Raw genomic sequence first — 72,089 nt, 5'->3', positions numbered from 1 at the left:
CAAAAAACAGAGCAGGTGTTCGATTTCACAAAGTCAAGAAAATCAATGAAACAGGTGTTGTATTTCTTCAGCAAAACGAAGGAGCTCCGGATTAGAAGACAGGTACGTACAGCGACGTACATGGTTTTACAAACACCAAAATATTCTTAATTTCTAAACCTCATTATTGAAATACTTCGTATCATTTTTCAGAAAACGTAATAATTATAGTTGTCGAATCAATTTCAGTTTGTCTTAAAAGATCCGCTATAAGGTCTTTATGAAGATATCATACGTAGGTATGCAGTTTTAGGCATGCATAAGAGGCTTTAAAGGAGTTTATATATTTTAATAAGTGTAGTAAACTTTAAGGGCTCGCCTTGTCGTAGCTCGTTGAAACGCTCGACGTCAGTCGGGCTCGCCTTGTCGTCGTAGCTCGCTGTAACGCTCGACGTCAAGTGACTGCCGGAATCAGGCCCTTGCAGTGCAGGGAGATAACGGACCCAAGTTGAGCCCCGCGTACCACAATAGGGCGTCCATAGAGGCTTCGAAAATCAAGCGGTTTATAAAGTCATACGCGATCGAAACTCGTGAACCGCTGGCGGTTTCCAAGCCTCTCCCCGCTGTTTAGTGCAAACAAAACTGCAGGTACATCTGAGGCAAAATATATGTAACAAACCGGCAGAACCCGCACTGATTTAGTTCGGAACACTGGTTGGGTTGGTTTTTACGGCACTAGGCGAAAAGAAGTTGTACTGCAACAACGACATGTGCGGGAGAGAGGGCAAGCAAGCGCAAAACGAACAGAAATCCCGCTGGGGTAGTTTCAGTAAGGGGGCGCGCGAGCACTGCGAAGGCGGGTAATTTTATTGGCATTGAGGGGTAGCCGTGAGCGGATAACGGCGCTACAGCCCATTATGGTGAATCACTCTGCATATCCACAGCTTTCACGCTGAGCGGAATCGCTTTAAATTTTTATTGCATCCTATATATATTTTCAAATACTAAACGTTCCCGGTGCACTGGTTTCTGCATACGTCAGAGATGACAAGAAGAAAATGACATTATTTTACTTTCAAAGTGGCTGTTGCTTTTGATCTCAATTGAAAATACAAAACAGCGGTGAAACACCAATTACCAGCAATTTCGGAGTGGAATAAACGGATCCTATTTGTAGTGTTTGTATATAAAACGAGTCCAAGTTTCTTCACGGGATCAATGTGGCTGGCAGCGGTGTACCGAGGGTTCCCCTTTTGGTCATAGTTGACTTAGCTTTGGGTTTTTGACGTAAACAAGTCTCCCTGGTAAAGACACGCATAACTAAATGCTATTTTTCATACCTGCGCCAATGCAATACACCAATAAAGACAGTTCCCCACCTGCAAAGAGATCTATGTGGAGTCTATAATGCTTTATCCCGGCTACATCCGTGTTTTAGGGAGGGATGTTCGAAAGTAGCACATCTAGCCCTCTCTCGCCAGGACTCGTCCTATATCCAAAGACAACCTAAACTAATCAAATCCGTTTAACGACCGCTCTTGTCAAGGAAAGCGGTAGGCGCATAGGGTTTTTTTCCCAGCTGGCTAGCACATCTTCCGATGCCAAGGCGCTGCAGAGCAACAAAGACCCACAAGGTTTTTTAGTTTTTGTCTCACAATTTATTTCTTTTATGTTCACTCGCTCAGAATAGTTGGCTTATAGGCAAGTTTTTCGCGAGTTTCACATTTGGCAGCGTCGCTCTAAAAAGAAAAAATTCAAGGGATGTATAAAAGAAGTTTCTAAATGCAAAACAAGCCTTCTTCTCCAGTGCCAGAAAAACGTTTCGACGTATATGTGCCGGTAAAGTTGTTACAGAAAGCCAAGTTGTTCAGGGACGCAGAGGTTTTGAACAAATGACCCATGTGACTGTTGGTCAGCTGCAGAATTGACAGGCGGGAGTAGCATGAAGCATAGAATTTTGCCTACTTGACTGGAAAAGTAGAATATGCTGAACTAATCGCAGGAACACACTAACGCAGTTGCAAATTGCTCACCTCCTGAGTCCCCAAAGAGAAAAATGTTCAGAGACATCTCCGTTTGTATATTAAGATGTAAGGCACGATAACGATACTTTCACTCCTACGGAGCGTGTTCTTGCGCAGATACTGCATTTCTGATCTATGCGTCAGAGCATGAAAACTTATCGAAAAGGGAAAGACCAGTAAACAGCGTTTTTTTATCGCCTTGTCCCAGGAGATAGAAAGGCTCGCTGCGCTTCTGGGGCTTAAAATGTGAGCGTGAAAGGTTGCAACTGCGAAGTGTTGCTCAGTTTGAGCGAGGAGGAGTCAGTGTCAGTGTATCAAAATTTTTATTCTGTGATGTAAGGGCCGGGCTCAAAAAACCTTGCTTTTTTCATGGAGAGAAAGTGATGGAGTAGAATGTGACTACCTATACCGGCGCACCCCTATCTCGCTGCCTCAGTTGGTGGCACCGATGACGTACTACCGCGGACGCTTGAGGAGCTCGGCTGATAGCGGACGGCTAGGAGGCACGGCAAAATCGAAAAATGAGCCTAATAACTCTAGCGCGGTAAAATAATACTTATTATCACAAGGTTGCCTCAGCTTGCGCGAACATTCCTACCACTGGCGTAAAACCGAGCGGTCGTACAATAATTATAATTACACCGATAGGTATTTAGTATGTATTGCCCCGTACGGATCCGCTTTGATGTATGGTAAAGTCAGCGTACACAAATTAACTTCCCTTGAAACATAGTCGCCCGCTTAACTGGCACATTTTAATATTGGAGCATTTCCATTATTTTAAACATTCAGAAGCTTTCAAGACTTTATATTTACGTTGACAAGCTCTGTCCGAGCACAAAGCTCGCATTGTAAAAGTTCACTCTTGCTCCAAGACCACCATTATGTGTGTGTTAGAGAGAAGCATATTTTAAAGCGAACCTTTTAAACTCTACCTCTAAGGGTTCTGTAATGACCATTGTTGTCAACAGAAAACTGCCGTGAACAAATAAAAGTTACTGGTACCGCTATGAACGGAACCTGGAAGGAATAGAGCAACGGAGCGAGAGCCCACTGCCTTACCGATTCACAGCTACCCGCCCACGTGCGACGGGAGAGGCAGATGGTGCACTCACCGAGGACATCTGCGCGTATAGGCTCCGGAACGATGGCCGGGTGGCGCTGCACTCTTTCCTGAGTACGCGGTGGCTTCCGCCCATGCTGCCGCCGCTTCGGCGCGTGCTTTTTTCGCTGCGGGCGTGCTGCATTTATCGCGCTACGGTGAGGTCCGGGTAACATTTTCTTTCGACTCATGAAAGCATACACGTTAGCACGTGTTCAGCAAGGTTGGTTTACACGTAGAGTAGCTACTGGGTCCATTTTTTCCGGTGCTTGTCGTGTCGTCTGCTGGAGACGCGTCATCTGCTACGCGCCGCTCGAAAGGCCGAGCGCCCCGGTTGTTTCACGGGATAAAGCGTGCTCTTGGGTGGTCGTCAGCTGCCGTCTTTTTGTCGTCCAGGCGACAGCTGTGCAAATTGGCAGAACGCATTTTTCGCTTGTTTGCTACTTTCTTCATGTGCTCCCACTTTGAACATCCGGATTTTATGGACGACAAGAAACACCGAGGCTTACAAGAATTCCCGTTATTTCATTGTTTCTCATCCTTGAAATGATCATCTGCCTCCTATGAAAGACGCATTAAAAACGCACATGCTGTTAAAGGGGTGCGCTGACAACACCACATTTCTATTTTGCTTATCTTTGAAGAAATTTTGTTGGCAACGTTCGTCCCACAGATTGACCCGCTGGGAGTGAGGGTGATACTGCGGCGGGAATAACAGAACATCTTGTCAGGACTCGGGGCTCCGCCAACGTTCCACGCCTGTTTTCTGTAATGTTCCCATGTTTTATGACCATGTAGACACTGTTGCCACAAAACATGGTTGCCTTGTGTGCAGTAAGCAAAACTGCTATAAGCTGGGACGAATTCAGATAAATTTTTGCCCTTTTGTTGTTGTTCTCGCCGCCTGCACAAAAAAAAGGCAGAAGGTGCAGCTGGTACGAGGGCGATGCATTTGCGCCTGTGCAGTGTTGCCGCGTGCATAAAAGAAAACATGTAGCCCTTCAGTCGTGCACGGCATCGACGAAAGAGTGGAGAGCAGCTGTGGCGCGTCCACAACAGCTTGGCTCCCAAGGCTGCCTCCGCTGCTTTTGGTGCTAATCAGAGGGGTAAAGCTAAATGGGAAAAAAGAGATCGTGCAGAAGAGAACACTGGTTCTCTGTTGCTCAGGCTGCCTCGAAATAAATAGGGGGGGGGGGTCCTCCCCTCTGCACATACACTTTTTTTAATGCATGCTGCCAATGATTGTTTTCCGCTATAATAAATGAAATTCGGAGTTGTTTAGCTGGTGCCGTTCGATATCGTCCATATATAACACAATGGTGGATGTTTTGCATGGGTGAAAAAAAATAGTTTCTAGCGATTTACCTGGCTGTAGTAGCTCTGGTCCGTCTTGTCATTGTGACTTGTGTTCTCGACGGGATTGCTGCGTTGTTCGTTTTTTTCCCCACATTTACAAATACTGGGAAATATAAGAGGTATACACCAAATTCTGTATATTAATAGTGATTGAAAGCTATACGCAATCGTTATACAAAAGTATACGCAAAAGTTATACGGAAATCTCTTGTTTTCGGTACCAGACTGGCACATTCAGTCCTGATTTCCAGGGTGCGGGTGCGCGAGCACGAGCACGTTTGTGCACCTAAAGCTTTTTATGACTACGTTCTGTTTGGAGCAATAATGTTCTCTAATGCGGATTCATTTTTATAGCAAAGCTTTTTACCTCTACCAGACGACGGTTCCTTCGTGGTGTGAGCAAGCCCAGCGGGGCTGGGGAGGCGCAGGGGAGTTCTAACTTACGGAGTACAGTGTCGATGGTGCGGCGGATGTCTACCTAGGGTTCCCCGCACACAGGTGGTTGCTCACACAGGCGGACGCATTGGCGGGACGGCTTTGTCATCTGCTTTAGCGACGATTGTTTTCGGCCTGTTCTGGTGCAGCTTCGCGTCCATTGCGATCTTCCTTAGCACGGCTTGATTAACTTGTTAGACTGCACCTTCTGGGTAACCCGGACCCAACGGAATTACCTGGTCCTACGGCAAAGATACGGCCACGATGGTTTCGCAAGGCGGGAAAACAAAATGTAGAGACCACATACACACATATGGCCCTAGAGAAACGCTACCTTTTGCGCACTGATTGCCACGAATTGGGTTCCATTTTCTAAATTGGTAATTGCCAATTCGGTTGTGTTTAAAGAAGTATTACAAAAGGTGAACGAAGCAACTGTTTCTATTAAATAGCGATATTAAAAGTTCTCTTAGCTTTTCTAGAAATTCTCAAACTTACTGCACTATTTAGTATAGATCGGTATAAATGAGAATCATTAGGCTGACATGCCGAATCCTTTCGGTGTCTGCGGTTGGGTCGCGCACTGGTGTAGCCCCGACATAGCACATCAGGATGGCTAGGTTTCGCTGTGTCACCCTTCGAAATACGCTCTTCTTCGTTTTCTTTCCGCCGACGAACTTGCCGGGCCACAGCGGCTACGTCCACTGCTCTAGCCCGTCCGTGGCCGACGCTGCGGGGTTTCGGGACGCCGCCCCCACGAATTCCAGGCAACGGCTGGCAGAATCTTTGGTTTAACTTTTCATGGAGTCACATGTGTCAATTAAATTGACGTCGTAAGGGCAATTGTTGTTGGTGTCATTTAAAGATTTGCTTTCCAACCACCTTCACAGCGTGGATTGGAGCCAGTTTTTTTCTGGGACTTTCTAGCTGATAGTAGCGCTTGAAATCAACGAAGACCCTCTTTTTCAATTTCCTGACGAAGAGCTTCGCCGTCATGTAACTGCTAAGCGGTAAAAATGAAGTGTTACCTTTCCAGTAGTTGTTGTATAATAAATGTGTAACGCACCTTATTTATACGAATCTAAAATTTCACCCTCACCACCGTTTCGTAGGCACTACCGAATTCGCTTCTAGGTGTACAAAATGAACACCGCAAGTGAAGATAAGTATGAAGTTACAAAACAGTGTATTGAAAATATTGGTTCACAATTGTACCCAATTCAGCCGTAAAATCTGAAAATAAATTAGAAACGCACATTGAAGCCGGCCTATAAGCCTTTAAAGTAGCACCAACGCTCTCCTACAAGAAGTGAAAAAAAAAGCTCACGTCCCCTGCCTAGGGCTCATGGAATTTAACGGTGACAAGGGCGTCTCCGCACCGGCTGCGTCGACTCTGTCATGTAGCGTTAGCGCGGTAAAGAAGCACCGAGCAGGAGAGCTGTCTTGGTGTTGACGACAAAGGCCCGATACCAAACTTAACTGTGCCACTACAAGGGGAGAGATGAACATCGACTATACAGCAACAACACCCTTTCCGGTTAAAACCTTGACACCGGCACAGTGACGCTCCTCCCCGAAGTACGAAACTATTTTCCATGGGTCGATGAAAGAGCGGAAGTTATACATAGAAGAGCCAACTATTCCGCCTTCTTCTAGCGCTTGGCGCAAGTACCGAGACGGTACGTTGTTGGGCTAGTTAGTGGGTCGAATATACATAAGGGGATGTATATTAGAAAAAATGTCGAAGGACAGAAACGATGCACAAGGACAAAGCGCTAACTTTCAACTACTGGTTTGTTAAAGAAAGCACTTACACGGAGTACTATCGCGCTCACTATGACCTACAGTGGTCATCAGCACTCAGATGATTATATCGTCAGAACTAGTGACTGTGGGCATATACGCAGTATATGGTTTGGTTCATCAGGACGTTGTGCTCCTAATGCGTACTTGGTGTTTAAACCCGTGTACAAGACCAAGGTTGTACAAATCGGTGAATACTAATGAGCGGTTAGGTCATAGCGTGATAGTACACAAAGACAAGCAAACTAAGCGGCACAAACAAAAAGCAAGGAAAAATGTACACCCTCTTCCTGCGAGGGGAACCATGGGGTAGACGCAAACCATTGGGGGTTGCCGTTTCGTTTCCGTTATGTTAGCGATGTCAGCGTGTGGATTGCTGTTGTTGTGTATCCTATTTACGCGGCATTTCACCCCCGATGAATCGCATCTACCCCATCGTTCCCCTCGAGGGAAGATAGTGTAAATTTTTAACCGAGCGCAAGCTCCGCGCTGACCGCGCTGACGCACAGATGGCGCTGCGGTGAGAGCGGCGGAGCGCGCAGCGGCCGCGGCGAGGAGAATGGGGGAGGGATGCGGACTACGCCGCGACAACGACGCGGGACAAGGCGAGTTAAAGAGATGCGTTGCATCTAAACCAAGGAGGAACAATTTTGATGTCGCACTACGCCTTGTAATCGCCCCTTCTCGAGCCACGGGCTTTTTTTATATTCATTAATGCAAATGCCATGAGCACAGACAAAACGTGGTTCAGACAGGTTTGGGATGTACGTCTGTTCCCCCTAATTGATTGATGGATTGATTGGTTGATTGATTGATTGTAGGTTTTAACGAGAGCCCCCTAATTTCCATATAAGCAATGTCTTTTTGTAATAAAGCAATTGACGCTTGCCTAACGCATCGGTCTCCGGCCTTGAAAATTTCTAGTCCTTCCACTATTTCTGTAATTGTTTGATGCTTGCTTTTTGACCAATATCTTGCAGTTATAAAAAAAGGCACGTATCCACAGTCACGACATTGCGGTGGCCCTGCTTCTAACACACGTTATAGTTACGCCCCCTCAATCTGCAGTTTGCGCATCGACCGGTTTGACCTACGTATTCTTTTCCACACCGACTCGGAAAGGAGTACACCACACCCTCTGCGCATAGCAAAACGATATTTTCATGCTTTATGTAGCGCCACTTCTGTTTTGGAGCAATTTTATTTGTTTTTTGCAGAGCCGCGATAGTTTATTTCGCACCGAACGCAATACGTTTACCTTTGCACGCTCTGAAATCTTTTTAAGTATAGGGGGGGGGGGGGGGGGTGCGTTATTCTTTTCAGATATGGTATTGCCACTCTTTTATTACGTGAATCGTCAGCGTTTCGCGCCTGGTTTTTGTTTTTTAGCGGCATGTTTTAGTTTCGCGCGCTACCCTTCACCCACTAAAATGAGTAAAGGTCTCGGATCCGCAGAAGCAGAAAGCCGTTGCTTTTGCTTGCTAAAATATTCTTTTATAGCGTGGCCGCACGATTTTTTTACAGCACTGATCAAGCACAGCCGCACAATACATACCTTAACCTGCTTCGCATGGGCAAAGCTAAACAGTAAAAGAGCCTTCTTGGCACGCAGTTAAGCCAGCACACGCGGTAGTGGTGCAAACGGTTCCTGAGTTTCAGAAATTTTATGTTGTTTCATTTCGGGAAACTCGGGCGTTAAAGCAAGCGGGCTAAGACATTTGACTAAAAATAGGTAAAGGAGTTTTAAACTGAAACACCTTGCCCGTTTTTTCTGTCCGTCGTCTTTTTTGCGCTATACATCGCCTTAAGTACGCAAGTACCCAACATAGTGCAAACACAAAAGAACAACATTTCCCGGTCTCAAGATAGCCGCCGCACGTTGAGTCTGAGTAAAGGGCGCAAGAAGGGTTTTCTGCGGGAGGGGCCTTTTGCATAGTAAAGTCTGAACATAACCCCGCTAAAACTGGTCTGTTCCTGATATTGAAACTGCGGCGTGAGGGAATAATTGCCAATGAGCGCTTGCGCAGCCGGCACGTTCCGGCTTGTCCTAACTGGCTTGGGGAGGGTGGGCTTGGCCGCAGTACTGGAAAACGTCACCGCACGACAACAAACTTTTATTACGCCCTCAAAGGTAGCGGTGCACCGCATAGTTACGGAGGCCGCATAGGAACAATCTAACGGCCATTAGGACGTTCGTTCTGTTCCGAAGGATTTTCTTCCAGGCCACTTGTGATATACAACATCCGCATTGTGAAATCTTCCTAAGGGCGCCAATTTGGCGCCCTTATCCGAGCTCTGAAGTGAACGTCTGGAACTAACTATTTATGAATATATTAAGCGTTGTGCTGGCACTACCACTAGGAAGGTCGTCTAAAACTATTTGATAAACGTTGTTTCAAAGGTTCTGATAACAGCGTATGGCTCAAACCTTGAAATACTTATGTGCTGGTTACCAGGTTACAGTGGACTCCCTGGCAATGACACCGATGATCAAATGTCCGGTGCTGCTGATCTCATGACTACAGTTGATAAAGCAATAGTACCTTACACCTACCTAAAGACACAAATTAGACGACAGCTTCATAACACATGATGATTACACTGGAGTCAACAAACACACAACAAACTACATGAATAAAAACCACTATTGGGACGCTACACAACTGACTCGCACAACAGATACACTGAAGTCGCCCTGTCCAGGCTGCGGATAGCCTGCACAGATCTCACGCACTGCCACCTGCTGACTAGATCTTCGGTACCCATGTGTAGCAGGTGTGCAAAGGGCCTATCCGTAGTCCACATAATGATCACATGCAAGGCACTTGACACAACACGACACAAACATTTTTCTGAATTATAAAGACGACACATTTCACTGCACCCTTCTCACTTAAGCCGACAAACCAATATTTTCTAGTCAGCGTGTTGTTAAGTTTTTAGCTGAGGTGAACTTTCTGCAGCTCTTGTCTTTCACGTGTAATCATCCTGGCGCTATAAACCAGCCATCTCCATTGTCTTTTGTTCAGCGTCACTTTTACTTTAACTCACAGGTTTTAGCATTTACGGTCTCAGCAGGCTTTAAATAACCTTTTTTCTGACGATCTTTGCCCTTGTTGGCTTTGCGCCATTAAACACAAACCAACATCATCATCAATTACTTATAAATTGGTCTTGTTGATTCAGACAAGAAGCAGCGACCTTAGGTACTATTTTTCGCTTAATACTTGAATTTGTTTATAAAATGAACGGCTCAATGGTTTTCAGCTGAGTGAAATATCTACGTATTCTAAAAGTGGCTACGAAAATAGCCTAATAATGACGTGAATGTTTTATTTTCAGTCATGCGACTTCATTATTATGGATACCTGGGCTGGCAATAAGACTCTCGTGAGTGGAAACTACTACCAGAGATGGATGTGTGGAGACTAATAAAATATGTTTGTTTCTCGATTTTCTGTTGGGTCGCTGCTCCAGTGTTTTTTATTCTTTGAGGTTACATTTAAATGCGAAGCATTCGTTGTAACGAAAAAATAACTTGCTATTGTATCAGCTATCGCCAAAAAAGGATCAATAAACTCTTCCAACAAAAAAGCTTGTAGATATTTCGGCAAAGGTACATGTGCGTGTATGTGTACCTGCGTTTTGGGTGCATGCGGGTGGAAGTGAGAATACATGCACAGTGTGTATGTGTGTACACTTTTCGAAATAACGGGAGCAATTGTGACAATGTCGAGAACAATTTTTATTGGTGACTACTTAGCGACATCACCACATTGACCACTGTTTGACAATTTGAGAAGTCGCAAAAACTGTTGAATATGAATGACCAAACTTCAGGGGTTGTTTCACCCCCATCATGAGAGGTGACAAAACGCTCAGACGTACGAGAGAAACTTATCGGTAACGGTGGTTCTCTTTAAGTATTCTGAATGGCGGAGAAAAGGCTAACACCGCTGATTATGAGCTAAGAACAACAGTTAAAGGGACCCAGAAAAACCTTCCCTAAAAGTTACAAAAGGCCTGTATTGTCGCGTAGCACCAATATAGCGATGTAATGCCGTTGGAATTATGGATCTACATTCAGTAGTAGCTGCGGCAGAAGCAATTAAATGCACCTCTCCCCACTTGCCGATCGACTCCTCCTCCCTCTCTGCTTCCTTCAAAGCAGCTTGAAACGCTGGGAATAGCAATGTGACATCGCGACGCTCGACTTCCGTACTGCGCTAGCTACATTCCTGCGCCTATAGGCACGCGTCAGTCGCTGGGGGCCCGCGTTTGCCGCTTTTGCCTCGGGATCACGCAGGAAGGAGGAAGAGCAGCCGGAAGCCAATGGCAGTGACGCCACCAGCGGCCGACCTCGCCGGCGATTGGGCAGATCAGGGGGCGCCTTCGCCGTTGCGTCAGCCGCGGTCGCCGTTGCGTGAGCCACGGTCGGCTCGCTGCGGCATCGCGCTCATCGGCTGAGAAAGGCGATCTTCATAAATTGTTTGCAAATTATCCATACAACGTAAGGGGCTCACACTTGGCTGAAAAATCCCCTGTTATGTGTTCTACCACGTGAATGCTTTTGATTTTCACCTTCAGAAAGCTTTTCGGGGTAGCTTTAAGCATTAGCGAGAGGAAAAGGGTTAGCGGAAAATTAGTTCCTGGGAACCCCTTGCGTATCGGGAAGAAACAAACGCTGTCTTAAATATAAAATTTAGTAGCGCTACCCCACTGGGAGTAGAAGCAGAGCCGTGTTGTGTTCGCAGCCAGACTCATACCCCTACTTCAAACTTCTTTTTTTGGTTGCCGCGCAGAAAAGGCACTTGGCGCTCTAGGCAATATGTTTCTCACGCCTGGGATAGGCCAGTCGCGTGTAGTGTAGGTTGATTTCATACATTTTCAAAACCTCTGTAATGTGCAAAGCTAGGAGAGAGCTTTTGATTTTTGAGCTCAGTGATCTGGGGACTTGAGATGTAACTGTAAAATGACGCCTTGTGCCGATGAGTTGGCGCGGTAGCCAAACGTAGCATGCGGTAGTAAGCTGTGGTTTTCGAGGTACGCTGCGAGCCGATTATAAACTAGGTGACCGTCAACTTTGCGATGCACAATGTTACAGAGATGGGACAAATGTTTTCTAGGGTGAGTGGCATCCGGCACTAAGGAATCATCATGATTTCGGAATGTTTTTATTGAGGGACCATATAATTTGTTGTCCAGAAATGATAAAACTAGTCAAATAGTAAGGGTGTGCATTCGTTGATGACGTTACGCAGTACGCAGTAGTTTGCTGCATATTCGCTCGTTTCGCTCATGTGGTGTTTCGAATGATGTTGTTGACGGCAAAAACAAATTAACTGAGGGCGAAGGGTGCACCAACGTCAGGTTTTTCATCTCCTTGCTTGGGGCCGAGTGGAATGTGGGGTGGTGTTGCTTTGTCTGAGTACTGTGTAGGAGTGGTGCGTGGAGTGTAGGAGTTGTGCGTGGAGCTGCTTTTTACTGAGGTTGTGACTGTGAATTATTGGACAAATTAGGGGGGGTGCAGCGGGAGGGGCGCTGGGTTCTGCTTTGCTTAGCTTAGTACCCAGCAAGGAGCGCAGGATGTATCGTAAGGTCCTTTTCCTGAGAGCGCCTGAAGGCGGTGCCAGAATTGTGTGCAGAACTGAGTGGAGACTGATAACTACGGGCCAGTGGCTCATAAAAAGCACCAATTTTTCCATCTGTAAACGCTCGTAATTTTTGTTTCCCCATTAGAACTTTTGTTACCACTTCGGAGGGGGTGTGGCAGTGGCACTTGAGCGTAACTCTTTGATTCAGGTGACTATTACCCTTCTATATAAGGCCATCGCCTTGTTGCCATTTTTTGGGCGAATCATAGAGAAAGCTAGCGGTAGCTGCGGTTTGTTTTACTTTATTCGTGCGAGCTGTGTAAAACACATCTTATCAGCCATGAGCCACGCAGATTTTCATCTTTATTTTATCCTTAAAGATTTTTAACCTTCCCAGCTTCATTTGATAAAAGAGTCCGAAGCGTAACCTGTGCCACAATGTTTTATTCCCGACGGGTGGCTTTCTGGTCCGAAGGGGCATGTCGCATTTTTTTTTGCTTTAAGTGGAACGCCTGTGAACGTACTTTGTAGGTAGACGTTTCTCGCAAAGTTGTCGAGGGTGTGATGTAGTTCAAAGTCGTTAACGTTTTCCTAAAATGGACAGAAGTTTAGGCCCTTTCACAGTAATTTGATTTCCGCTGGAGATAGCTCTGTTTCCAGCTACACAACGCGAGTATTTCCGCTCAGCGGGAGACGGCTGCTTATTTCCGACGTGCAAAATGTTAGAGAACTGAAGGCTGTTTTTGTTTTTTGTGTCGGATACAGTCTCCGCACGCCCCCGCCCCTCATTCCCCCCCCCCCCCCCCCCCTTGACGGTTGTTGCTACCGAGTGGGGGCACCCGATCCGAGCTCCGTGGCCTCCGACAAACGAGTGGTAGCGTGTATGATGCGAGCGGCCAGCCGCTGTTGCAGCCGTGAAGAAGTCCAGAAGCCGTAGGCTAACGTAACTGTTTACTTCATAGCGAGAGGTGAGCCGAAGCCAAATAGCAATACCCCGACGGGCGAGGTTACAATACAGGACTCGAGCAGAGTGACAGCATGGATTCGCTACTCTAACAGGAATGAATTTCAGCGCTTGCGGGGGTCCATTTATACCCAAAAGCGGTAACAGTCAAAACGCCAACAAGCGGCAACACGCCACGAACGTCACAGACACAAACAACGCTCTTTCCAGAGTTCGTGACGGTCGGTAGCCTCGGCGCACGTTGAGTCCGATAGAAGGGAGAGAGGAGGACTCCGCTGATTTCGCGGGGCCTCTGTGTCCTTGAAGAGCGTTGCGACGAGCCTCGCAGGCAGCCGCCGAAGTTTTGAAATGCGCCGAAAGCGAAGCGTCTGACTCGGCTTGTCGAAACTTGTCACCGACCTGGGGCGGTATTCTCGTAACTGTCCCTTTTGAAAACGTCCCTTTTGCGTCCCTTTCATCGTGACGTACTTCCGGTTAAGCAGTGGGCGTTGGCAGTAGGTTTGCCGCGATTGCGCTACGTCACTTCCTGTTGTTCGCTTTTAGCCAATCAGGGCTCGCCAAAAGGGACACTTTTGAAAGGGACGCAAAAGGGACAAAACTCGAGAATACCGCCCCTGGTGGCGCCTGACGGCAGAAAGGCACACGCAGTGGCTTCGCCGCACAGTCGATGAGTGATGCGGGAAAGTACGGCAGCGCTGGCCGTTTCGTAACACGGTCCTTCAGAGCTTCGGCGTTCCTGCGAAGGGAAATTTTGTCTCTTTGAAATTTTTTTAAGTGCAATGCACTTCTTAAGCGACCCTGAACCTGTGTCCACCGGCGATGTCCGCGCACGTGGAGATGGGCGTGCGCAGCCTGGCCGCTGACATGGCACATACCCACGTGGGGGATTGGCCAGGAATCTCCTCGTCTTCCTTGGCAACGGGGGGAGATGGGCGCGCGCTGCCTGGCCGCTGACATGGCGCATACCCACGTGGGGGATTGGCCAAGAATCGGCCGTGAGAAGGGCTAATGCACCTGCTTAAAGGAGTACAGACACGAAATTTCAAAGCTGAGATCCGCTCTAGCAATCAAGAACAACGACAACACAAATAGGTGTCTGTGAATAAATCCATCTTTCTTTCTTTGTAGTTGTGTGTGTGTGTGTGATCTCTCTTTCGCGAACATTACCGAACCGCGCAAATTCAACTCGTGCATTCGCACTTTCACATTCTTCCCCTCGGGGAAATGCGGGGAATTTTTGCTCTTTAGTTTTCTGCAATTTCCCTTGTTTAACGTCATATCTTTTCGGTTCAGATTGATCCGGATTAGAGAGAAATGCCTCGTTGTGTTTTACCAGCTGAATTTATTTAAGCTCCTCGGCCATCCAGCGGCACCGCTCTCTAACCAATTCGGTCAGGCTTACGGACGCGTCATTTAAAATCTTTCCCCACTCCTTCCTCTAGGTGTCAATGAACGTAGGTATTTACGGTGGTAACTGCAGCCGGAGATCCTTAGTTGCTGAATTTTTCTTCACGTAGGAATTTAGATATGAGGCATTTGAAGTAAACTGCACTTTTTTTCCATTTCATCTTTGTAATAGAAATGAACGGGACCACCGCACGCCAGAGTGGATCTCAACTTAGCCGCCGCGCTGTCAGTTTCATACACAAGATGACCCCCCGCAAGTCGCCTGGGCGTAGCTGAGTCGGCCGGCCGGCAGCGGTACAGTTCCCTTAGCCGCCGCAGAGTTCGGCGTTGGGTGTCGCGGGTTTTTTTGGCGACCGCCGCCCGTGATTTTGAAGCTCACGTCGGCTTTTCGGTGCTGTAGAAGCACAGGAAGATTCGAAAGTCCTTCGACGGCCGGGATGGTCGCACAATCTGAGGCGTGATTCGCCCACTCCTGCGGGAACTGCGCGGCGTTCCTGTGGAAGAAGTAATGCAGGACGCTGGTCATCACGGCCACTCCCTCGTAGCTGGATCGACTCCTACCGCCGCGAACACCCGAACCGATGGCAGCGACTAGATCCCACGGTCGACGTACTGCACGTTCTGGGAGCGGCGGCACTACTTTCGCAGCAACACGTAAAGGCGGGAGGCCTTCTTGCTGTATTGTTCCAGGGATCTTCTTTTGGCGCTTCCGCGACGGCGGTTTCGGTTCTTTGGGAGAAGCAGTGTGATAAATGCCTTCGCAATGGCCGGGCGTTCTCTGCGAATAAACTCCAGCACGTCCCGATACAATTTGAATGTGCTCACTGCCGACCTTCCCTTTCAAGATGTCATTTGCCCCCACGTGGAGGAACAAGATGTTGGCTGTACAGGGGACGAAGTCCAGGAGGGTCACAATGTCACCGATGGTTACATCCAGTTGGCAAATAATGGCCGGTGTTCTGCGCAGAAGGGAGTGAAAATACATAAAAAAACAATAATTGACTTGGCAGTCGCAGATGGCGATGGTGTCGGTGGGAGTTTTACGATATCTCCCGGTCAGGTTCTCTACAGTGTTGCGGGCAGTAGTCATGTGTTATATAGGAGCTAAAAAGTTCAGGACTGCCGTAGTAATAGGTGAAAATTGGGTCAGAAACATGGAGAAGACTAAAAAAAGATTTTATTATTCCCAACTGTTTAGAAAGTAGGACCTTTCCTCTTTGGGGCTTATTTTAGTATGGACAGAAAAACTATTGTAGAAAGTTTGACTCAGAGTGATTCCTTTTACCTCAGTCGTAAAGCAGAACACTCGGTGGGAGTAAAATGGTGATGGTTGGATGTTTATGGCGCAAGGCCAACTGGGGCAAAGAGCGCCAAGACAATAGTCATATATGAGGGGTGAAACCTGAAACACTACGAAAAGTCAGCAAAACCAAAGTAAAATAACAAAACAACAATGAGCATGGCTGGTGTATAGGGCCAGGGAGTGATCACGCGTTGTATGAAATGAGGTCTAAAAATTGAACTTCTTCTAAATATTTAAAAACGCACTTGATAGAAAACATGGGATCGCCAGAGAGGAAAAACGCTGGGTGTAGTGGGACGTGTAGTCTGTATAGCTGTGGGAAGTGTTTGCGTCGTGTTGTGTGAAGTGCGTTGCATTGAATGAGTATGTGAACTACAGATAGGGCATCTCCACACCTGCCACACTGGGGTCTTGAAGACCCCGTGAGGAGATACGAGTGTGTGACATGTGTGTGCCCTATCCGTAGCCTAGCAAGGGCAACTTCTGTGTATCTGTTGCGTGTGTCAGTGGTGCATGGTCCCAATCGTGGTTTTATAACGTGTAACTTGTTATCTGTTTGTTCACTCCAGTGTGTTTGCCATCTGTTGCGAAGTTGGTGTCTCATGTGTGGCTTCATGTCTGTGTATGGCACTGTTGCAATGTCCATTGTATTCAAGAGTGTAGCTGCAGTGGCCACTCGATCTGCAGTTTCGTTCCCGGCAATTCCAGAGTGCCCTGGAACCCAACAGAAAGTTATTTGAAGGTTATGCATATGCAGACATGATAGCCTTAAAAACGTGATTGATGACCAAGTTTTTAGAATGCTTTCCTGATGCAAGTGCTTGTACAACGCTAAGAGAGTCCGTGTACACGATGGATTTTACGATTTGATGTTGGACTATGAGATTTATTACCATTAAAATACCGTATGCTTCCGCTGTAAATATACTGCTACAAAGGTTCATTGTTTTACTGACGTTAAAGTTTGGCCCATGCGCAGCACAAGCCACAGCAGTTGCAGTCTTGGACGCATCGCTGTAAAACTCTTCACAGCGGTACTTATGCTGCACAAACAAGAAATGCTGCAGAATTGCAATCCTTGGTGACCTGTTCTTGCTAAACTGCATAAAAGACAGGTCACATGACACATGGCGGAGATGCCATGGTGGAATTGAATCAATGATGGGCGTCTTGTGAATGCCTGAAAACGAGACTTCAAGCTCAGAGGCTTCTTCTCGCACCCTTAGATGAAACGGCATAGAGATTGATGGACGATTTAAAAAGAGTTGCTGTGAGGATGCATCATTAATGGTCGGAGTAAAAGGATGATTTGTCATAGACATGATTTTTGAGGCATATAAAACGTCCATGTACACCCTCTGGTGATCTAGGGACCATTTATTGCATTCTACATAGAGACTTTGGACAGGGCTAGTGCGAAAAGCACCGCATGCGAGGCGTAGCCCTAAATGCTGCACCGGGTCCAGCATTTTTAGTGCCGTTTTTGTTGCGCACCCATATACAACACTGCCGTAGTCCAAGCGGGATCCCACTAGGGCGCTATAAACCCGCAGAAGGAGTTGCCTGTCTGCACCGTATGACTGGTGAGAGAGAACTTTGAGAATATTCATAGTTTTTAGGCATTTTTGCTTAAGATGTTTCAAGTGTGGGACAAATGTTAGCTTGTTATCGAATATTAGGCCTAAAAACTTATGCTCCTTTTTAACAGGAACTGAAACGCCATTCAGAGTAATATCTGGGTCCGGATGGATCCCGCGCTTTTTGGAGAACACAACACAAGAACTTTTTCCTGGATTGAGTTTAAAACTATTCTTGTCTGCCCAGCTGGCAAGTTTTTTAACACCAAGCTGGACCTGACGTTCACAGATTGACATATTACAAGATTTAAAAGATATCTGTACGTCGTCTACATACATAGAGTAAGAAATGGTAGGTGGCAATGCCTTCCCAAGAGAGTTCATTTTAATTATAAAAAGAGTACAGCTTAGAACTCCACCTTGCGGCACGCCGTTTTCTTGCACATGAATCCTTGACAGTGCGCTAGCAACTCTCACGCGAAACGTTATGTGAGACAGATAACTAGCCAGAGTGTTGAGCATATGGCCCGAAGCACCGAAAGACTTCAGGTCACTGAGGATCCCGTAGCGCCAAACGGTGTCGTAGGCCTTCTCGAGGTCGAAAAACACAGTTACGACATACTGTTTATGCACGAAGGCATCCTTAATATACGACTCAAGAGCTACGAGTTGATCATTCGTGGATCGCCCCGCCCTGAAGCCTGCCTGGCAGCCCTCGAGAAGACCGTTGTACTCAAGGAAGTACGCGAGCCTGCAATTTATCATCTTCTCGAAGAGCTTGCACAGGCAGCTCGTCAGGGCAATAGGACGGTAACTTGAGGGGGACGACGGGACCTTTCCCTCCTTCAGGAAAGCTACAACTATAGCCTCCTTCCAAGAGTTTGGAATGTGCCCCGAAAGCCAAATCTTGTTATATAGGTGTAAGAGTGTTAGAAGAGTGTCTGCGTGCAGGTGTTGTATCATTGTGTAAGTGATGTTGTCTGGGCCTGGAGCTGAGGGTTTACACGTGCTCAGAGCAGCCCTCAGCTCATGTAGTGAAAACAGGGAGTTGTAAGCAGTCTGTGATTTGTTGTTGTCGCGTAGGGACTTTTTTTCACAACAGGCTTTATGTTTCAGGAAAGTGTTCGTGTAGTGTGCTGAACTAGAAACGTATTGAAAGTGTTGTGCTAGTGTGTCAGCCTGGTCTTCGAGTGTGTCCCCTGTTGTGCTGACCAGAGGCAGGCTGTGTGCTTGTTGTCCTTTGAGTTTCCGTATTCTCGTCCATACTTTCCGTGTGTTTGTGTATGAGTTTATTGATGTTATGAAGGAACGCCAACTCTCTCGTTTTGCCTCACGGCGCACAGGTTTTCCTAACGCCTTGGCCCGTTTGAACAAGAGGAGGTTTCCCGACGTGGGGTACCGACGCAGGATACCCCACGCCTTGTTCTGGGCCTCTCGCGCCCGCCTACAGTCCTCATTCCACCACGGCCTCCGCTGGTTGCGCGGGGCACCAGAGGCGTGGGGAATGGACTTTTCGGCGGCGTCGAGGATGTGCGCCGTGAGGAGTTGGGTAGCTTCTTCGACGTGTAGGTGTCCTACGGATGTGTGGTGTAGTTTGGATGTCTCTGTAAATGTATTCCAGTTAGCTCGTGTTTCATTGAACCTATTATGGGAAGATGGACTGCATGGGCCTTTACCTATGTATGTGAGTGAGGTGGGGAAGTGGTCACTACCGTATGGGTCAGTGCCCACACCCCACTCGAGGAGAGGAAAGATGACTGCTGAGGGAATCGCCAAGTCAAGACATGAGTATGTGTTGTGTCCTATGTTATGGTATGTAGGCTGTTTATTGTTGAAAAGGCATGCTCCAGAGGATGTAAGAAACCTCTCTATCAGGCGACCCCGGGCATCCGTACGAGAAGAGCCCCATAAAGAATTGTGAGCATTAAGGTCGCCTGTTAAGATGTATGGTTCGGGCAGCTGGTCAACCAGCGCCTCGAAGTCAGAGCTTAAAAGTGAAACATCAGGAGGAATGTATATGGAGCATACCGTTATCAACCTATTAAATATTATTAAGCGTATTGCTACAGCCTCAAGGACGGTGTTCAAGGTGACAGGGTGGCATGCTAAGGATTTGCGGGTGATTATGGCCACACCCCCAGAAGAGTGCGTGCAGCCATCCCTGTTCTTTCTATATATCAAGTAACTGTTCAAGAAATTTGTGTGTTTAGAATTCAAATGTGTTTCCTGAACACACATTACACTTGGCTGATAAGCATGCAGTATTTGGTATACATCGTCAAGATTATTCAGAAGGCCTCGGCAGTTCCATTGTATTATGTTTTCTCTTCCCATTATTATGTGTTCAGAGCTACTGGAGTGTGACTATTTATGTAGGGTCTTTCGGGGCTTGGACTCTTGGAAGGGGTTTTCTGGCCTTCTCTACTGACCTGGACGTCGTAGCCCGTTCCTTCCGCTGCGATGAAAGCCGGAAGGGCTCGACGTCCATGTCGTCATCTGAAGGCAAAGGGGTGCCCAGTGGACTGGGCCCCCTTGACGTTGAACCCTTTCGGGTGTTCTTCGCCTGCGCTGCCAGTGCCGAAGGCGTGGGGAGCACCACAGATGGCGCAGGCAGTGAGGCGGGGGAGGGGGTCGCTGCGACGGCCTCCGTCTCCATCTCCGTGCCCTTGCGTGTGCTTTGGGCCGGTGGAGAGGAAGCAGTGGATGCAGCGGCATCTCCAACAGACGTTGCCACCACAGCCGCTGCTGGGTGAGCGAGCTGTGCGGAGGTGGATTGGGCTGCGATAGGCAACCCAGGGGGGGGGGGGGGCGGTGGCGGGACCAAGCCCGACTCGCGGTACTGGGTCCTCGCCGAAACCAGACGCCGCTCCGCCCCCCGGCGAGCTGCGTCGGCGTACCTGCCCAGAGGGAAGGAGGCGAACCCCTTCCGTGCCTCTGGGAAGGTGATGTTTTCGTTGACTTTCAAGGCAATTATCTGTTTTTCTTCTTTGAATTTTTCACAGCTCCTAGAATAGGCAGCGTGTGGTCCCTGGCAGTTGGCACAGGTGAAGTTCTCGGATTTACAATTGTCAGTTTGATGATCATGTGCTGCACATTTTGCGCACGTCAATTTACCACGACAAGACGTTGTGCCGTGCCCAAACCGCTGACACTTGAAACAGCGGCGTGGGTTCGGCACGTAGGGTCGGATTGGACATCTCAAGAAGCCTGCGTTGACCGACTCAGGAAGGTTAGAGCGGTCAAGTGTCAAGATTATGTGCTTGGTTGGAATTATTTCATCATTTCGGCGTATGGTGATTCGCCTCACTGCTGTCACGCCCTGATCTCGGAGGCCCTCGAGCAGATCTGCTTCAGTCTCATTCATTAGATCCCGATCAGAGATCACGCCCTGGCAGCTATTGAGGCTGCGATGGGGCGTGATCTTGATGTCAACATCTACCATGCGCGTTTGCTTGAGGAGGTTAGAGGATTGTTGCTTGTTTTCTACTTCTATCAAAACTTCTCCCGTTGTGAGTTTCTTAGCCTTGTACGACTTTCCGATAAGGCTTTCAAGAAACTTGGAGATTAGAAACACAGACTGGGACGTGATGGGCTTTGTCTTGTCAACGGATTCCATGATCAGAAACCGCGAGAAATTATCAGGCTTTGGGGGAGAGATCGCTTGCAAAGGAGGAAAAGAAACTTCGGTGCGGCCCCTTTTCGGGGGCCGATCACGTCTGGGGGGGGGGTTTAGAAAATGCCATAAGATACATTGAAAAGCAGGGAGACGGGGGTACTTTCTCCTTTGACCTTACCCTGGTAGTCAAAGAGGTCCCGGAGCTCCCTGTCTGGTAGACAGGCAGGGAGCCCATCGGCCGGAGCTTGACCACGGCTACGACGGCCACCGTTAGAGGTTTCTACCCTTCACCTTAAAAACACATCACCACGGTAGGACACAGCTTATGTTGGGGGGCTCGGGGTCCGCGGTATCGCCAGTACCGTCACCAAGATTACTCAAGGTGCCCCGTGCGGGGGGTGGGAGTAAAACCACGCGAAAGTAACAATACTACACTACAGAGGCTGCGCAAGGAGGGAAGATGGAAAAATTACGACTAACGGAAGAAGAAAAGTGGGGAATGGGAAGTAGGCACAGTTGCGACGTAATAGAGGTTAAAATAATTACAACTCTATCCTACCCTTGAGGGTGGTAGCCAGCGCCACTCTAATACGACGAAGAGAAGGAGGTCTGGCTCTCCCCGCTTTGTCAGAGTGGCACTAAGTACCACCCTCATCCGTAAGATACAGTTGTCTTAAATATAAATACCCCAGAAGGGACAGAAAACATAATACCCAAAATAGCCGAATTGTTCAGGCATTCTAGAAGAATTCGAAAGGCGTGGGTTCCGTCCCCACTCGGAAACGAGGATTTTTTCCTTTCTTTCTTACGTAAGTTTAAAAATATGAACTTCACTAACCGTAGTAAGAAAACTTCTAACCATTTCACTATGAAAGCCTAGCGAGGGCCTGGGTTCTGGCAGCCTTGATGTCGAAAGGTAGCAGAACAGGGTTTCCTGCCAGTTGACTCCTCATGACAGGCTGTAGACGTTCTCGGCACGTCACGGGGTTTAAGAGAAGGTCCTCTTTTCCCCGTGTTGTGAGAGTGGCGCTGGGCACCCAACTAAAACATCAAATACAGTAGGGGTAAATATCAATAACCCAGAAAGGAACGAAAACACAGTCGCGCAGATATCCTACTTGGTAAGGCATCCGAGATAAATCGAAGGTGTGGGTTCGGTCCCCGCCCTGGACACGTGTTGTTGTTCCTGTCTTTCGTTCTTCTGCAAACTTAAAAATGTTAACTTTACTAACTCTTTTAAAAAGAGCATAACCATTCCTGTATTTCTCCTTTGGCGCTGTAGGATTTTGGGCTTTCTTTATATATACATGTACAGTGAAATATCGATATAACAAATCCGGCGGGACCACCCAAAAGCTTTAGTTCTTTTGAAATATCGTTGGAATGAAAAAAATGGCGGCTATTAGTCAGTGCTCAAATCTGGGAGCGAAAATTACGTACCTTGGCAGTATACGCGTGTGCAGACAAACTCTCAAATCAAAACGTTAGACTCAATACAAAGCTGCATTATTTTAAAAATCCGTGATCAGCTGGAGAGTGCAGCGATTCGCACGAACATCGTAGCTAGATCACTCACAACAAAGAAATACCTACCCGAACAGGTTAATAGCCTGACCAACAACCGCACCACCAGCCCATCACCCACTGACACCCACAGAAACGAGAGAGAAAAGGGTCAAAGGCGGCTTAGCTGGCTACGGTACTGCACATCAAACTACAGCTTTGTGGTAGCGCTGGCAATTGGCCCTTAACATGGTGATGATGAAAGCTACTCCACGTGGGAGAACACACAGAGAAACGGTGGTTTCTGTTCCAGGCGAGAGTTGTGGCGGTGTTACTCTACCCAAGTTCGTAATACGGATGCTCCTCTACTGCAAAGGAGAAAGTAAATGGCGTGAGTTACTCTGAAATTTGCGCAATGCGTTGTTACGAATTAGTTTTACATTTAGAATATAGGCGATCTGGTGAGGACTGTGAAAATGGTGGCTAATGTGACAAATTCTTTAATGTGGTATGCGTAGTAACGAGATTTGGCTGTATTTATTTATTTTCGTTCAGGATACTGTAGATTCCGTTATATGGATATTACAGGAGGGGACATTAGAGGAGTGGAATATTACAGGAGTTGAAAAACAAGAAATATACAGGCAAAAAATGTTGCAAATAATTAGCAAATATCCAGCATATGTCATAAACGTGGTACAAACTTCGGCGCAGTGAAAGGCAAAAAATCATCGTGGATATAAACGTTCGTGCAGTTGCTGGTGCAGACGAGACAGAATATTACCAAACACAAAACGTAAAAAGTACACATACAAAGTTAAAATTTGCGACGTCGTCAAATTCAAGAAATCATGGCTACATAAAGGTCAATACAGATACACTCGCTCGAAGTACAAATTTTTCAACTGTCGGCTGTGTCAACACAGCGAGGCGTAGTGCATTCTAGGTACGTATGGTTCGAAGAAAAAAAAGGAGTGACCAAAGGCATTCCTTTAGAAAGAATACTCAACAAGTGTGTGACAAGGCTTGTTTCATGTTCAGTGCTTACAGTCAGCCCTCAGATAACTAGGCGAATTTCTCTTCAATGAGTTGTGTAACATCAGATACAAAATTATGAAACCATAAAACTTGAGCGGGTGCCTAGGGTGGTCAGATCCGCTCTCTTCAAAATAGCAGTAGGTGAGTCGGTACGCCCATAACGATTATAGATAAAACGCAGTGCCTTCCGTTGTACTCATTCAAGCACGCCTACATTTTTGTTTGTGGAAAGAAAGCAGACCACATTCACAGATTCGCGGATTGGACGGATGAGCGTAGTATACGGTAGATGTTTTTTCTGGGTTGTCGAATGAAGAAGGGTTCGCTTAAGAACAAATAACTTACCGATTCATTTTGTGGTAATATGTACTCGACATGCGATTTCCAATTTAGGTAGGGTGATATCAAGATTCCCAGATATTTTCATGTGGCGAAGCTGCCAAGTGGTACATTTCCCGACGAATGAAAAAAAAATTTCCTTTGTGTTTTTTTGTTATTGACATGGCGACAGGTATCTCAGTATTGATTTCCATTTGACATTCTCCACACCAGGCCTCAACTATTTTAAGTGACTTGTTTAGTTTTAACTGATCCTGGTAGCTGTCTATTCTCTGGTAAAGGATGCAATCATGTGCGAACAATCCGATTTTTTTCTTCGACTACGTCTGCGATGTCATTATAAAACGAAGAAACAACATGGAGGGCAAAACAGAACTCTTGGACACTCCTGATAAATCTTGGACTGTTTCAGACACATGTAAACCATATTTAACAAATTTTTAGCGGTCGGTCAAACAGCTTTCAATCCACTTGGTCATGGGTCCGTTGGTCAGTATACTTGTACGCTTTTGGATCAGTTTGGGATGGGAAACGCGGTCAAAAGCTTTTCACAGGACTGAAAAGATAACGTCAACCTGCGATTGATCGTTGATGCCATTGGCAAGGGCATGCAAGGTCTCAAACAGCTGTGTGACAGTAGACTGGCCGCGACGAGAAGTTGTTGATTGGAATAGAGAAATGCATTTTCTTCCACGTGTTCAGTAAGGAAAATTAGAGTAGTGGGCTCAAGAATGTCGCAAGGAAGTGCAGATAATATAAATAGGCCTGTAATGTGATGCAGCAGACGAGTCACCACTTGTGTGTGTGAGAAGAATTTTAGCAGTTTTCTGCTCCGATGGAACCTGGCAATCTTTAAGCGATTTGGAAAATACAAGGAAAAGATATGTACACACAGGTCCAGCGTAACGCTTTAAAATGGCGTTAGGAGTCCCGTCAAGTCCACTACCTTTTTTTGTAGATGTTCAATAACAGTGAAAGCAAACCCGGATCAGACATTTGAGGTGAGCCCAAAGTACTTCCGTCGTTATCTTCAAACGGAAACGGAGTTTTTTACTATTGTCTGCACTGAAGACATACAGGAAGTAAGTGGTAAATAAGTTATCTTTCATTAATTCCTGCTCCGCTGAAACGACAGTAGGGGGGTTGTTGCTTGAACCAAAATATTGCCACTTCTGGGGTTACTCTTTGATAAACTTTGTGTTGCGCTGCATAATTTTATTTGGCATCACAGAATTTTACGTTCAATAACCGAGACAAGTAATTTATTTTTTGTAGGTACCCTTGGACGGAACTTGTATTGGTTAACTTTTTTTAGCCTTTTTACTTTCTGTGCACCACAAATTAAATCGCGTGTGATCCAAGGGCTGGGTTTTTGTTACATGTGCAACCTGCAGAACAAAACTAGTCATACAATGAGTCATAAGACGTCTTTAAAAGTAGTACAAATCTCGTGTATCGCAAAGAACCCGTGAGCACACATAATGAAGCAGTCGTGCTTTCGTGCTTTAAATACGTCATAACTTCAGCGTAATCCGCCTTGTGAAAAGCCAGGACATACTTAACGGGTCCTCGCATGCGAGCGTGGCATGGTACACGCAGGCAGCATGAAACCATATTGTAATCACTGATTTGTCCTGATTGTTCTTTTGTTGCAGGGCTCTGTTGATCGGTTTATTCGCTATTTTTTTGCTTATTCAATGCTCACTTCTGCCACAGCCCCAAGTGGGGGCGGCAGCATGTATAAAAAATAAAAATAAATAAAGAGTGGCGACAGTGACAGTACCCGTAGGACAGTAGCGGGACTGTCGCAGGGAATCTGCGTGCTGAAGCTTGAGAACTCTGTTCATGCACACTCGTCAGATAGCTCAGCCACTCGCGCAACTAGCCTTATTTCGCCCCTGATGAGCTAAGCAGCAGACACAGGGGGAGGTGGCTTCTTACCATGAGGCATTGCCAACAGCTTTTCTAGGAGAATCCTTCTGGCCAGTTCGCAAAGGCAGTCGACGTTGCCTTTCACGAGTGTCACAATTTTCGTTCCAGAGACGGCAGCTTCCGGGCACCTCTACTTCTGTGCCCTTTGCTGAAGCGCCCTCTCCAGCTAACAAATTCTAGGACTGTACCTGGAGCACTCCTAATCAGTCCAGCGACGATATCTTGCTTGACGCCGCTGATCAAATACCGCAACTTCTTGTCAACGGGCCTGGTCGGATTGGCGCGCCGGGCTAAGCGGACAATGTCTTTTGCGCACACGGCAACGCTTTTTTCGGACGTTGGTTCCTCGCCTGCCGCGAAACCTCAGCTTTTCCTTCTGGTCGATGCTCACATATGTAGCAAGTGGCTGCTTGTCGCAAGACATTGCAGCTTCTTGGTTCTCAAAGCATGTGCGGGCGGATTCTTCTAGAGCAAAGTAGACACTGTGAAGCTTACGCTGCTCTTTTTAACTGTTCAATTTGGCGACGGACTCAAACTTGTTGAGCCAGACCTCTGCATCGTCCAAAGTGTCAAGAGAGTTTATTGCTGAGCCAGTTGGTGTATATTACGTTTAGAGGAAACCAGCTGAACATTGAAAAAAAAGACTAGGTGTTTACAAAGAAGCGACAGGGACACTGCTGGTGTGTCTGTCTCTTCTTTACTGGTTTCAATATGCAGCTGGGTTCCTCTAAAGTTCAAAAGCGTTGGCGTGAAATGACTTCTGCTACCATGCTTGCTGCACAACGCACCAAACGGTCCTCGAAGTCGCGGCGGGTCCGGTGCGAGGTTTTCCCGTCCCGTCATTGGTGCTGTGCGATCTGGCATCGGCCCCTACTCCGCCCTCAGACCAAGTATGCGGCGGCTAGTCCGCTCGTCAACAGCCGTAATCTGGGTGCTCTTGTGCTCCCTCGAAGCCCTTGATAAAGCTGTTATCATCTGATAAATTACTCCACCAATTCTATCACGGTAGAAGCAATACTACTCGTAGAAACGTCTATATGCACCGGCGAAGTAAGGTCCACAAGCGAGCTGCAACGCATAGCCTGGGCCTTTGGTGAGCTCTTCAACACTCTCTTTTTTCTCCGGCTCCTTCTTTTCGTATTCATAAATTATGAGCTGCTACCATACCATCCGGGTATGTGCAGAAACATTAAAAGCTGGTTGATATCTGTCATGCGCATGGCGTTAAAGTTCGAACACATTACGAGCCGTGGCGATATCAAGGTAGCCCTTTCTCGGGCAGCCACGGCAAAGGGTTGTACAATTCGGGGTTATCGAGCTATTCTGTATTGAGGAATTAGGGAAGTTACCTGTTTCACCGTGGCGCGCCTCTGTACTCCCACTCAGTTTGGACGCGGTGGTTGCGACATAACACTAAACTAAACACAGCACTAAACCTCTCCGCTTTGTAGCGCGGTTTCCGATGTTACGGTAGGTCTGCGTTAGCCTTTATAGTAGTCTTTTGACCATATCTAACGAATGCTGTCCTTTTTAACAAAAAAGTGTTTTATTCAAGGATTCACAAAAAAAATTACACCATCTTCCAGTGGGGAATCATGATGAGGATGCGAAGCATCGTGACGGTTTCGTGTGGTTCCAGTGTGTTGCCGTTATGTTGCGTGATCTGGTGTTTACTAGCGCCAGAGGGAATTCGCGTCCGGGTCCACACAGGTAGCAAAGGCACGCAAGTACTGTTGTGGTACAATAAGTAGGCGGTGGTTCTCGAGGCGCCGAAACTCGTCCATCATGTTCTTGTCGATGTTGTCTCTGTGGTAGAATCGGTAGCCTCCGTCAGCGTTGGTGAGGTAAAGGTTGTTGACATTGGTGCACCGGCTGAGAGCCATGTACAACACGCCCTCCTCTTCGCAGCTTTGTCTTCTCCTTCTTCTTCTTCGGCGGTTCACCTACGGGAAGATGACGATGGTGGTTGAACGCGAACCTATCTCGTGATGGATTCTTTGGTGGGTCAATCCCTTGGCGCATCCTGCCACAATCAGCATCAGAGGCGCTGCGGACGGGGCTGGTTGAGCTGTAAGGCGCGTGGCGCTTCCCGCCACAGCTTTCCCACGGGAAATTCAACATCCTCCTCTAAAGTTTTCAGTTCTTCGTTTCCGTTGACTTTCAGCTTCGCGTGCCTTCGTTGTATCAGTAGCTTCTTGACGTAGTTTGAATGAGTCAAGGACATAAGGCACATCCCACGACTCTCTGGCCTCCCGTGTCGGCCAGAGAGTCGTGGGATCGAAACGGGGCGCCGGTAACTATTTCTTTTTTATATAGTGTATTATCACGCAGCTGTGGGTGTAAGGAGGAGAGTTGCGTATGCGCACTGTGAGTGCGGACGCCGACGCGGGACATGCCGAGACCGTCAGATGCTTATCCGTCATATCCGTCATGGAAGTGACACCAGTACAACAAAGCAAGCGGCCCGTAAACGGTGCACCCCTGCACACAGGATCTTCTGCGGTGAAGCAACCTTAGTACCAGAGTGATTCAATGCCTTTCTGGTCATAAAACATCTCGCTCACGCTAAGCGAGCGCTTCGTACGCTGCCGCGCCGCGGCGCTGGTGTTGATCGGAGGGCAGTCGGGGGCGTGGTCAGAGCGCGTTTTGCAGGGAACGGATAACACAGTAAGATAAAACAGACGCTCGCCCCTTTTCAGCAGTGCCCTTCCGCTTTACCTGTCGTGGGCCGCTCAAATGGACTTATCATTTTGTGAGTGGCGAAAAAAGTTGGTGCGAACGGGCGTGCTGCTACTGCGTTCGTGCTTGCCGGTCAGGCTACAGAGCAGCGGCGGCCGCCCGATGGCCTCCGATCTGCGGTGGCGCCACTCGTGGTAGCATTTGTCCCCGTACAAAACTTGGCCGGGAGCTTCACGGCCAGAGAAGCATTGGAGGACTCTGTTAGTAGGAAAGGGTACATTATACTTCGGGTAGTTCGTTTTCGGGGTTTATATTTTAACACGAAAGTGTTTTATGCTGGGATACAGCAAGATTTTGATGACGTCATATCCGTCGCGGAAATTACTCCAGTACACCTTTGCCGAAGCGACCTGCCAGAAGGACGTCGGTCACCAAGCACACCCACAAGACAGCCCCCGACCCGCAAATCATGCTCAGCTGCAGATTTCGCTGCACATTTTACGTTCGTGTTTTACCGATTCTTATGACAGAGGAATCAACTCGAGTTTTTTTTCGGAATCGTGTCCCACGGCTGGGCAGGTTAAGCTTGCCGCTGCTACGGTTTGTTTACATAGCGTATCGACGAGCGCTGTTATTTTTTCTGCCTTTGGTTGTTTTTAAGTGCCTGTCCAACGCAGCGGAAAGGTTCGTTACCTGTTTTCGAACTGTTTAGTTGCGACTCCGGGTGATTTATGGTTAATTTTGCAATTTTATACCGGCGGCTCGCCAATTAGGGCTTACTGTGCCGGTGAGTTTTTAAAGCAAAGGTTTCTCACTCTACCAACCAGTGGTTCTTTCGTGGCGTACGGGACAAGAAACTCCCAACGTGGTGGAGCGGGTGGTGGGTCGAGGGAGGTAGCAGAGGGTTTCACTCACGGAGCACTCAAGAGATCCGCAGCGAATTTACCCAGCGTTCCACGCACGAAGTTCCTTCTCGCCAGTGGCGGTGGTGGCGGCGGCGCTACGTTTTTGTCGTCGGCTTTAGCGACGGTTGTTTTGGGCCTGCTTTGGGGCAGCTTCGCATCCATTGCGTGGCGCCTTCGCATGGCTTGATTAACTTGTTCCACAGCACCTCCACCGTAATCCGCACCCGCCGGAATTAAGTGGTCGTAGGGCAAAATACGTTAAGGACTGGTTCGCAGGGCGAGAAAACCAACTGTAGAAACCTCATCCAGACATCTCGCCTCTACAGAAACGCCAGCTTGTGCGCACTGGTTGGCAGGAATGGCATTTCATTTTCTAAATTGGTGAATACCACTTCTAATGTGCTTTAGGAGCTATTACAAAAGGTGAAAGTAGCAACTGGTTCTCATAAATAGCAATTATAAAGTTCCCTAAGCTTTCTCGGAATTCTCAAACTTACCAAACTAGTTTAAATATGTATAAATGGGAATCACTAAGCTCACATGGCGAATTGTTTAGGTTTCGGCGATTGTGTCGAGTGGCGATGTATCCCCAAGCTATCCCATCAGGATGGCTAGGTGCCGCTGTCTCACCCTTCGATATACGCTCCTTTCCGTCTTCTTTCTCCCTTTTCATGGCCGGGCTACAGCGGCGGCACCCGCCGCTCTTTCCCGGCCGTGGCCGACGCTTCTGTCGCGTTCGGGATGCTGTCCTTGAAAATTGCAGGTAACGACTTGCAGAATCTCTGCTTTCACTCTTTGTAGAGCCACGTCTCTGAATTGAAGTGACGTCGCTTAGGCAGTTGTTGTGGGTTTCATTTAATGTTTTCTAGTCATCTTCACAGCGTGGATATTAGCCAATTTTTATACATTTGGGCTTTGGGCAGTACATTTACCAGAAAAGCGCCTAGCGAGCTGATTTTATTTGCCAAACAATCATAACAGGCCCGCGAGAACGCCAGTATTGCATTCGAGAGACCATCCTGAAGCTGACGTTAGGCAGATTTTTTTACTTGCCTTGACACCTAACTCGTCGCGGCCACCACCATGCGGAAAAAAAGTGCTTATATTTGGTAACTCCTATGTGCTAAAAGGTTCAAATTTGCTATAGAGTTGGTGGGGAACGTTATGAACGAGGAGTTTAAAAGGAGTACAAGTGGTACGGCAGATTTACCTACGAAAATTTGGAACTTCGCGCAGCTTCGCGCAGCTTCGCGCAGCTCCGTGCAAGCAAGTCCGCCATGACGGGAAGCTTCTGATAGCTCTGTGTGCATGCTAGACCAAAATCTCTTCCGTAACCACTCTCTGCACAGGACGCCTTGAGTATTCAAGGCGATGATTAGAGATGAGACCGCAGGTCTTGATGCTGAAAAGAGAAGCTATAGCCAACTGTAGAAATGTGTTGAATGGCCGAAAGTTGGAAGCCTCTAGCAGTGGCTTTCGCCACTCTGGAAGCGTGCCGCAAAGACCGGATTTGTCTCTCTATCAGGGAGAGAGCAGAGGGGCCTTACTGACCTGCGGGGTAAAGTCAATTAAGAAAAAATACCCGTTTCTTGCTTTTATTCATGTCAAATGAAACATCACAGCCCTCTAAAGAACTGATCGGTCCCATAATAGCGGCCGCACCGAAGTCTTGTTTCCAGCACTTTCAATCATAATTTTTCAAGCAGGACCTTTTCTCACGATTTCTCCCCATCGAATATTTTCCTGTAGCGTACCTTGATGATTCGCCATTATTTTAATTGATCTCCAAGTATTTTGAAGGCGGCAGTGGCAAATTATAACACCAAGAAAGTCCGGGGACAACTCCATAAATGCAAACCTGGTGAGGCGCGAAGAATACAGTGTATTCTTGGCGCCTTCACGTTTTTGCCAACGCAGAAGAAACCACTGGGGGTAAGGTGTACAGCTTTGCTATAAAATCCCGTCTTTGATCAACGAACCTCTATTGCGCGAGGCGTAAACGAGTGTCCCGGTGTTTTTTAGTACGAGTTCCCAAGCGCTCCAGCCCGAGGGGTAAACGAGTGTCCCGGTGTTTTGGTACCGTGATTATGTGAGACGACGGTTAAGACGATGACGATGACGACAGGTGACGCCAACCGCCTTGCCCCTAAAGGGCTTCGCGGCTACAAAAACCAAACTGGAGAAGTGCTTGTCGAAGCGAACAACGAAAGGTTATTCGAAGATGCTTTCAAAGCTCCAATTTACGAAGCTCCTTTTTCGGTACCGCATGTTGGATCGGCGTATTTGAGTGACAGGCCACTTGAGACTTGACAGCTCTCATGTGGTGATGTCTGGGCCAGGCCTAAACGACACGAATGCCAACCTTGTGGAAGGCTTCAAGAATCACGCATTACGGACGAGACGCATCAGCAATCGCAGAGGTAACATGAAATTCCCACCAAACAAAACTGTCCAGACTGGTGAAAGTTGGACACTGCCAGAATATATAACTGCTGGCTTCTTGCGAGGTTCTTTGCGTCTTTACGTGCCTAACCCTAGGAGCTCTTTTAAGCGTCCGTGGTTCGGGCATGTAACGAAGTCTTGCCATGGCAGACTTAAGTACGCAAAGTGTACAAAACACGACAACATAACAAAGACATGCCAGGTTACGCATTTCACTTGCAGCTGTCCCTAGCATTCATACCTGGTATACTTCTGGACTTGGACCAACTGCAAAGTGGAAAAATTCTTAAACGTGATATTCACCGCGAACCTATATATCCTTTCCAGACAGAGAAAAAGGTTAGCGTCTTTTCCGTTGGTCAAGTACGCCGACTGCTCTTTGGGGAATGAAGCAGCATCTGCAGCGACTGCGTGCCGCAAAATGGACTTTGTCCTGTTCCCGCTACGCGCAGAGTTGCCTTTCGCAGTCAAACTTTTCACTGCAGCGCATGCAGATCCCACAGCGGTTTTGGTCGCAACCAGTGCCCTTGGAGGTAATGTTGCTTCTTCCGTTTCTGTTTCGCCAGGGCACGTGAGAGATGGACACAGAGGATCAGCCGTGGCTTCCAACCTCGCCGTGCCGCTTCGGCTACCTGTGAGGGTTCTGACACTCTCGGCGGTGGTGGCTCAGGCAAAATGCATTCGAAGAGGTTCTACGTAAAGGAAGCCCCGTCTGTTAGGCACTCGCAGGGCATGTGACTACGACATCAATGTCTGACCGTACCTACCTGCATCGCAGCGCGATGAACCATGCGTGACATTTAAAACACCAGAAATGACCAACAAACCCTTCCAAATACGGGTCCTGGAGACATACATAAAACACACAAAACTCGCTCGTAACACTAAGGAATGGGAAAAAACATATTCCAGTTGAACTGTAGAAGCCTTTGAAAAAATGCATGCAGTTCTGCTCAACATGAAAGCTGTCGGAATTTTGAAGCCGTGATTCTCCAGTGCTTCTTTTTTGAGTCATTCGCTGTTGCTGGGCCTAGACTGCTGCCTGACAAAGCTTCGTTTAAGTTTGGCCTCTGCTTCACGTTGTGGCAAACAAGAATCGGGCCTCTGCCGTCAGTATTTCGCGAGAAAGGATACACTGTCAACGCAATCGTTCAAACTTTTGCGCGTCTATAGTGGGAATCACCGGATGCTTGTTCGTACAGTCTATTACGAGAGGCTGCGGCGCCTTCTTTTGCCTTGTTTAGGCAGGAGCCTCGGTGCTCTACAGCCCTCATTTGACGTCTCGAGATCATCTTGACGGTATAACGCCAAAGAACACTGGAAGGACGACATCCCGGGCCACTAGAGTGCTCCGAATTCAAAGCCTAGATGACGTATATTAGACTGCATTGTAATTAACCAAGTCTAATGTGTCGACAGGAAACACACCTTTGCAGCAAACACAAATACTCCGTAATAGTTATATGGTCTTTACTCCTCGGAGAGTGTGACTATCACCGCTCGATAAGTATTAGCATGTCATGTTATCCGATTAATGCCGTAATTGTTAATTGAGTATGGTTCGTTTACGTTCCATCCGATTACCACTTGTTAAGCGCAGATTTTGAGGCTCCGGTAAATCAGCTTCTTTAAAAATCGTTACTATAGCCGAACTCAATCCGTATTTGTATTGTGGGCCCCACTCGCAGGGATGCCCGAGGTGGGCTCATCGAAAAGTTTCTAAAATAATCGAGTGCATGCCCGTTCAAAGAGAACAGTCAACATACTATAAAGCATGACACAACGCTTACTGACGCCTTCACTTGGCAAATTTGATTAGCAGCTTTCTCAGGTGGGATGTTGTGCAAATCTGAAAAACCATGTGGTAGTGGCCACTTTACAGCGGTATTAGGGAGTTTTAGAAAAGGGAACCCCAACGCTCTGGGGCCCCTAAGCGCCTTGGGGCGCCGTACTGCACATGCGCAGAACCCAAGCCATCCTTAGGATTTTGGGCTTGCGTTTAGCCCGCACGCTTTTTTGCCGAAACAGCGGGAACCCCAAAGCTGGAGCTTGTATTCTTTCGTCGCTTTCGCAACCAGTGAGACCGCCTGTGACTATGGCTGAAGCAAAACCTGTGGCTCATTTTTTGATAAACCCGATCAACTACGACGACCTCTGAGCTGAATTTGTAGATTCCGGGCGTCATTCGCAAGAATGGATAAAAAAAGCAATCGTGAAGCTTAACAAAACTTGTTGCTGAGCTAGTTGGTACATAGTTCAAACAAAGTTAAAAACGTGGCGCAAACTAGACGGGACAAGAGAGACAGGAAACACAGATACAGGCGCCAACCAATGGCTCGTTCCCGGTCTTGCTCACTCACACGGCTGGCTACACCTCGGACCATGGCTACAAGTTGTGTCCTTCTTGATGCAGGTTGGAAGCTGAACTTCGGGCCGTTTCCCAAAATCTGCTGAACATCACTCGGAATGAATGCGCCTCCGATGAAGGTTACAGATGACGTTCGGGCGGCCGCGCTGCGTCTTGGTGGCAGCCCGACACGAGTACGTTGCCACAGGAACTCTGTGCTCTGCGCTGCCAACAGTTGAAATTCCCGCAGGCTTCCTCTGTTACCGTCACGTTCAACTAAGACCCGCAACCAGTCATTGTAGAGACGAACCTGGTGCCATAACTCAGACTTCATTTGCCGGGTCCTGAAGTCTGAGTTATGGCACCAGGTTCGTCTCTACAATGACTGGTTGCGGGTCTTAGTTGAACGTGACGGTAACAGAGGAAGCCTGCGGGAATTTCAACTGTTGGCAGCGCAGAGCACAGAGTTCCTGTGGCAACGTACTCGTGTCGGGCTGTCACCAAGACGCAGCGCGGCCGCCCGAACGTCATCTGTAACCTTCATCGGAGGCGCATCCGTTCCGAGTGATGTTCAGCAGATTTTGGAAAACGGCCCGAAGTTCAGCTTCCAACCTGCATCAAGAAGGACACAACTTGTAGCCATGGTCCGAGGTGTAGCCAGCCGTGTGAGTGAGCAAGACCGGGAACGAGCCATTGGTTGGCGCCTGTATCTGTGTTTCCTGCCTCTCTTGTCCCGTCTAGTTTGCGCCACGTTTTTAACTTTGTTTGAATCGTGAAGCGTTTTCTACTTTCGGAAGCAGTCCGCGACAATGCCGGCCGCGCCTGCCTGCTCGGCCAACTAAGCAGCTCGAGCCGGCGCAGACCACCGTAGCAACAGCTTGTCGCCACTCTTCCAATCAATCTGATCGTTAAAAAAAATTCTACATGCGAGAACTTAGGTTTTCGTCTGGCGAAAAATTGCGCTAGGGATTGTTATCAGAGCTTATTTTAGAAGCCATGGTCAGATGTCGGCCTCGATGCAAAGTCTACGCTGACCGGCCTCAGGGGTTCGGCGGTCCGACCGGCACCGGAGCGCGCGTTGCACCGAGCGGCTGAAAGATGGCGCTGCCAGCGCGGAAGCATCGAAACGGTTACGTTGAACGGAAATTATAACTGAAATAAATTTCCACATAAGATAAAGTTGACTATAGTGGTGTGAAAAGTTGTGTTATGGATTGTCATTGGCAGTTGCACAGATAGCGGCGATCAAATATCCGCCACCAGGCTAAGCCTAAAGTTCCCATCACCCGAGCAGACCCGAGCAACGCAAGCCGGTTGCGGGCTATTAGGGTTTCCACTTTTCTAAAACTCGCCACGTTTGAGCGCCTTACGGTTGGATTCTCTTAACTTCTTGGGGGCCCCCAACGCCGGCTTCCCCTATTCTAAAACTGCCGATTAACAAACATGTAAAGGGCCAAACAGTATAGTTTCCCTTTTGTTCAATGAAGGTAGAGAGAACGAGAATGCATTTAGAAAAACATTTAAACTTCTTTCCACAACCATAACACACCATTTCGCGGAGAAGGTGACGTGACTCATAACGGCACATGCTTGACGCGGTAAAAATGTTCGTTTTAGAGGCCCCGTTGTCCGAACAACTTCAGTGGTACTTGTGGAATGAGGATTTAAGGCACGAGAGAAGCTCGGAACAAGACTTGGAAAATCATTCGCCCATACCTAATGTGGGATGACTTCACTGCTTTGAAACGTGCGAAGGCCGCTAGGAAGCGCGTTCGCCTCGAGTCAAGCAGGATAGTTGGTGCTTGTTCCTAACAAAAATAAAAACACACGCATTCACGAACACACTATCGAATGAACACGAGCACTAAATCTTTGAGGACAAGGGAAACAACCTGCCCCTGGTCAGCAAAAAAGGGAACATATTTGAAGATCAGGCTTTCACGCTTACCAACACTTCCAAATGTCTAGTTCAGCTTGGTAGCGAAACGTTCTATAAACAAGAAACGTCTTTAAAAAACTGTAAGTAAAAAAAAATCTAACCCTTCTTACAACTCTTGATTCTCAATTCAGTAGGTGCGTTCTAGTCCGGGACTTTTCTTCTGTTTTACCAGCTTACAACGTAACGCAATATAGGATACTACCCTTCCAGTAGACAATACAGCCAGATGAAATAGGCGGGCGGAATCGGCTATCGCAAATGGTCCTGTAATGTCCATAACTCGCACATCACCGTGAAGATGCCGCTAGCAATTGGCACTATTTCCCAGAGTCTCTGATGCGCCGGTAGGTTCTCTCACGGCCTGCTGCGAGCCGAGGCACACGCAGGTTGAATCTGTCGTCTGGTTTAGCGGTGGTTGTTTTGGGCGCGATTTGTAGCAGCTTCGAGTCCGTGGCCAGCTGTTCTGGCAGAGTTCGCGACAAAAATTTGGTGGGGCTGGCGAGGCATTTACGACGGGGCAGAATCCCGCCTTGGTCCCACCACGTGCGGCTGATGTGCACCAACACCATGGTAAAGGGCGCCGAAAGGTTGCCTCCTTTTTCACCTTCGTGGTGGATCTGACGTAACCACTGCGCCCCCATTAGTGGAATTCAAACTGCGGCCACCGGAGAGTACTGACAGGAAGGATTTAAACTAATTGCGACGGCAACGGATTCCCGGGGGTATAAAAACAGCCCCGAATCGGTGGCAGGGGTCACATTCAAGGCAAGCACCGTGTTGAGACGTGCTCTCGCCTTCGTGCGAGCCATGTGACGCACTTGGTACCCTTCTGCATACTGTATACAATTGTTGTTTTAAAACTCACCCTCGACTTCTCACCTAAGTCACTCAGCTCTCAGCTGAGCTGATAGCAGGCTGAGAACGGCAACCTCGCAAAAACGGAAGACTGGTATGAGTTGGACCTACGACGGCTAGGAAAGGTGATGAGGGCCCAACGTTTGTTCTCAGTTCACCAGACTTCCATAGCACAGGTTATCCTAGTTTAGAGAAGGGTAGTGCTAAGAACTGCAGAAAGCGTTCATAGTTTAATGCCCGGAAAGAGTGTTTTGAAACAAAAGCTAGTGCCGCGGGCCTAAACAAAGCACTGTAGCGATATACATGCGCGTGCCTTGGTAGTACGCTCGATAGTATAGGAACGGCAAGAAAATTATAAATCGAGCAAGCATGAGCAGCGTAGTGTAAACTATGGAGAACAGTAAAGTGAATAATGTCATGGAGATCTGTGGGGAGCTAGGGCTTCCCGTAGGGCATGCCTAAAGGAAGCATACGATTCTTGAAATCATGAGGAAGGAGAAGGTGACGGCTGAGGCAGTCAATGAGGCCTCGCCGATAATCAAAGGCGCCATGAGCGCGAGAATAATAAACAGCCCCGAGAAAGCGAGGAAGCCGAGAATAAGGAACTGCGTGACCGCGAAGAGGCGGAGAGGTGGGAACGGAGAGATGGGGCGATAGGCAGAGAGACAGAGAGAGAACTGGAACGGCTCGAGTTGAAGAGGCTAGAGTAGACGCTCAGGCAATGCTCGTCTGCGCCCAGCGTACCTTTTTTGGTGGTTTAGGCGAACGGTCCGAGAATTCGGGGCAACTGCCGCCGTTTGTTATTAAAAAGTCAGGATTTGAAGGCGGAGCTTCTCACGAAAAACTTGTTGGTAAAGTGACCATAATCTCGGATAGTGAAAATGGCCGCGAAAACGAGAAGGGCGCAGAGCACCATAAGAAACCCTTGAAATCACGCAAGCAGCGAGCGTGTAATGACTATATGAGACAGAGATTGTTTTCTATGAGTTGCAACAGAAGCAAGCTCGTCTTTCAACCGCTAAAGCAGAGTGAGGACAGCAGACAGCGTCTTGAGCTTTACGTACATGAGCTCGCAATCGATGATAAACTGGGCCGACTTCTTCACGGCTCCGCGGCCAGGGAAGACATGATCCTCTCTTCGTACTTCGAGTCGGTGGAGTTGAGGGGTCAGCGTATTTTTGGTGGAAGCAGGCCGAGCAGTGCAAAATGCACGCTTGCCGTTTGCTAGTGTTAGCATTAGATGGCCGTTTGGTTAGCTGGTCACCCAAGCTGTGGCATCCCCACAACTTCTCTCTCACTACAGACACCTATTCTGGAAGAGGTGTGGGGAACTGTTTTGCGAGAGCGATTGCATTTTCAAAATGCAGCCGAAGAAGTAATCCGATGAGCTCATTGCGAAAGACGCTGACAGGGAGAGCGCCGCCATCTCAGAGAGCAAGCAGGAAACTAAAAGGGATAACGGACCAGCTCACAGTTCCGAGAGAGGGTCCTACGAGTAGACTCAGTGCAACTATGTGTCGGCCTTGGTGTCAGTAATCTCGGCGGAATGCTCAGAATCATGGAAGGCCTTGAACACGGCAACCGAGCCTAACGCGCACAGTTCGCGAGATTACAACGTTTCACAGGAGAGTAGAAATCATGCTAGCCAGACGAAGCCCCACGAGTGCGCTGAAGCAGAAGGTGTTCCTTCGGCTGCGGGTTCAAACTGAAGGGATGTTATGCTAAAGTCTGCGAGCGGGACACGAATGGCGGGCTAGAAACGTTCCGTGAATTGCGAGCTGACCGAAAGCTCTGGTGATAGCTTAGTCGAGCCGCCAAAGTCAAAGCGGGTTACGTCATGCCCATAGGCGGAGAAACAAGAACCAGAACCGCCGGTCGAGGCAAATATTACTTTGTACCCAGCCTCCGAAAGAAGAGCTCTATCTAATACCTGGTAGAGCACATGCAATCAGTGCAATAGCCAATGTTGAGGGCGCTCTGGTTTGAGCGAAAACGCAATTCGGAGGCCTGCGTGCCACCCGCTACGTTTGCTTTGAAGTCTAGTCTAGAGTAGAGAGAAGAGAATTCGGCCCTACGGAGCTTGTGTACGACCGGAGTAACACAAGGCGTTTCAAATTACAAAACGAGCCTCGAGAAAGGATCCATTTTTAATACTGTGTTGATGTGGCCCAAATGCGCCGTTCACTCCACAGGAAATGGCAATAGCTCTGGGGGCGATCAACGTGAGGAGCGCGCCCGGTAAAGATGGGATTACATGGCGCATGCTTCAAAACTTGGATGAAGACGCCAAAATGCAGTTGTTATCAGAGTTAAACGCTGTGTGGATGTCCGGTGAGCTGCCAGTCGACTGGAAGCACTCAGTAGTTTACCCCATTCCCAAGGCAGGAAAAAAGATGAATAACATCAACAACATGAGGACCATCTCCTTGACTTCTACACTTTGCAAGCTTCTTGAGCGCATGGTTCTCACCAGGTTAAGCTACATTCTTGAGAACGCTGGCGCAGAGCCGTACTATGACGAAGGGCAAACTGGATTTCGCCCTGGTCTGTGCACCTACGACAGCCTGCTGCTCCTGCGCAACTTGACCGGCAAGAAGCGCCGACGAACGAAGATCCCCGCCGTGATCGTGGCAGTCGACCTCAAAAAGGCTTTCGACACCGTCCGCCACAGTGCCATTATTGAAGCTCTCCAGGACTGTGGTGCGGGTACGCGCGTAATTAATTTTGTTAAAAGCTTTTTAAATGGCCGCACGTTTGAAATTAGAACGGAGCTAAACCATCCCCGCGTCTTCACCAATACAACTGGTGTACCGCAAGGAGCCATCCTCTCGCCCACGCTGTTTAACCTATTGATGCGGAAGATTGCAAAACAACTTCGCAACATTCCACACCTGCAGCACACTTAGTACGCTGATGATATCACCATCTGGGTTGACCCTCGATGCACTACGCTGAACACGCAGCAAGTCATCGACACAATTCAGCTTGGACTTGATACCATTGACAGGTGCCTGCCTCCGACTGGAATGAGTCCGTCTCCAGAAAAGACAAAATACCTCGTCATTGGAGGGCTCGACCATCTGCAGGCACAAATACATTTCACGCTGAATGGTCAACCCATCGAGCGTGCTGCCGACAGGTGGCTCCGGATACTTGGCGTACCACTCCACGAAGACGAAGGGGCCAGTGAATGGATCCGGCAAATCATATGTGTTTGGAAGCAGCAGCTTCATATCATCAAGAGAATTGGAGGCCGCTTCGGCGGGGCAACAACGCAGGTCCTGCGCACACTTACACAGGCCGTCCTGACTTCCAAGGCGTGCTACGGTGCTCCATGCTTTGCCCTTACGAAGACACAATATGACCGACTGGAGACATTACACCACGAAAGCCTCAGAGTAATTACTGGTTTACCTCGGCACACCCGCGTGGAAGAACTCTACCGCTATTCCCAGCTGCCCCCCCTCCTCGCTATCATAACGGAGAGGGTCGAAGGCCACAACAGGATACGCGCCGCAACCCGGGCGGGGCAGCTTGTCCAAAAATTGGCTTCCGGTCAGAGCGATTCGCTTTTCCCGCAACTGCCGGCTGTTCGAGCCCCTTGGGAAGATGTCTTGGTTCGTGTGTCAAAGCCTCTATCTCGCCTGCGTGGCCGAAACCATAACCACCATGAGCGCGCCGCTATTGCTGCACGCGCCGACCGCCGAGCCGGCGCCATCTTTACAACAGCAGTCCTAAATGAAACAACATCTCGCGCTTCACTTTCCTGTATTGACGGCCAAATGCGCATTTCCCGCACAATTCAATTTCTTCACCCTCCAAGCCCATGTCAGACCCGTCTTGCGGCAGTTCTTCTCGCTGCGGAGCACATTGAGGCAACTTACGGCGCCGGTGACAACCACCACTTCACACTATTTACGGACAGCCCCCAAGCCCTCGATCGACTTGGCAAAACCCCATACGTCGGAACCACCTGCGACCTCATCAAGACGATTTGTCGCAGACTGCGAGACACACGCAATATAGTTGTTCGGCAGTGAGACCGCTTACGCGTGCGCGAGCGAGCACTTTGAACTCCGCTCCAACCCGGCGTTGCCCGTCCCATTTGCACAACACGACCCCGACCCCTCAGAAGCAAAAGGGGCAGCACGGCACGCGTCCAAACAGTCGTTGCGGAACTTGGTTCCACCAGACCCCGCCCCCCTGCCCGTTGGATTGCCCCGTGGCGCACAAGTACTTCTGCACAAGGCACGGGCTGGTGCCGCGCTAACCGATGATGTGTTGGCCAAGTGGCGTGCGTATGTGCCAAAACGTCACCACCGTGCCATCGAGGTTGCGCAATCTGTGGCCACAGTTGCCTGCCCCTCTTGCTCCACAGGAGCCACGCCCACTGTCCACCACATGTTGTGGGACTGTCCCGGCCTTCAAACGCTCCGTTTACAGTATCTTCCGCCCGGCGTCCAGCGGCTTGTGGAATGGACAACCCCGCTGCAACCCGCCACTGCAAGGCAGACGCTGCTTTCTCTGTGGGAGTTCGCGCGCTCTTCAGGCGTCGACCGCAGAATGTAACATTTAAACTCTCCCCCCCAACCTTCCTTTCTTCCCCATGCTGACCGACGCGTCCACCTTCTGAAATAAAGTTTTGTTATGTTAATACTGTCTTCTACCTCCCGTGACTTCCATTTCGTTCCTTCGTGAACAGCTTTCATCTTAGCAGGTAGATGGGAGCGAAATTATTGCCCTCATTTGCTGCCTCAGTTGAGCAGCGAAACTCGTCTTTGCATCACGTGATTTCACGTAATAAACTTTATTTTATGCTCATTTAACATCGTGTGTTAAATTTGACACCAATGTTTAGTTTGTTTTTTAAATCTTGCGTCCCGCATGAACCTCTTGGTTTAGAGGGTCCAAGTGAAGAATATGTACTTACCTTGGAGAATTTATTATGCTTATTATCAGAGTTTATTTATTTATTAACCGCAGCGATGGCTCAGAGGTACAGCACTCGCCTCGTATGCGGGAGGTAGTGGGCTCGAATCCTGGTACCGCCGGATACCCACCGGTTTCTTTAATGGGTACAGGCGTCCCAGGTCTAGTGCGGACCCTTGAAAAGGGAATCCACGTCTATAAACTGCCTTTACACTATCAAGAGGCCCCTTTCCCTTGTCCATCTGGTGGGGCCCCCGGCCATCATGCCGTGTTGCGCCATTGCCGGGGGTGAAATAGTCTGGCGGAATGTCCTGCCACAGGCGGTTGCGAGTTAGGCGTCCTTCATGGCTGTGGAAGGCATCATGTGAATTTGTGTTCCTTGGTGGCGCCGGGTAACTGCCGGTAAAATAGGTACAAGCGGCTCCCCGGCCTGGCGCTCGGCCCTTGTGTGGGACTGCAACGCTTGGGAAGTTCACCCGGCTTGCATGAGAAATCGCCCCTATGGAAAGGGGTGGCTGCAAAAACGCAGGAATTTTTTTCTCCGGAAGAGAGGGGGAAGAGAGGGGGTGATTGCTTGGGCTTTATGTTGCCTTCAGGCTGTCGGTTGTTTGCAATCTGTAGAACGCTGAACGACATTACTCAGAAACGAGACCGGAAGAACCAGGCAAAGCCGGTTGAATCACTGGGCAGCCCGGCGGTGTACCTGTGATCCGGGCCTGGCAAGTGGAAACTGTTAGTGGAAAGGAGCGTACAGTCGCTTCTCTGTAACGCTAGATAGGACCTGAATGAGCCTGTTGAACGAGCGCATGGCATCCGAGCCACGTGGAAGCACCTAGTGTTCCGGGCGCATTGTCTGGCGGCGGGGATGCTGTTGTGCTAGAGCGCGCCACACAAATTCCCTGAGCCAAGCGACGCGCCGAAGGCTGCACCGAATCACACCTCGGTTAAACCAGTCCGCGGCATCTTAGCCTTCAACCCAGCGTCCCGCCTAATTGTGGTCGTAGCGCCAAATCCTCCCCTGGCGAGCCTGGGCGGGCAAAAGGGAGTTGTAATTGCCATAGCAACGTCACCGCCATCTTGAGCTTGGAGGCGTACTAATTGTCATGGCAACACAGCGAGGAGGCGCAAAATGGGGGGAGGGGGGGGGGGGGCTGATGCTTTCCTCCCCCCGCTTCTTCCCGCCGCTCCGCTGCCGGCCCCGCTAGCCCCGCGCCGCCCGCTAGGCCTCGCCGAGACCGGCGCGCCTCCATGCAGGCGTACGTACGCAGCTGGGACAGTAAGACGGCAGCAGAAATCGCACTTCAACACTTTATTCATGTTACGAAAATACGACCGAGCACAAACGCAACGTGCCGTGATAAGCACTGATGTTCGACACGGCATAGCACAAGTTGACATCGAACACGGTACACGTAGTTGTACAGCTCACGACACCGCGCTATCGTTCAGATTAAATTCACGCTTTACGAACGAGTGTCTCACCTTCTGCTAACACGAAGCAAAATCACTTCTTGCTGCGCTTCCTCCCTGTGCATGGGGCATATAACCGCTCTTCTGTGGTCTTCAGAACGCTGTCACGATACTTCCGCTATGCTACGACTCGCACGCGATCCCCGCGGCTTCTCTCGCGCACCGGCGCCGCTGTTGCTCCGGCAGCTGCAGCGACCGTTACCCCGCTGTCGCGCATGCGCGCCTAAAGTCGCGCCGGGAAGAGGTAGAGTGGGAAAAACAGTGAGAGAAGGAGGAGTGTTTTGCTTGCCCCGCGCCGCTGCGACTTGGAGCGCGTAAATCAAAGAGGAACTAGCAAAAAGTCACCTCGGACTGGTTAAACTGCCCGCGGCAGACGTGCACCAGCACGACGGGAACGGCACAGGGAAGTCGCCTTCCTTTCCCTTTCGCAGCGGATCGGAAAACGCAATCACTTCGCCTCCCTTCGTGGTATTAAAACTACGGCCGGCGGAGAGTTTTGATTGGAGGGATATGAACTGCTGGTAGCGGCAACTGTCCCCCGGGGTATAAAAAGAGCCCGGGAGAGGTGGTGAGGGCCACATGCAAGGAAGGCCCCTAGTTGGGACGGGCTCTACCCTTTATGCGAGCCATGTAACCCCTTGTTGCCATAGTACGAACTGCATATAAATGCTACATTACTCAAGGTCTGCTCGACAACTTCGTCGCTCGGATCTGCGGCGTGCTGGTAGCGGGCTGAGAAAGGTAACTTCGCTACATTGCCTCCGATATATCGCCCTGCAATTATCCGCTTCCCGGCTGCCCTATTTTGCTACCACCCTTACTTTCAACATTGCAATGTATGCAGCTCCATTGTCTCTACAAAAGTTTCAATGGCTGTGAAAAATGTGTACAAATTGCTCAGAAACATCACTTTGCGTCATCGCAAGCCCCATCTTGAAACACACTGCAACTGTCAACGCAATCGAACAAGGACGCGCGCGTATTTTTCTATCACCTGTAATTATTTCACTGTGCCCCGTACGTTCTTTCATTTGTCCGAAAGTTTTTTGGAACACAGATTTTCGTCACCGCTGCGTTTTTCAAATGGCTGTAGGAGAGAGAAAAAGCTTTGCCACCGAAAATCGTCTAGTGGAATTAATAGTGTAGGGAAGAGATCCACCATAAATTTTTGCAGTGTATTCTGACATGGCAGAGCGAACTCTCTATGACGTTTGCTGTGAAATTACCCAGCAGCTTTCTCCTTGCTGTAGAACACACGTAAAACGCGGAGTTGTGCTGGAAAAATGATTGGGGATGGGTGCCCTTGAAGGCAAACTACAATTCAACTATTTCAACTGCGTGAATAGCTGCTGCTTCTTTGATCAGTTCAGATTGGTTTCAAATAGTGCCGAAGCAACCACAGCAGGTGCACGAGAGGGGACACTTCATGAAATCTTCCCAGATAACCGTTCCACATAGTACTAATACGTTGAACGCTTTTTCCACACATAATTTGCCCCATCCAGCTTCCTCTCAAACATCTGAGCACTTGCAACCCCTCGACTGGTTGTCCACCTGTAAATTACGACATGCAGCGATGAAATGAAGGAGCACATCTGAATCGATGCAACCATTATTATTTTAGTGACAGCTCTGGATTGTTGCACATAATAAGGAGATAATTAAAATTATCCTATTTCAAATTTATTTGTTTTAGTTAGATAAGAACTTCGTATAACAGAATATAACTGACTATCCGGCTTCGATCTTTATTCTAGCACAACTTTATTTTCACAAACTAGGTAATGAGAACATGCTGATCAACAGTGCATCTGGCGTATTCGTAATTGAATTTCTCTTAAAAATACCGAAGCACATGTAAGGAGGCGAATTATATGTCATTATCTGATCCTTACCACAATTTTAGAGCAACTTTATTTTCACAAGCGAGGTCATCAGAAAATGTTGTCTCCAAAGCAGGTTGGTTGTCTCCAAAGCAGGTGTCAAGTAAGCGGTGTTATAGAACAGGGAGGACCGTTGTGACAAGAGCTGAATTGGTAGCCGTGTCGGCAATGCCAGCTCAGTGGCAAGGCCGTTCATACGTCTCGCAAACGATAGTCGCGGGAGCGACGGCTAAGTTCCGGCAGGGTCCCTGACATATCTCCATGAAGGCAATCACGGAAACACCAGTGTTGGGCGGTCGCAGGAACCTCTCTCCTGGGCTGAGCCCTTCGGGGCCTTGCTCGGATTTCTGAAAGGCCGCAGTGCCTGCGTCGTAGTTGTGTTCTACTACCGGCGCAGCGGTTATTTCCCGGACGGGTGGCACATCACCCGGGACCATTGTTCGCCGAGCCGCCTCGGGAAGCGACCAAATAATCTAGGTTGCGATACTGGTAGTAAACAGGGCCACCTGAGGTTGAAGGAGGGGGCTTGCGGAAGAGTCTTGGCTCGCAGAGAAGCGTACGCGCGTTCGCAGGGAGCTGATACGCTCGTCGTAATTGATCGCTTCCAAAACTTCAGCATCAAATTCTTCATCCTTCAGGTTCCCCAGAACTTGAGCGTCGATTTTTTTCAGGCTCACTTGGTAATGTAAGATGAGGTCGAGGTGATTTAGTCTCTCAAGGGTCGTTGGTGCCGGGCTGTGCAGCAAGGCGTCGAGCACTGTCATGGTTCCGGAGATGGTCGCTCGCATGACATCACGGCGAATGCAAGAGCGTTCCTGGCACCAGTCGGCGGGTCCGTACGCTAAAGTTTCGAATACCAAGAGGATGAGGACAGCTTGGGCACGAACCGAAAGGGGCAGCGGTCGACGGCAAAGCTTTCCGAATAAAGCAGCACGAACGTATACAAGCCTCGGGTGCCACGGAGCCGCTTCGACGTCAAGCGTAGGTCCGCCCGTGCCTCGTTTCCCGGGTTTCACGGCACCACAAAATGTGCAGCGAAACAAGAGCAGCGTCTGGCTTCCGATATGGTGATGAAGCCCACTAGCGAAGCAGTGAGCGCCCCCGATCCTCCTCTTCCTCTCCTCCTACTGATTCCCCCTGCCTGCCAACCTAAAATCTTAACAGCCATAACTGGCAGCACTCTGGCGTGAAAACAAAAGAAGAAATCGGCAGAGCCGGTGAGCGCAGGCAGGGCTCACACATGTCTGAATACATTCGTGCATGGCACGTTCTTAGAAGGTTGCCGATACAGGGGTGGGGGAAGGACTATCGTGAGGGGGTCCCACTAAAGCATTCGGGGCTTAACGGTGAGGAGGTATTCCCTTGAAAACTGCTCCTCCAAGGTTACGAGTGCAGTGACAACCTCTTCCTGAAATCCATGGTGACTCAGATTGGGGTTAAGGCTCTCTGACGTGCTGAGCGTATCCATGGGAGGTTGTGGCCGCTACCAGGGTGGCCAATCCTGCTCTGGTGAGGGAGTGCATTACCTGGTGAGGTAGTGCTCTGCGGGCAATGGTCGGCGGGTCAGGCCGCACCTCAAGTCCCAATCTGCAAAGCCATCAATATGTGGATTTTTTAAAAAGTCGGTTGGAATTGTACGGGACCAGGATTCCAACCATGGTGCTTATGCACGCGAGGCGGATGTTCTACCTATACGCCACCGCACCCTACCATGGCCTACCCTACCATTGTTCCTGACGAAGAAAGTGTATGACAGCTGACTCTTACTGGTACTCACGTACGGGGTAGAAACTTGGAGGCTTACCAGGAGGGTTCAACTTAAACTGACAACGACTCAGCGGGCAATGTAGCGGAAGATGATAGGTGTAACATTAAGGCACAAGAAGAGAGCGGAGTGGGTCAGGAAACAAACGAGTGTTAAGGAAATATTCTTTGAAATTAAAAAGAAATTGACGTGGGCAGGGCATGTGATTCGAAGGCAATATAGCTGTTGGTCATTAAGGGTAACAAAATGCATCTCTAGAGAAGGCAAGCATTGCAGGGGGTGGCAGAAAGTTAGATAGGCAGATGAGATCAAGAAGTTTGCGGGGATAAATTGGTCGCAGTAAGCACAGGACCGGGGTAATTGGAGATTAATGGGAGAGGCATTTGCCCTTCAGTGGGCGTAGATAGGCTGGTGGAGATGATGACGATGATGATGATGGCGTGGTGAGCCACCTGGTTAGGTGTGCGGAGCCAAGGCACGCTAAAGCTCCACGAAGGAGTCCGAATGGTGGCAGAAGTACAAGAAGTGCCGTACGATCAGCTTGAGCTCTTCATTTACCAGGCCCGCTCCTCCCTTCGCCAAACTCCAAAACAGGTTGCATCGACTCATGTGCTCAATGTTGAACGCCAGGGGAAGACGGCTCGTAACCGGTGAAGTTTGTTTATTGAGCTGGCAACAATCGTAGTGATGCGTGCGCCGTACAACATGGCAAGGTATACGATGGCTTTGCAGACGTGAGCCCTTGAGAAAATGATGATGTGCCTCGTCGTCCCCGGCTAGGGTTTCCTCTCGATAGCCACCTATTTCTCCAGCAATTTTGGCATGCACGCCTTCTCCAGCTCGAGATTTAAGCTGAGGTAGTTTCCAACACTATCCTTCCAATTTATGCCGAAGAGCTGTCGAGGTTTGTGAACCTACTCAACAAGCCAAGCTCCTTCCGACTTGAACATGTTTATTTCTGCCACCCCAGAAGCCGCAGAATCGACCAGCAAGCTCTACCGCCTGACCGGCCTGTGCCACCGATGTGCAATAAAATGACACATCGTCCGAATAGGCCAGGACTCGCAATTCTCCTCTTCGAAAACGAGGCATCTGATTTTTTTTTTTTGATGCAGCAATCATCTGACAGATTGGCTAAGGTACTCGGCGAAGCGCACTGATGACATTGGGCACCCCTAAACACACTGATCTGTGTACTGAAATAGGAACGCTTGGCCGATCTTTAATGAAACGCTGGTGGTAATTTCATTGTAACATGTCTCCATCCATTCGAGCAATACATCCCCAATTCTGAAGTGACGCAGTAGCGTAAATACGCAGGGGTGTTCCCTTGTTTGAAAGCTTTCCTTAAGTCCATTTGTAGCTCTGACAACGGAGTAATGTCAAACACTGCCGCGTCGCACGTGCTGCCCATCCGGTGCAAGTTTGCGAAGATAGAGCAGCCCTTGGAGCCACAGGTCTCATGGTTCCCTGTCACGCCTCCCAGTGCCGCTTCCATTCGCTTGGCCTGGATTTTTGTGAGTATTTTTTAGTTAGCAGATAGTTGCGTGATGGGGCGGCAATCTTTCACACCTGGGCTTTGTTCTGTTAACAATTTTTTTGGTTTTAGGCTAGACAACTGCCCGGCAAAAATGGCAGCAGCTGACAATTTTGAAAAGTTCTTGCTTCATTATGAGAATAGAAGAACCGCCTGCCCAGACTCCCCCCACGGTAAAAAACACGAATATTTGTTTCCGATGAACTGGACGAAGTAATTTGCGTAGGTTGGGTTTGCGATTTGTTTTCCTGCAGGACGGCGACATTGATATTGTGGTCTCCACGTTGAATGTCCAACGTCTGCGCTATGCGGAGATTAGACTCACGACAATAAGCGTTGCAAACTTCGTGAATTCCTTAGAGTGGCCATCGTGGTTTAAGTTTGGTGGGGGAGAAAGCTCACCTGAGTGTTTCACTTCGCTCGCCTGGGATGACTGGCGCCAATGTCAGCAACGCTGCTGGTATCATTCCTCTCTTTTTCTTCCTACCTCTTGTCCGCAGTAGTCCCGACTGTGGGGCCGGGGAGGGTGTTCTGTCTCGCACTCGTATCGGCGTGGACTGCCTGGATGCGTTTGAAAACTGCAAGCCGAGCTCCTTCTTTTCTTGCTTCTTCTCTTCTACCTTCCCCTCTCACTCACATACCTGGTTTGTTCCTCCCAGTGGATGCAGAGGCACGTGCGTGGAGGCCTGAACAGGGAGGAGGGCAAGGAGGCTGCGGCTGCCTCGGCGTGTTTGTGCGCGGGCGTTTGGTGCACCGTTCTGCTAGTGCAAGCCTGCGTGCAGCTTCTCTTGCCGTGCCCGTAAACGTGGCACGCACGACACCAAGGTGTGTTACAGCTTTCCAGTAGTGTTCGGTGTAGTATCACCGGAGGCACAGTGGTGGACGACCAGGAACTTCGATTAGGATGGAGTTATGTGGTGGGGGACCACTTCGAGGGATGTTGGAGTCGACGGGATCACGTCAAGAAAAACCTTGCGGTTTCAGTAATGTGTGCGAGTTCAGGTTTGTGCCATCCATCCTGAACCACCTTCTTCATCCGGCCAAAGCGTTGAAACTGGCGGATGAAGAGCTCTTCCGGTAGTTTTGATAGCACCTAATGAACATTCACCACTATTTCTCGGCGGTTGGGGTTGATCACTAGGCACCACTTCTCTTTGTCCATGATCTCCGAGTGCGCCGCCAACTCTTGAATGTTTTCTTCCCACGGAAATGCTGCCATCCTGAGGTGGTTGAATTGGAATAGACCGAGGCACTCGATCTTCTGGAGGTCTGTAATGTCGGCGAGCACTGAGGTGCAATCTTGTGCTATGTACCACTGCGTGGATTGGTCTCAAAAAAGTGAAATTTCAGACATCTTTCTGGTCGGGAGCGGCGCGGGAGGGTTTGGTGGGCAGCCGGGGTGGGCTGTGCGGGTCGGTCACGTAAAATTGGTCCGACGCGACCGCATCATGTGGTTGTGGGGAGCTCTCGGTTGACATGACGTGCCCCGACGCGAGCTATGAGACTACTTTAGAAAGGCTAGCACCCAAGCTGAAACACCATAACAAATGTTGCCACATTTTTTATGTGACATGATACTAATAAAGGCGAAAGAAGTTTTAACTCTTTTACCTGCACGTAAAGAATTTGCCTTAAACACTTTTGAAACACTACAGAGGATTTCAGTAATCCGTCAGGTTTGATCAGAAAACAGTTTTCTCAACGAAAAGTATGAATAAAATAATGAAAAGCCTACTCTTCATCGCAAGCACTTGTTTAGAGAGCATTGTGTTACCAGCTTCTTTTTGTGAGCAAAGTACGGAAAACGAAAACAAAAGTCTTCAGTATCAGTTGTACGTTATCCTTGATCTCCAAGATTATGCGTAGTCTCCAAGTTCCGTCAATCCAAACTAAACAGAGAAGGGACATATATAGGGCATAGAGTAAGTGGAAAGGGAGACAGATTTTTAGTGGGCATAACCAAGGGATTGTTGTGTGCAGTGTAGACCTAATAGATGGGCTTCACTCAAAACCCTCCAAGGTGAAAGGAACGTACAGACTCCAAGCTGAAAGGAATGTACAGATATAGAAAATGGGAGACATCAACCTAGCGATGAGTAATTTGTTGACTGATCGAATCCATTTTTAGGCACTTTGGGAATATTATGCTACTCAAAAAGGTTTCATCTTTAATCCTGTTACAAATGCCTATTTTGAATGTGTGGAAAAATAAAAGGTATTGTTTTTTGTCAAACGTTCTCAGGCCGCATTGACTACACAGAGCAGCAGCCCTGTATATCGTGATGGGGTCATCAATAGTGCCCACAGACGCTCACCAGTTGTTGAGATAAAAGAGATTGAGGCTAAACATCTTTCACGCCTTCACGCTTCCACACACTCAGAGATTATAGATTGGCCCACAGGTAGTGTTGCGTTGGGCTGCCCTTTACCCTTTCGCGCTCGTACTGCAGGAGCGTACTGTGAGCGGATAAGAGCTGCAGTCAAGGTGATGCGACGCTATGTAGTGTAGTCTTTATAGCTGCAAAGGCTACTCATATGAGTGGATTTTCCCGGGAAGGTGGAGTCTCATGTCTGGAATACAACAGCAGTAGTGGGAACAGACCTCAGAAGTTGTGCAGGTCTACCTGTATTTTTCTTAATTTCCAGTTCCATATTGGTGTGCTGCGCCCTGGGATATAGCCTTTATTTGTTCATTATCTTCAACGTGGCTGGACTTTTTTAACATGCAATTGCAGATTTGTCGCTAAGGTGTCGCACTGCTGAACCAAAGGATGCAATTTGGTCCTGACAGCGGCTTCTGTATTTGAAATAGAGGCGATATTCATGATTGGTAAAGGTAGAGACATCAATTCACATTGAAGGTTTCATCATGCTATCAATTTATAGCTCCTTACTCTATGAAGCATATGTGTCTGGGTGCTGGTTTAGTGCGTGAATTTTAATTTTTTGCCCAGTCACTGCATGACACCATGTTGTGGTTAAACTCTTAATAAATAGCACGAAAAACAAATAAAAAGTGCTTATGCAAATACCCAATTAAATCATCCACATCAGTTTTTCAGTAATCATAAAATCAGTGCATGTGCATTCCAAATTCCAGAACTCATAATCTGCAGCATGAATAGAACATATTCTTTTACTTCTTTTTTTGCTTTTTACCTCATTGACTGGCAGCGTGAAAGCCAGCTGCACGACTTTCCGGTACAGATAATTTGTGTGCTCGGTGACTCGTTATTTTCAGGTGTGTGCTGAGGTTAGAGCAGTTATATAGCCTGAAGAGAAATGTGTGAATAGATGCATGCTTTGCTTTTTTACTGTGGCGTAGTTCAAGTAGAGGAGCGTGGGTAGTGGGATGAATGGCTGGTTTTTTTAATTAATCAAAGGACGTACCAGTTGCTACACTGGTAGTGGCTGCCCATGTTAACTGTATTATATCTCGGGTGACCACCTCTTTTTTAGATAAGAGAACAATATTCAGGTAAATTTACTGCTACAGCCGGTGGTTCCGTTTTCAATAAAACCCGGGTTTTATTTCGTTATTGGTACACTTGCGTAATAACCGGTACAGTTGTGGACATTAGGCAATGCGTATACCGGTTGGCAAGTTTTTTTGTACTTAAAAAACTGGCAAATCTGTATACGCAATGCCTAATGACCGCAAGTGTACCAGAATCTTGGAAGAACGCGATCATCGTAATACATATGAAAGGTGACATGAAGAACTTGAAAAATTACACGTCGATCAGCTTACTGTCAGTCGTCTACAAGGTACTTACCCAGGTAATCGCTAATAAAATTTCTGAAACCTTATATCTCCGTCAACCGAAAGAGCAAGCTCGGTTCCGTAAAGGCTATTCAACAATGGACCATATTCACACGATTAATCAGGTGATAGATAAGTGGGCTGAGTATACTGAACCCCTATATGTAGCCTTCATAGAATATAACAAAGCATTTGAGTCGGTCGAAACCTCAGCAGTCATTCAGGCATTACGGAACCAAGGGGTAGATGAGCATTACCGTAAAAACCCGCGTATAATACGGACCCGCGTATAATACGAAGTGTAATTCGGGGACAGCAAAATCAGAAAAAAAGTTTTAATCCGCATATAATACGAGGTAAAAAGCACAGAAAACATTTATTTGCACTGCAGTTACCCTTCAGTCATTGTCAGTTTTCGCTGGCACTGTTTCCCAACGTCCGTTCAGTCATCGTCAGGTTCGCTGCCGCTGTCTCCTGAAGTCGCCTTGTTGGAAATGTCTTCCAACAGAAAGTGGTCCTCAGTGCCATCAAGGGCGTTCGAGATGCCGCATTTCCTAAAAGAGCGACTGACGAGCTCCTCTGGGATGCTGGCCCACGCATCCGCGATCCAGCCACAAAGCACCGCTGGAGGAGCCCGCGTCAGCCATCCGGTAGCTGTCACTTACGGGTCTCCTGACCTCATCCACTCTTGGTAGCAGGACCTGATGCAGTCTTTGAAAGGCTTGTTGATGCAAACGTCTAGCGGTTGCAGCTGGAATGTCATTCCTCCTGGAATGACAATGAGTTCGGTGCGGGGTTCGCGCAACAACTTCTTCACGGAATCGGCCAGGTGGCAGCGAAAGGCGTCCAACACGAGCACTGACGGGAACCCCCAACAGTGCTCCAGGCCGCCGACACCACACAGACTTTATCCAGTCAAGCACCAGTTGCTTTCTCCACCCACGAAAGCTGCCTTCGGTGACGCCGAACTGCCTTCCTGCGGCACAATTCCTGATGGTCTCGACACATCAAATAACTTTTCTTTTAATTGCCGCTGAATACTGCCTTCGTGCACCCGACATCGTGATAGACTTACGGTGAACGTGCCGATCCTTCTCGTGCTCATAACAATCAAAATGGTGCCGGCTGAGAGAAGCAGCAGCCAGCTAACGCCACCGCAAGATAGCCCACCCTCCGCTGAAACCGAAACCGAAAGTGCAAATTTTCGGCTGAAAACTTTGGGACCCACATATAATACGAGGCACAAATTTTACATATAAAAATTTGGAAAAAAACCTCGTATTATACGCGCGTTTTTACGGTATGTTTTAATACTAGAGAATATCTACAATGGGTTCATAGCTACCATCATCCTACATAAGGAGAGCAGTAAAATACCATTACGCAACGGCGTTAGAGAAGGAGACACAATTTCTCCAATGTTATTCACAGCATGTTTACAAGAAGTATTCAGAATGCTGGATTGGGAACAGATGGGAGTAAGGGTGAATGGAGAATACCTCAGTAACCTCAGAGTTTCTGATGACGTTGCCTTGCTAAGTAACTCGTGGGACGAATTGCAAAGGATGCTTTCCGCACTGGACAAACACAGTAGAACCATTAGCATGAAAATAATATTCAGAAAATCAAAATAATGATAAATAATCTCCGGACAGCACAGCGGTTTGAGGTAGGTGGCGAGGTAGTGGAAGGGGTAAACTGAAGTATCTACTTAGGCCAACTTCTGACTTTGGGTCCCAACCATGAGGTAGAGATAATTATAAGGAGAAGAATGGGTTGGAGTGCATACGGCAGACATTCTCAGATAATGAATGGCAGCCTACCATTGTCCCAGAAGAATAAAGTGTATGACAGCTGCATCTTATCGGTACTCACCTACGGGGCAGAAACTTGAAGGCTGACTAAGCGGGTTCACCTTACATTCACAGCGGGCAATGGAGCGGACGATGGTAGGTGTAACATTAAGGGGGAAGAAGAGAGCTGAGTGGGTCAGGGAACAAACGCGCGTGAAGGACATCTTCGTAGAAAAAAAGAACAAGAAATGGACGTGGGCAGGGCGTGTGATATTAAGGCAAGATAACCGTTGGCCATTAAGGGCAACAGAGTGGATCAATAGAGAAGGCAAGCGTTGGAGGAGGTGGCAGAAAGTTAGATGGGCAGATACGATCAATAAGTTTGCGGGGATAAATTGGTCGCAGTTGCCACAAGACCAGTGTAATTTGAGATTTTTCGAAGAGGCCTTTGCCCTGCAGTGGGCGTAGATAGGCTGGTGGTGGTGGTGATGATGATGATTTTTATTTTGGTGTTGAAGGTCCCTGGTATGCAGTGTAGTCAGATCGAGTGAACATTACCCTTGATTTCTGTATCATACCAGTGTTACAGCTGTATTAACAACACAAACTTCCCTTTATCCATGCCTAGATTAAAGAAGTGGTTGGAAAGGAGGTGGTACTGCAGAAGTCTGCACAAGGCATCTGATCAAGTAGCTGTTAACAGAAAACTTCGCAAAAGAGTTTTCGTGGTTTCGGAAAAAGAGAAGCATGCTTTTACCAAGCTGCGAGTGGCATCTTCCATTGCATGTAACTATATCTCTTCATGTGTTTACAGACATCGAATTCTTTCTCCAGCGAGTGGATAGCACCCCGATTCTATTGCCAGTCACATCCTGCGCAAATATCAGCCTTGTCGAGAACCTGCAACTTCCTAGTTTTTATTGCTGGGACATGTATAAACTTTTATTTAGGCCTTTCCAGCATAATATTTTTAACCACTTTCTGAATGTTTCAGTCTTTAACAATTTTGACAGTTTCTGGCACTTCGAAGAAAAACGCAAACTGTGCTATAATCTCTCTCCCCCCTAACTGATGAAGCCACACAGCATTGAACCACCATTGAGTCATTTCCCTGCTTTTAAGTAATCTTATTTTGTTTAATTTTTCGCCAATTGTATCAATAGGTGTGAATTGGGCAGCCTTGTAATTCTTTCTTGTTGTAACTGTCTTTGAATGATTTCTGTGTTTCGACGTCTTTTTTCTTTTCTTGCCAAGCATATCACTTCGTGTGAAAATTGAACTAGTGTAAATTTTGCTGTATTCCTAATCACTATTCGATGATTTCTGTTTTAAAGTGTTTTCTTGTTTTGTTGTTCTCCTGCAATTTCATTAGGTGTTAATTATTTACCCACGTAAAATTCTACTGCTCTTGTAACCGCCATACAATCATTTTTGTATATAATCATTTCCCTAGATGTGTGTTTATTTAAAATAGCTTATAATTGTACTGCACTCACATCCACCCCTCAATCACTTCTGTGTTTACAAGCTGCTTCTCTTTCATTGTACCCCAATCTTTTCACTAGGCCTGAATTATTTACTGATGTAAATTGGATTGTTCCTCTAACCACCATTCAATTATTTCTGTTTTCAGACATTCTTCTTGCATTGTTTTACAACCATTTCACCTAGTGTAAGATATTTGAAGGTGCACAACTGTCTTGTTCCTGTAACCTCGGTTTACAAGTTTTCTTTCTTTCCTATTTCTTTCCAATTCTTTTGCTGTGTGTATTATCTAATTTATTAACAATTTGTACATTTCTTGTTTTATAAAATTTGTACCTTTTAGGCCAAGGCATATAAGCATCAAAAGTACAATGATTGTGTTCAAATAGCGAATTCCATAATTTTTAAGTCATAATAAACAGTTTTACCTGGACTCTTCTGTGTTTTACGTGTACTTTGAAAGTTTTGTTTCTGCCCGGCTGTAATTATTTACAGCTAGATTTGCAAGACTGTCATTTTAATTATTTTCTTTTTGAATCCTTGGTCTGATTGTGTATTTGCAGAAGGCCTGTACAGCGGTACTGTGAGGTCCAAACCTTGAGTTCGAGGACACTCGTGAGGTTGCCTTAGTTTCAAGGGCACTTGTGCTGATCAGGACTGGTTTACTGTTACTTGCTGCCACTCGTATTTGATCTTACATTTCTTGTTTGGACCTGTGCTTTGTGTGCTTCTGCAAGAGTCTGAGATCAGCTTAGCTCTTCACATATCAGACTTCATGCAGTATGCAGCACTTGAACAATTGGAACTCATTACTCCAGAAACAAAGTGCCAAGTAAGAGCACACAGTGTTGAATAGCTAGCAAGGCATGTATTTGAACTTTGTGTGGCCAGGAGACGTCGGCAACCTCACAAAGGGGGCTGGCAAAGCTCCCAAAAATGAACAAATAAATTTAATGCGTACATGTTTATCTCAACAATATCCTACTAACGTAATCTAGACATAGATTTCACAAAAAAATTGTTTGTGTCAAGACAGCAAAACAATTTAGAATAAACATACGTATGCGTCTTGCAGGCGTACCACCACAATATCTATAAGTTGTACCACTAAAGTAACAACCTGTAAACAGTGTATAAAAGTACCACGAGAGGTTAATTCTACGTTATCCTTTGCGTGATTTGGACACGCTTATTGTAGTTGTAGCAACGTGCAATATACGTAATTTTAACCTTAACAGTACGTCTCCTAGACATTTGCAATGTCGATTGCTGATGTTGTGACTTCCTCTTCGTCACCCCTTGCAGCAGACGACGCTAACCATGATCATTTCATTGCTCTTCACGAGCTGCCGCATGCTGTCGTGGCTGCGACGGCTCGCGCCCGCTTCTTCTTCAGATTCCATTAAAGCCTCGTCGCATCACGACGTGTCGCTCCCCTTCCTGAGCATCGCGCCGCAGCTGAAGGACCTAGAGGTCCAACACATGGTGCCGAAACCCGGGAACTCTAGACGACGCCAAGCCCATCGACGCACGGAGCCGCGAAAGTTCCCAGCTGCGTGCGACCGAATGGAACGACAGCTTCGACGACGACGCAGCCTACGGGCGCAACAGGATGGCCTTCTAGCAGAAGCGGAAGACCACCTAAGGGGAAATAGAGAGACGACGGCAGGAGCGGTGAGTGTACTGCTCGAACGAATCAATGCATTTTATGGCCAGATAGAGAAGTTGGACGAGGCGATCTTTGAAGAGACACCGGATGACCTAGTGGACAGCGAGACGACAGACGCGGGACAATACCGCGACAGGGTTGTCAGCGCTACCGTGAACCTTCGTCTCAAGCTGCAAGAATCCCGGTCTTCAACGCCACGTCTGACGACCCTCCACCCATCACCGACTGGCAAATGCAAGCTTCCCCAGCTAGAGCTCCTCAAATTTGACGGCAACCGCAGATCGTGGCAGCGATTCTGGACGCAGTTTTTGGCAGCCGTCCACAACAACGAGGAGCTCAGCACGGCTGATAAGTTCAACTACTTGAGCAGCCTCGTGACTGGAGCAGCTGCATTGGCCATATCTGGACTGCAAGCGACCGAAGAGTGCTACAAGGACGTCATCGAAATATTGAAGAAGCGCTTCGGAGATGACCGCATCATAGTGCAAGATCATCTGCGAGGCCTCCTGGACCTGAAGCCGGTGTCGTCGTCATTCGACGTCGTACAACTGAGGCACCTTTACGATCGGGTCCAGGTTCATATCCGAAGGCTCAAGGCGCTTGGCACGAGCTCCACAACCTACTGCACCATGCTGCGTGAAATCCTGCTAAGGATACTACTGACAGACATGGTCCTGCGGTTCCATGAGGGGCGCAAGATGCCATTTTCCCCAGATGGCGCTTCATCGAACACACACGGTGACTTATCCGGTTTAACGGCCTCCCCCGACCAGGAGCTTCAAGTGCTTCTGAAAATCCTCGACCACCAGCTTATGTGTCGAGAGGCTGTTGCTGAACGCGCGGAACAGAAACTTCATCGCACACCAGAAAAAGAAGCACAAAAACCAAACCACCGGTGTGATGTTCCCAAGGCAGCTGCCCTACAAAGCTTAGTGAACCGGCCGAAGCAGTGCTTCTTTTGCCACTCAGGCATCTGGTTGACCAGTGATTCTTTACAATTTCGAAATTACAATCATACGTCTTACGGCAATAGTTATTAGGTATAATAAGTATTGCTTTTTGTTATTCTAAACAGCAATTGGAACTAGTTTTACAGCATCCGCCACAGCCTCTGACCGACAATCAACATGGTTGATTTGTATTGTGCTGAGAGTCAAAACTGACCGGTTTCTCTGCAAAATGATCGGAGACAACATATTGTAACTGCCACCTGTGCATTCGACTCATCTAGATTTTCTTCCCTTTACCTTCTGTACGGAAGTGAGCCAACCCCGCTGCTGGACAACTCGTTACTATCGCTCACTTTGCCGAACGAATACGCCAGCGAGACTATCGACTGGGCTGATCCTGCACGCCACATATAACGAGCGTGCTTCACACCTTCGCAAAACCGCACAAAAGATGGGCTATTACCTCAAGTACCAAAATTACCACATTTTTCCGGGTACTTGGTATGCTCTGTGCTCGTGGCGGTTTGTCTGACAAAGCCCTTCAGTTCTAAACTGACCGGTACCAAGTGATCCGACAGGTTTCTGGCGTTACCTACGGGATAAGTCCTGTTACCTCCTCCGCTTTATTTTATAGCCTATCTGGTGCCTGCTAGCAAGCACCGGGTCTTGTTGTTTCGAGCCGGCGGTTATGGGCAAGGTCATGAGCCTATGTAGACTGTCTATGCATCAACTGATCTGCGCAATCCAGTGGGGAATCAAGACAATGAAAGGAAATCAGTATCACATCTGGCGATGCCCAATCAAACAAATAAACACGAGGCTCGGTACTTGGCTCACAACCACGCGCTTGCGTCTGGTGTGAGCGCCAGCCATAGTTACTAGCTTATCACTAGCGCCACATCCAGTGCTAATACGCCGCCGCAGCGCCAGGTCCAAGCTAGGTCGGGACGCGTTTCCTTGTTCTGTTGTTCTTTTGTTCTCGCCGCCAGCGTGGCCAGTCGTGTTCTGCAGTGTGCAAATAAACGCTTTCTCTTCAATTAGTCCGCTTTGCCTCTCCATGCCACTTCAATGTCCTAGCCTTCACGCCCACTCCTCACATCCGGCGCAGTCGGCGCCCGAGCATCCCCACAGCTCGCAAGTACGTCAACGCGGTGAATAAGACTTCCATCATCGTTCGACAGCAGTGCGCCATATTGTCTTCCTTTACCGAACGTTTTGAGCCGTTTGCTCGCTCGCCACTTGTGCGCATCTCCCTGCACTTGCTGCTGGACGCGCCGGCAAGATTATGTTGTGTATGTGAAAGCCTGTCTGCAGCCGACACGGAGGAAGATCATGCCTGTATTGTGCAGGAGTGGCGCTACCCAGTGACGATGTCCCGTGTAGGCAACGACCTCATACGGGAAGAACTGGCATGGCGACAGCTCGACACCGCCGGTTTCAAAGAGGACCGTAATCAGCGACACGAAGCCAACATTCGGCAGCAGCGTGAGCCTAGCCCCCCGGTTATAGCGAATGCTTCCTCCTCGTCTGCTGCGACGCCTTTGACGTAAGAACCACCCAGCAAGCCACGTTACGTCCTGCAGATATCCTGGAGACATCCCCAATCGACATTGCGGATGTCCGTTGGGGTCGAAATTACATATATTCAACGCTGCTACAACTGCACAAAACTATCCAAATTACACAAAGGATAACGTAGAGTAGACCTCTGATGGTACTTTTATATGCTGTTTACGGGACGTTACCCTAATGGTACATCTTATGGATATTGTAGTGGTACACATGCAAGATGTATATAGATGTCTGTTCTACATTGTTTTTCTGTCTTTGACACAAGAATTAGTTTGTTATATTCATGACTAGTGTACGTTAGTATAATATTATTCACGTGAACCTGTATGCTCGAAATTTAAATTCTTTATAAATTATTTGGGAGTTTGGCCAGCCCCCTTTCCAAGGTTGCCTACGTGCTGTGGGCATTTATACTTCAAATACATGTCTTTCTAGCTATTAAGCACTGTTTGGTGTACTTGGCACGTGGTTTCTAGAATAATTTGTTTCTATTTTTAGGTGCTGCATACTGAATGCAGTCTCATATGTGAAGTGCCACGCTGACCACACGCTATTGCAGAAGCACAAGAAACACAGCTCTACACAAGAAATGTCGCATCGAAAACAAGTGGCAGTAAGCAACAACAAACCAGTCCTGGTTAGCACAAGCGCCCTCGGTAATAAAGCAACCACAGTAGCGTCATCGAATTGTACAACACAGCACGGCTCTACATGCTTTCCGCAAGTAAACTATCAGAGAAACAATTCAAAAATTTAAATAATTAAAATGACAGTCTTGTCAACCGAGCTGTAAGTGCTGCAGGGTAGTAACAAAGCTTTCAAAGTACACAGAAAACACAAATGAGGTCAGGTAAAACCGTTTATACTGACTTCCAAATTATGTAATATGCTTTTGCAGCACCACCACTTTTATTTTGATTTCTATCTGCCCCGGCCCCCAGGTACGCATTGTATAATTACAAGAATACTACAAATATTCACTATGAATTAGTCAGACACAGCAGAAATGTTGACAAAAATAGGAAAAAAGCAAACATATAAACCCAGGGTAAAAGCACAAGATAGTTATACAACTTGAAATATCTCATATTAAGTGAAATTGGTGCAAAACACAGCAAGAAAAGTGTGGAAACAAAAACATGATTGAATGGTGTTACAAAAACAAAGCAAATTTACGAAACTAAATATTTCACATCTAGTGAAAAGTTTGGGGAAGAATAAAACAAAAACACCTTGGAAACACAGAAGTGTGTTGAGTGGTGGTTCTGAGTGCCATACCAATTTAAGCTACTCTAAACAAACCAACATCTAGGGAAATGGTTATGATCTATATAAAAGGTGTGTATACAGAAATGACTGTACGGTGGTTACAAGAGCAGCAGAAATTTACGTGATAAAGTCATTCACACTCAGTGAAATGGCAGGACAACAATACAGCAACAAAAAAACTTTAGAAAGAACTCATTCAGTTCTGGTTAGGAAAACAATACAAAGTTACACTATTTCAATATTTGACACAAAGTGATACGATTTGGGAACAAACAAAAAACGGGGAACACGGAAATGATTGAATATTATTTACAAGACAGATTTACAATATTTACAACAGTATTTACAAGTGATACACTCACAGAACAATAACACAAAATAAAAACGCATGGAAGCACGGAAATGATTCAATGGTGGTTCAATGGTGCATGCCTCCATCATCAGTTATGGTAGGGATTCTGGAACAGTTTGTGTTCTTCGTTGTGGTTCCAGAAACTGCCAACATAGTTGTAGCCCGGATTGGTAGGAAAGTGAGTAAATATTTTATGGTCCAAAGGCTGAAATAAATGCAATACCTCTTCTACCAATAACTACTAAGACGCCGCAGGTTGTCGACAAAGCTGGTGTTTGTGCAGGATGTGACTGAAAATAAAATCTGGGCCCTATACATTGTCTGGTGAAAGAATTTGATGTCTGTAAGAGAACGAAGATATCCAGTCACACTCAATGCAGGATGCAACTCGCAGGTGGAAAAAGCGTGCTTCTCTTTTTCCCAATTCAGGAAACTCCTGCGCCAAGTCAACCGTCAACAGTAGCTTGAGCAGGCGCCTCGTGCAGACTGTTGCAGTAGCACCTCCCTTGCAAGCCAGTTCCTCAACCTAGGCATGGGTACAGGAAAATCTGTGTTGTTATTACAGCTTTTAAGACTGGTATGTTAAAGAATGGCCACCTACCGTTGTGCCCGAAAAAGACAGTGTATGACACCTGCATGTTACCGGTACTCACCTACGGGGCAGAAACTTCCAGGCTCACTAAAAGGGTCTAACTTAAGTATAAAGACGACTTAGCAGGCAATACAACGCTAGATGATGGGTGTAACTTTAAGGGACAGGAAGAGAGCGAAGTGGATACACTTTAATGTCAGCATTGGCACGATGAAAACAAATTTAAAACTAAATATGACTGCTATTGCGGGGTACTACTATTTATAAAAATTATATTCTGAGGACATTTCAGCCCAGCTAATGGTCCCATCTGAACTTAGAAAATATATTTCTGCATCTATCCTAACCACTTGGTTGATTGAAGCGACAATATATACACGGATTAAGCCATGTCCACAATTGTGGCAAAAGAAAACATGCACAAACTCGGACAGCGTAACTGCCATGGGCGTACACATCCTGAAGCAAAATGTCGAGGTGGGATAGTTGGTATACATGCATAACTGAACCTTCAAAAACCACATCACTGAAAAATTCGTCATGTTGTCCTGTTCGCTTGTCCTGTAAAGCCTACATTTTTAGTTGAAGTATACGTTGTACAGCAGGAAGTATCAAAGTAGCGCAGGAAATTTTTATTCTGGAATTACATTTAGGCATAGTCTTCTCTTAATTTAAATTCTTGTCAAATTTCCATTGGCCACTGTATTCGAATTGCCGAGGTTAGAATTCGATTGTATTGAGTTGTTTAGGCAGGCTTTCAATAAATTAAGTGCATTTTGCTTATGTTCTTTCGATGGCCTTTGCGTTTAAACAACGGCCATGTGACGGTGGTGACTGTGGCATTGCTTAAAATCAGGGTGGGAATTAAACCTAAATAATAGATCCCCCCACTCAATTTGGATACTACTGCACCTACTATACCCTGATTTCAAGCAAGCTGAATATTTTTGCAATTCAACTTTGAATCAATGCGCAGTTAATGTGGCCACAAAAGAACACCTACCACACAATTCCTACAATGCAGTGCAGGGTGGCGCATGAGACGGCATTGACTTGCACCAGAAGCTACGTGGGGTAAACAATTTAAGAAATCTTTGTCTCAGCAACGAAGCACGTGCAAAACAATAGGACTTGGGTGGCATTTACGCAACAAACATGACTGACAGACGGAATAATCAGGACGCAAACAAATTGCACGTGAAGTAAAACATGATACGTGCAATCTGCAATTGAGACTAGCTCAACTTTACGGCATACAGCAGGCTTTGTTTGTTGCATAGGTGGGATGACTTGAGTGCATAGCATGCTATTCGGGGTAGGTCTTCCCCAAGTAAAAGTTGGCAGTAAGTCTTGTTACGAGTTTGGTGTTGCATTTGCTGTTCATTGGTAGACATAAAAGAGACACCAACTTGTGCGAAAACAAGGTTGCTATATCCAGCAGAACGGTATGCTAAAAATAGAAATGTCACAATGGCATTCCTTATGCTGCTTATGCTTAAAAAGCTGAAGGACTGAAAGTGAGTCATCATCATCACCAACCAATCTATGCTCACTGCAGGGCAAAGCCCTCTCCCACAGATCGTCAATTATCGTGGTCCTGCGCTAACTGCGATCAATTTACCCCCGCAAATATTGACCAACGGTTAGCTTGCCTTCGCTTTACAGGCCTTGCCCACATCTATTTCTTAATTTATAATATGTCCTTAACACGCGTTCGTTTCCTGATCCACTCTGCTCTCTTCTTGTCGCTTAATTGTATACCTATCATATTCCGTTCCAATGCCCGCTTAGTGGGTGGGTGCTTCGGTTCCATTGCGTGCTGAGTGCCATCGCACAAATTTTGTGATTCTACGGTTTCTCCGCCAAAATCGCCGAAATATATACACACTAGACGTAAAAATAGAAATGCCTGCCACTCGTGTTCATTACATCACTGCCGCACATCAGGGTTTCCCCGTTCTGGTGAACAATCTTTCGGTCTGTTTATTTAATGACTTTACAGAAGGCGCCTTCTATGCTGCGAACACAAACAAATCTCGAAGACACTTCTGAGGCGTTGTGCCTTTACGCACGAGTGGCAAACGAGGCTTCGCTAAAGAATATGGACAAAACATCCACACAGCTAGGCCACTGTATCAAATCAGCATTGCGGAGCCAGCAGGTGCAACGGGTGGAGATGGCAGTGCGCGAGATGATTTTTACGTCAGGTGGTGTTGCCATTCGTATCAGATGTGTCCCGGTTTATGTCTTTCTTGTCTGAATAAAACTCAGTTACATAGTTCAGCATTTTGTCCTATCTTCTCTTCGGGTTATGTCCTCATATACGTGCGCCGTTAATCCATTCAATATCGCGTCACCAACAACCGTTTTTGTTGAGGCACGCTTCACAAGAGTTTGAACTTCGGCTCGTTCGTTCGAGAGAAGGCGGAATCCAATGGAGCGGACGGGGCGGAAACTAGAGAGTTTTAGTATAACGTACGCGACAGTATGCAAACAGTTACCGAACGTTATTTCTTTGCGCCGTTCTCACTGCGCATGCGCCGTACGTTAAGCCGCTTCTGCGTTTAGCGGACGGAAGAGGAGCGGAAGCTATTTCAGCGAAATAGCGTGCGTACGTATGGCCCTATGCGTTTCCAACATGGCTGCAAGTAGCGCGATAAGCATCCACGTTTTCGCTTTTCTGTCTACAGTAATTTGCTTCCGACGGAGTGAGTAAGTGAGTGAAAAACACTTTATTAAATGCCGGCAACAGACGTAGTGTTGCCAATACGCCCGGACGGAGCCACTCGTCGGTCCTTTGGCCACTCTAGTAGACGGGCACCGTCGCTACTCACTGCAGTGGTGGTCACCCCCTTCCCCGGAGTGAAGATGACGCCCTGCAGCTTTCACTCCGGTGCTGCCGTTCGAGAGCCGACGGGATCTGCTGGGCAGCTGAAAGTTGGTCCTCCTTGCTGTAACTTCGTCTGACGTCTTGATACCACGGCGGGAGGTCGGTCCTGGTTGAAGCCTCTGCTGGTCTAACCTAACAGTCCCAGAATAAATGGGCAGCAGTCGCTCTGGCGTTGTTGCACAACACACACGTGTCGTCTGGGTACAGTTCTGGTGATATCTGCCGCATTATGACCGGGATCAGTAATGAATTGGTCTGCAGTTGTCTGAATATTGATGCTTGCGCCCCAGTTAGCTCGGGGTGTGGTGGTGCCATCACCCTTCTATTGTTTCTCTAATACTTCATTACACCTTCAAAGGTGTCGAACCTATCTGTGGTGTCCATCCACCACGCTACAGACGAATCCATTACTGCCGCGCGGTCTGCTAATTCTCTCGCTACAGTTTTAGCCGTCTCGTTGTGATTGGACATGGTCTGTGACACTTCGTTCCCCGCAAGGGCGGGGAAGCACTTCACTGTTATCCTCCGTTTGTTAAGGTTCACCGTAGTGAGCATCCGCACTCTCCACTGCACATTCGGCCTTTGGCACATTTACGCACTCCACCCATTGAGTCACACACCACTGTTGTTGCTTCCGGGTCGGCGATTGCCATGGCGATGATCAGCTGCTCGGCATTCTGTGCTTCGCGTGTTGCGATGCTGGCTGCTGTTATTGTTTCCAATGTCTTTGCATCAATGACCACAGCCGTGAAGCATCTACGGTCAGTGTACCCGGCTGCGCTCACAAATCTGATAGCGGGCACGTTAGAATGTTGTTTGTTGAAGCATGACTTTTGCCCTAGCCACTCTTCTTTCCATGTTGTGAGTAGGGTCCATGTTGCGTGGGATAGGATAGACCCTGGTTGCATTCCTGATGTCAGCCGGAATGTCTTCTTGCTTGTTGAGGTGCGGAGTGTTTGACACCGTTTGCAGTCCTAGTTTCGCAAGGATGGATCTGCCAGTCTTGGATCCCTTGAGGCGCTCGAGTTGTGGTACTCTCTAGGCTTCACTGATTTCTTCTAGCGTGTTGTGAATACCGAGCTCTAGGAGCTTCTCCGTGTTTGCCAGATCGAGGACACCGATAGCTCCTTTGTACGCCTTTTGTATGGCAGCGTTCAGACGGTTACGTTCATGTAGTAGCCATTCGTTAAAAGCCGCGGCGTAAGCAATGTGGCTGATTGCGAAGGATTGGATCAGCCGTAGCAGGCTGTCCTCTTGCATACCAGATCTCCTATTTGCCACTCGCCTAATGAGCTGCGTACCTGCTGCAACTTTATCAATGAGACGGGTGACAGTCTCCTTGTTTCTACGGTTTCTCTCAATCAGGAAGCCCAGCACTCTGATCTTTGTGACCTCAGGGATCGTTTGCCCGTTGTTAGTTCGTAGCTTGATGTTGCTGTCTTGCTTGAGCCGTGTTGTTGGGGGAATAATCAGTAGTTCTGATTTACTCGGGGAGCAGACCAGGCCCATGCCTTGCAGATCATCTTCTATGGATTTAACAGCTTGTTGCAGGGAGGATTCTATGTGTCCGTCGCATACACCTGGCACCCATAGTGTAATATCATCCGCGTATATCGTATGTCTCACTTCTGGTACTGTTTCCAGTCTTGCGACGCCAATCATTACAAGGTTGAAGATTAACGGTGAAATCACCGACCCTTGGGGAGATCCTACACTTCCTAGCGTCCTTTATTCGAGGGTGTGGTCACCTGCTTGTATCTCAGCGGTGCGCTCCGAGAGGAAGTTGCGTACGTAGTTGTACGTCCGTGTTCGCATACGCAGGGCGCATATCTGGAAAAGGATTGCAGAGTGCTTCATTTTGTCGAAGGCACTCTCCAAATCCAGTCCAAGTATGGCCTGGTTGTCCTTGGTCTTGTTGTCAATTATTTCAGCCTTGATTTGTATCATAGCGTCTTGAGTGCTCAATCTGCTTCTGAAACCGAGCATAGAGTCCGGACATAGGTTGTTCTCCTCTAGGTACGTTCGCCATCGATACATGAGGACGTGTTCCAGCACCTTCCCCACGCACGATGTCAGGGAGACTGGCCGTAAGTTCTCGATGCCGAGTGGCTTGCCTGGCTTTGGTATTAGAATGGTCTTTGCTGTTTTCCAATGTTTTGGTAGTCTGCCTTCTCTCAAGCACCTGTTGAACAGGGCTGTAAGGCTGGCTATCGCCGGTTCGCTGAGGTGTTTGAGCACCTTGTTTGTTACTCGGTCCGGGCCAGGTGCTGAGCGGCTGTTCAATTCCTGAACCGCCGTGCGAACCTCCCAGACTTCACTGTCTCTGTCTAGCTTGTCGTTGGCCGGTCCCCAGTAGTCGGGGTGGCTTTCCTCGGGGTTGGCCCGAAGATATTTGTTACCAATCTGCTTGTACATTTCTTCCTGCCCTAGCTCTCTTATTGCCTCTTTCAACACTTTGCTTAATTTGTCACGTTGGCGAGACTTGGTTCTGGTCTCAACCAGCAGGTGACGCAGTAACGCCCACGTCTTACCCACATGTAGTTGACCATTGGCTGCATTGCAGATCTCTGTCCACTGTGTCGGCAGAGCGCAGTGCAGTGTTTTTGGATTGCATGGTAGAGGTCGGCGACCTTCTGCCTTAACTTTCTGTTACGTTGCTGTTTGCACCTCTTGTGGATGGATAGCTTCACTTCTATCATGTGTGCTAGGCGGTTGTCGATTCGGCTCAGTCTCCGGTACCGTCTCGATTTTCTTAGTTGCGGCCTTGGCGCTTTCCAATATTTTACTTGTCCACGCGTCTATGTCCTGGATTTCTTGTTCCCCCGGTAACAGGGTGCGACAGAGATCCCAATCCGTCAGCTTGTGTATGCGCCTCTCGAGCGGCTTCTCTTCGACGGGGTCCTTTATTTCTAGGACGTAATGGTCGCTGCCTAGATCGAGGCCTCTATTGGACCATGTTGGAAGTCTGCTATTGCTGGTAACCCTGACGAAAGTAAGGTCTGGCGTTGTGTCTCTATCTCTTATGGAGCCGGTTCGCGTTGGTTGTGCGGGGTCCGTGATTAGGATTAGGCTTTCTTCTTGGGTGGCCTCCAGGAGGTCTCTTCCCTTCATCGGACTTTCGTCGTATCCCCACACCCTGTGATGAGCATTCAAGTCACCGCAAACAATGAGGTTGGCGTTGTGTCCTGTCATTTTGCTGACCTTACTCATGAGAGTTTTGAATCGCTGTCTGTGGTTGCTCGGGCTGCTGTATACGTTGAGGATGTATATACTCTGTTTCCTCTTCTTTCCGGCGACCACTTCTGTGATGATGTGCTCTGCCGATGATTTCTTCAGACCCTCCCTTTCTTCATAGAATATTCCTTTCCTTATCAAGGTACATATTCCCCTTCCTGAGCCGTTGATTGCTCGATTCGGAGAACAGGCGTGCACCCTGTATCCCGGTAACCGTACGTCCTAGTTTAGGGTCTCCTGTAGTACTAGTATGTCTGGCTCTCTGCTTGACTGCAAGCTTTGGACCTGGAGTATTGCCATCTTGCTATAAAAACCGTGGCAGTTCTCTGCCAGATGACCAGGGTCTTGTCATCTACTGCGCTTGGGGTGTTCCTGTCTATAGTGATATGCTAAGGTGTACCTCATCTCTTATCTGTGGTACGGCAGCAGGACTGAGGGCCAATTCGACTCTTTTTTGTTGTACAGCTGCAGCCATGTGCTGCTGTACCACTGGCGGCACGTATTGCTGGACGGTCGTTCTGATATTCTGCTGCAGGGCCGGCGTAACCTTCTGTTGTATGATCGTTTCCACACTTTGCCTGTTTCCCCGAAATCTTCGCGGATCTCTTTCTTGAAGCTGTTGATCGACTGTACTAGGCTTGCCACCGTGTTTTCAAACTTGTCCACCCTGTCTACTAGCTTGCCTTCCTTTAGGCTTCCGATGGCCCTTCTCTTGGGTAATGGTTCCGGGGCCCCTGCTGCTTGTTGCTTCTTTCCGTTAGTTACCACGTCTTCCTTCATCGGCTCGGCTTGCTGCTCCTCCAGCACTTGATGCGGCTGTTGTTGTAGCTGTTCTTGTTGCCCTTGCTGCAGTTCTCAAATCTTACTTTCTGTTGTACTTGTTGAGCTTGTAGCTGCTGACTAATCATTTTGATCTGTTTAGCCATGCTTTCGATTGTTCTGCGTAACTGCGCGTTCTCTTTGCGGAGTACATCCACTTCATTTTGTGTCACCTTGTCTTGGCTTGCCTTGTGGTTGTTCGGTGTGGCCGACCGCTTCGTAGATTCCCCTTTCCCAGCGTCGTTTTGGACGACCTTGCTCCAATAGACTCTGTCCTTCGATTTAGACCTGCCCCGGCTTAGGTCTCTCCTGTTACTTGTACCATGTTCCGATCTCCTGCTCAACGAGCGTGGTTGCCTTCCCTGATTCTTATTTGAAGAACTTTCAAGTTCTGGGAAACTGTTAGGCGTAAGGTCCTCCTGCTCTTTCCTGCGCCGTTCTTCTTCGGCTTCCTTCCTTGCCCATCTTCTTTTGGTCACCACGCAGGGTGTCTTGTATCTGTTCTTGCAACCGTTGCTCCCGGTGGGGTGGGGGCCGTTACACAACTCGCACTTGGCTGGCATACCTATTCGTGTTCCTCCTTTGGATTCTTCATCCTGCAGTCGGAACACACCCTTACGTTCGTTGTTGGGCAGACATCTCTCCGGTGCCCGACTTCACCACACGTCATGCAGAAATCGAAGTGCTTCCGGTATAAGCTGCACTGTAGGATACTAGAACCGTAATACACTTGTCTTGGTACCCGTTCTCCTTCGAAGGCGACAATGATGGTTGGGGTGTGGCCGATTCTCCTAGCTCCTATAACCGTTGCGTTCCTATCCGTGATCAGCGTGGCTAAAATCGTCTCTTGCGAGTGGTCGAGGGGCGTGTTTCGTATAACGCCCTTCGTCGTGCCGTCGGGTACCGTGGGCGTACGCCGTCAGCTCGTACTTCTTTCCGCTGATCTCGATCTCCTTAATCATCGAATATTTGCATTCCCGGGCATGGTCTGATGTACTCACGATGATAATGTTCTGCTCCTTGTTTGCCACGAAAGCGTCTTGCTCCGTATCGGGTATGGGTATACCTGCTGCCTTAATGATAGCTGTCTCGATGACCGGGAGCGGGGTCTTCGCCACGCACAGTCCACCACGCGGTTTTACTATAATTTTGCCGTCCTCTCTCGGTAGGTTAGTGTTGAGATTTGCTGCCATCGTAGCTGCTGCCGCTGCTTTCCTTGCAAACGTCTTGGCTTCCGTTCGCGCTGCTGGCACAGAGCCCAAAGCTCGTTGCTCCCTTGGCTTTTTATTGCGGCCGACCGTCGTCCAGCCTGCTTTCTGTCCTTGATTGTCCGATGTCATTTCCTGTCCTTTGACCTCTACACACATCCGGCCCGTGTCGTCAGTGGTGAGGATCCCTGACTCCTCTGTCTCTGTGGGCATCATTTCTGCTTCAGCCATCTGTAGCGGCGTTGGCCTAGCTGCCTATCAACGCCATGTATTGCGTTCCGAATCGGTTAGGCTTAGCTCCGAACGGAGAAAACAATCGCAAAAAAAATTCCCCCGCACCTCCCAGAGGGGTATTGTGAAGATGCATGAATGCGAACGTCGAATGCAACGTCCTCGGGTACCATGCGAGGAAGGCACCGCATAACCTTCGATACGTCGATGGGCACGTTCACCGCCTGTCCCTTGATTCCAAACTGCCCGTTGCCTCGAGTCAGCCGCCTGATGCTCATGAAGGGGAGTCGAGGTGCGATGAGCCGCTCTTCGACCGGGTTCAGATCGGGAAGATGCGCCGGCCGAGGAGGATAACGGTAGCCAAAACTCACGCAGCCCTCCTCTTCGCAGCTTTGTCTTCTTCTCCTTCTTCTTCTTCAGCGGTTCCCCTACGGGAAGATGACGATGGTGGTTGAACGCGAAGCTATCTCGTGATGAATTGTTTGGTTGGCCAATCCCTAGGGGCATCATGCCACAATCATCATCAGACGCGCTGCGGATGCCGGCCAAGGGACGCACGACAACCCCCGACTATAATGCATTTCTGCATAAAAGATTCGAAGAAATCGTACCTTCTGAATAATTTCGGTATCGGCGTGTGCGCGATGACCTCCCAAGTCTTCTGGAACTAAAAACTTTCCCATACCAATAATTTAGACTCGTTAATTAGCATTAAAGCGGGAGCACGTTTGGAATACGAACGCTCGGCCAGCTGCTGATGATAATTGTCCGCTTCCAATGGAGAAAGTTCCTTGCTCCTATGTTTTTAAATACGTCGAGTGCTTAGCACATACCCCTCGCGCAGCTCTGTATCGTCGGGACTTCGCTGACTGTCCAAAAGAAGTTTTGTAGCCAGTCCAGAGAACGAAGCGGTGTGCGAGTGTGTGTGTTGTGGTCGCGTTCGGGATGAGATGCGACGTTGTGCTTCTGCGGTAGACAGTGCTTCCCATGCTCTGGATTATCTTTCTCAAGTGACGTACGACTCAACCTCGGATCGCGAATGTGCAGTGTGCGCTGTTAAGGGCTTTCTTCGCTTCGGCGCCAGAGTTAAGTGACTGGCTGTTGAACCCCGCAAACCGCGCGTGAAGTGAATGCCGAATTAGCGACGGGCAGGAGAAGGCAACCGATCACCGGTCAATCGCGGTTCGTACTTGCAACGCATGTCGTGACGTTGTGTTCATTCGAAACGCAACTCTGGATTGTTTCGAAGTTGAATAAAATGTATGCGTCAAACCCGGGCGTTCGGTTCACGGCTTTCTGTGAGATTGAACGAAAGAGGTTCCGCGGGACTTTAACGCTTTCTTTATGGAAAGTACTCAGGTAGGAAAATATTCATGTCGTGCTGTTGCCGTTTTGAATTGAACACAAACGGGAAAGCGTTTGTTTGCAATTGTTTATTAGTTCTAAATGTTCAAGCACTCCGGCACTCCGCTAGCAGATCAGCCGGTGAGTCATTTCGCAAAACATTCGAGAGATGGCGCCGTATGCATCAGCGTGTCG

Source organism: Haemaphysalis longicornis, unplaced genomic scaffold (genome assembly GCF_048455015.1).
Source record: "Haemaphysalis longicornis isolate Haplotype H1 unplaced genomic scaffold, Haemaphysalis longicornis Haplotype H1 scaffold_10, whole genome shotgun sequence".
Classification (NCBI taxonomy): Eukaryota; Metazoa; Arthropoda; class Arachnida; order Ixodida; family Ixodidae; genus Haemaphysalis; species Haemaphysalis longicornis.
Note: the sequence above shows the minus strand (reverse complement) of the source record.